The 72,089-nt window shown below is 45.4% G+C and overlaps 3 protein-coding genes and 1 pseudogene across 3 annotated transcripts; 2 read left to right on the top strand and 2 right to left on the bottom strand.

Annotated features, from left to right (window-relative positions):
* The window catches only part of LOC124653693, a 5,184-nt pseudogene extending 1,340 nt beyond the window's left edge, over positions 1–3,844 (top strand).
* A 4,355-nt stretch (positions 3,845–8,199) lies between these two features.
* Positions 8,200–9,821, top strand: LOC124654675 (protein ROH1-like). The gene has a single exon (XM_047193671.1). It carries the CDS (start codon positions 8,245–8,247, stop codon positions 9,466–9,468), a length of 1,224 nt encoding a protein of 407 aa, XP_047049627.1. The 5' UTR covers positions 8,200–8,244; the 3' UTR covers positions 9,469–9,821.
* A 31,976-nt stretch (positions 9,822–41,797) lies between these two features.
* LOC124656234 (septin and tuftelin-interacting protein 1 homolog 1-like) lies at positions 41,798–42,919 on the bottom strand. The gene has a single exon (XM_047195015.1). The coding sequence runs from the start codon at positions 42,917–42,919 to the stop codon at positions 41,798–41,800; it is 1,122 nt and encodes a 373-aa protein (XP_047050971.1).
* Positions 42,920–46,049: 3,130 nt separating this feature from the next.
* LOC124653320 (protein FAM135B-like) lies at positions 46,050–51,915 on the bottom strand. The gene is made up of 14 exons (XM_047192390.1): positions 51,676–51,915; positions 51,140–51,231; positions 49,924–50,078; positions 49,771–49,835; positions 49,466–49,652; positions 48,750–49,013; positions 48,531–48,664; positions 48,185–48,374; positions 48,047–48,106; positions 47,720–47,971; positions 47,384–47,642; positions 47,097–47,302; positions 46,913–46,963; positions 46,050–46,785 (listed from the first exon to the last, which is right to left on the bottom strand). The coding sequence occupies exons 1-14, from the start codon at positions 51,912–51,914 to the stop codon at positions 46,495–46,497; spliced, it is 2,445 nt and encodes an 814-aa protein (XP_047048346.1). The 5' UTR covers position 51,915; the 3' UTR covers positions 46,050–46,494.
* Between the last annotated feature and the right edge of the window lie 20,174 nt (positions 51,916–72,089).

The raw sequence follows: 72,089 nt of genomic DNA, 5'->3' as shown, positions 1-72,089 counted from the left end.
GGATTTTTGCAGCTATTGCAGTTTAGGCTGTTTGCTGATGCAAAGTATCGACCATTTTTGCAATCATATTGGCCGCGATATCATGTCGGCTTATATTTCGGACATATCAGTCACATTCCTCGTTAGTGCGCCTCGTAATATTCAAATTATGCATTCTGAAATATCTTTTTTTTTTCTTGTTCTTATTCTTTGCTCGTGTTTCTCTTGCTCTACTAATAGTGCTATTTCGATAATGTAGGTGGAAAGAATAGTTCTGACCGGTCATTTCTGGCTGATCTTGTCTACTGGGTTGCTCAGAATCCCCCACCAGCTCATTTTTTCCTCATATCTGGGGATAAAGATTTCGCAAACATTTTGTATCGGTTACGAATGAGCAACTACAACATATTACTTGCTTGCCCTGGTAATAGGACTACCAGTGTACTGTGCAATGCAGCGACAGTTATGTGGCGTTGGGAAGCTTTAGTTAGAGGGGAAAATTTCTCACCGAAACGTTTTAACCACCCACCAGATGGTTTATCTGGATCTTGGTATGGTCACTACAGAGGAGCCCTTGATGACCCCTTCGTGGAGGCTGAATCAGAAGAAACCGTTGCAACACCAGTACCATCTGACTCCAAATTGTGCCGAAAGACCAAAATTCCAGTTAAGGCAATCCCTCAACATGTGGTTAATATTATACAAAATGTACTAAAGTCATATCCTGATGGGGTGAGACTTTCGGTTCTCCTGGAAACACTCAGAAAGAGAAATGTGCGTCTTGATTCTGATTACTTTGGCCACAAAAAGTTCTCTTGCCTTCTCCAATCGATGCCTGATATTGTGAAAGTTATTCCACCTACTGAACCTCATGAATATGAGCCATCTGCATTTCGGGTCAATAAAAGGTTACAGGAGCCTGCTGAACAAAGTTTGAACCCCTGAGTTCTGCTGAAATTGATGTCAAGGACAATAACCTGGATCAAGCAACACACAATGACAAGCAACCTCCATCCTTTGTGTCAACTTCTTTTCCTGAACAAAATTGTGAAACCTTAAGTTCTCAACAAAGTGTCGTTGGGGAGAGAAGCTTCAAGCAGACTGTAGATGAGAACCCAGCTGCATCTGCTGTCTCATCTTCACCACAAGATGTGTTACCTGAGGATCAACAGGAGTGCCCAGCAGCTGATATGAATGCACAGACAGAATTACCTGCCAACCACGTGGAATTGGATGCCTCTAGAACTCCCTCTTCCTTAGGGGTAGAAGGTACTGTCAACAGCGATGGGCTATTGAAAAGGATCTTGGTACTATGGAACGGCCCTGAGAGTACTAAGCGTGAGGTTTCTCCATGTCATGAAGGCACTTCTGCTGAAGTTTTTGATTTGCAAACTCCTCATCAAGATCACAGTACTGATCAATGTAGCAGGCTTCTGGATAGGACTGGTAAGACCTCTCCCCATAACATCAGCTCAGATGGAACCAATAACTCTGCAGCGATATCTGATAACTTTTCAACTTTGTCCGGCCATGACCCTTCTGAAAAACATGCAGAAGAGATGGGAACGCTAAAGAGTGCGCCATCAGTTCTCCAGAACTCAAAACCGTGTAGTGGGTCTACATCTGTTCCATTGTGTAAAGCTGGAGGTGATACCTCAAAGATGAGTAAGGGCTTATTTAGCTGGCTAACGGGGTGGTGGAAAACTGAAAAATCAGATGCAGATAACAGAACAATCAATAAAAGTGTCACTGATGAACCAAATACGGACATGACTGATGAATCTGAATCTTTGAAGGCTTCAACTTGTGGAAGTGAGCAGCAGGTGGTTAATAAAATATTCACAAAATTTTACTTTTGGGATGTTTTAGGAAAACACCTATCGAAGCCCCTTGCATCTGAGCTTGTTTCAAAAGCAAAGACGAGGTAAAATTGTTAACCCTGATGATTTTATACTATGCCTTCTGGTTACCTCTAGATGTTACTTATTAGAAGGATAAATAGGAACTGTTGAAGATTTTACTAGCAACTAAAAATTGTGCAATATGAATTCAAGTCTTGCAATGTAATACAACAGACTTGTCCAGTATCAACTAATGAGAAGAAAATATCATTCGTTGTATATATATCTAGCAATGCCAACAAATGTGCAGTTTTATAGGTTTGTTTGCATGATATCTTGTAGCCTGGTAAGCCATAGCTCTTCAGTTTTGCCTTGCTGCTTGAAAAACTTTGATTATATCTAGAAATTGTCTGAACTTGTCATGATAACGTTGCAGTATATATTGTTTCTCATGCCGTTAGTTTAGTAACTAGAACACCTATATCTATCATGAGCATTTCTTATCTACTCCATAACTAAATACAGGCAAGCAAATGGATCCCACCCAGATTCATATGAGATAATATGACAAATCATGTTTGGCTTGATCAGTTGATGATATAATATTTCTTCATGATTACTGTTATCGACAGGGAGGAATTGATAAATGGATTGCAGAAGTTAGAATGTTGGCCACTCAATGGCCTTGCCGAGAAAGATCTCAATCAGCTGGTACATTTGTTAGTTTCAGAAAAGAAATGGATCGAGGAAACTCCTTCCAACTATTTCCCATTTCGTGTTACACTCCCTCAAAAGAGAACATGTGTTCCATCAAATTCTAGTAAATTTGATCTCAGTACTCTCTTCTCCAATGGGAAACCCTTGGAGCGTGGTAAATATGCCGGTGACAAAGGCAGGACAAACAGAAGTCTCACAAGGGAGGAAGTATTGTCTGATTGCCACAAGCTGTTGAAGGACCTTCTTCTGGAACACAAACATGGTTTTAACATCAGCATTTTCAAGCTCCAGTTTGCTCAGAAGAATGGGTATGAGCTCGACCACAAGAAGCTTGGGTACGCAGACATTGAGTCACTGTTGCAGATTATGCCTGGCGTGACAGTAAAGTTTCCAAGGGTTGTACATGCAGAAAATGGGAAAGGTCAGGATAGTAGCAAGGACGGTGGGAATCAATGTAATGGTGACGATTTCATCTGGGAGGAACTGGGTCCTGTTTCTGCCACTTCCAAAACTGCTGAAGGAGTTGATGAGGAAACATGCTACCAGCCTCCTAACCACTCAAAAGATGAATTCTCTGATAACGAGAATCAAGCAGACCAACGGGCCAGAACTGGGCAGAACTCGCTCCTTTCAATCATCGATTCCTGGAACAGGAGCAGCAGCAAGGGTGATGGCTCCAGCATGACACCTGAAGAGATCGATGGGCTCGTGGATTGTTCCAGGAGCAGTCCAGGTTATGTTGACACCCTGAAGGCTGCAAGGCAACCGCAGAAGCAGTACAGCTTTGTTTCTTCCGACTCGGAGGGAGAAGGCGAGAACAAGGATAAGCTTGTAGAAAGCGTGTTGGGCAGCCTGCAGAAAGCACGGGGCGTGAAGTTGCCTAATTGATGAGCTGGTAATTGCAGCTTTCATTTTTTTCCCTTTCTTTTTGGCGACAAAATTGCAGCATTTAGCCCTGTGTTACCACACCGAAAGCTGACATGCTCCTCGTTCCGGTTATGCTCAGTCATCAACTCCTCAAAGCAGTAGGTTATGTTAGTGAGCTATATATTTTTTCTATTCTACTTAGTTTAAGAGGGTACTCTTATACGAATTCACGGTTGGTTAACCAACGAGCTTCGTTTAGTTTATTTTGGTGAGGGTTCACTATTATCGAGAAGGACTGCAGTTAGTTTCCTAGTTGACATGATATAAGGTGAGTTTCTACACCAGGCCAGAGAAAAACAGTTATCTTCTGGATTCTTTGATGCAATGTCTGTTGTTTGATTCTCACATTTGCTACATTTGGGTCAAGATTCGTTGTTGCATTCCATACTCAAGATTCGTTTTGATGCGTGAAAGCTTGGTGTAGTTGTTATTATTACACGAGTTTTGTGCCGTACTAGTTCTTCATGGCTCGCCCTTAACCTGATTGCTTCTGGACTCCTATGGTCGATGTCAAGCGTGGACAGGTCCACGCTCGCATCAGAGATGTTCTTGTTGGCTCTTTTGGGTTGTCACGGTAGTAAAGACAGCAGCTGTCAACTGCTTAATGAGAAAACAAATCGATGACATGACAGCCGATGATTGGACGGAATGCTAGTACGGAGTACTCTAGATAATTTTCGTGAGTATGTGGTGTGAGTGGCACCTTGTGCATGACAAACAATTATTTTCTGGCAAGTGCATATTATTTTCCGAAGTTGGTGGTTTGAGACTTTGAGTGGTGCCTTAACCATGCTATGCACTAGGTTATGATTGTTTTTAGAGGTTGACCATGAAGTGTCAAGGCGCGGGATGTCCGGTAGTGACTAGTGAGCCGGGTAATGTTGACCATCGCCTCGCCAATTCGTAGACCATTGCCTTGCTGATAGTTCGAGACACTATCAGGTATATTTGGTGGATATACTAATATTGGAAAAAATGCTATTTGAAAATCTCAAAAACTTTGAAATAATTTTTTTTCATATACATATTCTATTGATACTTACTTGTATAAGTTTTTACAGAAAAATACACTTGTATATGTAGCCTACACGAAAATGACAAAATATCCAAATGTCACTATAATGATTGGTTATGTATTGTTCACGGTAATAGGAAATTCTATTTTCACATTTATGTGTAGGTCACACATGGTTGCTTTTTTATGCCAAAATCTGCACAAACAAGTATCAACATTGGATATACATGCGTGCATTTTTTCAAATTTTTCTGAAACTTTCAAATAGCATTATTTGGAAATTTTCATTATAGTGTGCATGTGCAACAATTTCTAGAAGCCACGAGACACTGCAATTCTGAAGGTGGGGTGCCGCTAAAATGTTTTTTTTTTTGAAACAAGGTAAAAGATTTGCCATTTTTATTAATTAAAACGAAGTTTTTAAGAAGTTTTACAAATCCATGCTTGACCCAAGGGTTAAGCCAAAAGAAAAACCTAATCTCTTGGCATTACAATACTCAACGCTTTTGCCTCCGCCAACTACACATTGCCACTTCCTCTTTGATTTTTGCAACAAACATGGTTACAGTGGATGTGCTATTCTAAAACACACGAGCATTCCACTCCTTCCCAAGACATCAACATTGCAAGAAGAGGCCATATACATCAACTGGCTTCGGCTTCCATGTGCATGCTTGTGGATCTCCTGAATCCACCACTCCTTGACGGAGCGTCGAATACGCCGCATACTTGGATCAACATCATGTAGCCGAAAGCCAACTCTTCACAATTGTCCACACACAGATGGTGAAGCGACACTTGTAAGGAATGTTAGACCGAGATTCTTGAACTAGATTGCAAAGCTTGTATCTCCCACCTTCAAGTGGAAGCAGGCATGGATGCTCGTCTTGTGTTCGAGTGCAGTTCGTGCGAACAGCAAATGAGCAGTGTAGCACAGTACACTTTCAGTTCCCTACGACTAGGACGAGAGTGACGGTACCAGCCAATCGGCAAATCCAGAGCGATCCGCCGAGTCAGACTTGCTTTTGTGCCGCCACCCTGCACAAAACGAGCAGCAGCAAGAGAAGTTGTCTGCCCATCACCGATGTGTGGGCCCAGATAGTACCTGTAAGCACACGCTGCCGCAAGTTGGCAGTTGCAGCTGACACCACCTGGCCGTGGGACTGGGACCCCCCTGGTCAAGCCGAGGACCAACGAACAACGATCACGTTGAAGAGTACGATAATACCCCTGTTCCCTGTGACCTTTGCTCCTGTGGAGCCAGGGGTGTTCCCGTAATCTCGCGCGCTCCCGTTGCTTTGCTTCTGGAAAGGTGGGAACATTCCCGTGGAGCTAGCTAGCGTGGGCCGGTGGCAGCGCTGCTGGGAGACCTGGTCCGTCGTCGGTGGGTCCCGCGCGCCAGCGTGTGCGCGTCCCCGGCGCGTTCCCACTATGTTCACTTTCTGATGGGCGTATCGGATCGGATTTGCCTGCTTTTTAAGCTGGAAAGGCGTGGAGTGGCCGTCAAATCTTTTCTCTGCACCTACGAGGCTAGGAGCCTTTGCCGCCTCCGTGTTGCAATCCTTCGTGCATCCATGATCATTCATCCATCTCTGCACTACACTAGATGCCTAAAGCACTCTACTCTAGCCTAGAGAATGGAAATTATGCCTAAAGCATTCTAGTCTAGAGAATCGAAATTAAGAAACGGGAAATCAGAGAAGCCAAGAGGGTGAACCGAAAAATACTCTCTATACCGCTTCACTTCGTATTAATTGACTCAACTTTGTCTTCAATTAATTTGGATCGGGGGGAGAAGTTCCTTTTGTTTGTTATATATTTTGAAGATCTGATCTAACACTCCACATAGTACAATTAGATTTTTATTTCGAGAATAGAAAATATACTGTTATCGGGGAGATGCCAATTACGCCTAGCCTCCGCAACAAAGAAATATCCTAAAAGCATCACCACGCATGCACACAATGCTAAAACAAAATAAAGAAGAAGATAAAAGAAAGATCTTGCTATAGCGATTTATGCTGTGTAGCTGCTCCATAAACCACTACCAAGGCAATATCCCATGTCCGAATTCTCCAAAAAACGACGTCTCTAAAAAGAAAACAATAAACAGGCGTCGTCGTTCGGTCAAAGATCTTAGGTTTCCCTAGAGAAAGTCCACGCTCTCAAAGCCTTCAACAAGGCCATTGTGAGGCAAACCAACTAAGGTAAGATATTGGGATTTCACCCTGAAAGATAAGACTTTGTAATCCTTCTTTGCCGCTACCGAGAGACATAAATCACCAAGAAAAGTCCTCATCGCCTCGAAGACTCGGTCCACCGTTACTAGGCCTCGGACATTGGATGCCATGCTTCACTATCGAAATTGAAACACAACATGCCCCAGAATGTACACAGATAACGAAGCTTCGTGTCATGCCCTCCTGAAGTCGCATGGGGTCAAATAGGGGCGGACATGATTGAATCCCATCCGATCCATCAATCTATGCATGTAAAGCGCCCAATGAATATCTCTGGTGAAGCCTTCCGTAACTGATCAACGACCAGATCAACGATGCGAATATGGGCAGTTTTAGCCACACGGAGATCTCCTTCCCCTCAATCCAGCTCGTCGTATTGCTCTCATGACCGCAACGACCACCGAAGTCGCAAAGGAAGTCAAGGGTCCCCGCCCCGATGTCCGTGGCCATCGCGAAGCTCCAATCGAAGATCCCGTAATGCAAAGAAGGAGTTGGGCCTTATGGCCACCGGCCGCATGAAGGGATGGGTTCCCTCCACTCGTCGTCGGAGCGCGACCTTTGAAGGGATCCGTCCTTCGGCGGTGGTGGGGAGAGTGGGAAGACGGTGGGTGTGGTCAGTAGGGTTATGTCGGAGCCACCCTCCTTGGAGCGACATGGGGTCGTGTCTAAGCTGTGTCCAACATAGTACAATAGATATATATGTCTATTTTATTAGGTGTGCTTGGCGACTACAAGATATTGCTATGGAAAGAGTAATAGCAATAGTTAATTTGTCGATCTTATTTTAATTAAGAACTAGTGTTATTACCGACCTTGCTTTCATCTAGTCGTGATGAACATTTGTTTTCACTTTATCTTCTCGCCGAAGTGTTTGTTTCTGCCATGTTATTGTTTTTTATTTTATTTTTTGCAAACTTTCCACTCAGCTATTATCCCTTGGTGTTTCTAACATGTAGTTGCTCTCACTACAATGTGCCTTTTTTTTTTTCTGCTACGCATGGTTTGTTGTTGTTGCAAACATTGCACTTGTCTCCCGATACCCTATTCGTTTTTGGGGTTAGCCTTTACAAACACTTGCATTGTCATGTCATAGTTGAGTTTTGTTTTGAAGCCAACAGCAACATGAGCATGCTAGAAACATGTGTAACTATAAAAGGCAAAGGCTAACCGTAAAAGAATATCGACATCATAAAGGACTTAAAAGCAAAGCAACCCCAAAAACGTGAGAGTCGCCACAAACATTCGAGGCACAAAAGAAGAAGAAATCTGTAAATAATTCCCCTCCCTTCATGATTCGCGCACTCCTTGCTATCCCGATCTCCCAAAAATAAGCTTAGTTAACGATCCTAATTTAACTAGGGAACCCCCTAATCTCACGCTTTCATATAAAACTCCACCTCCTCCTCCCACTTTCCCTCCTCTCCATCCATCGCCACAGATGCGCCGGGCCCCGCACCCTGTAGCCCGCTAAGCTCCGCCCGCGCGAGATCCGCCCCGCCTCCGGCCGGCGACCCCGCCGGAGGCCATGCCGGTGACGGACTACCAGGGGTCGTCCGCGTCCCCCTCGCCCTTCTCCTTCGGCTCCCTCCTCTCGCTCCGCCGGGACCACGCCACCATGCCCTCGGGCGAGGAGGCCGACCTCGAGCTCTTCCAGCGCCACCTGGCCACGTACCTCGGGGAGCTCGTTCCCGCGGAGGCGGCCGAAGGAGCCGCCGTCGAGGAGATCCTCTCCGTCTCCTGGATCCGCCGCCTCCTCGAGGCCTTCATCCTCTGCCAGGAGGAGTTCCGGGTGGTCGTGGCCCAGGCGCGCCGCCGCGGGGCGCTTCCCGCCGCCGCCGAGAAGCTCGTCGCCGAGTTCCACGAGCGGGCGGTCAAGTCCCTGGACGTCTGCAACGCGGCGCGCGACGGCGTCGACCAGGTGCGCCGCTTCGAGCGCCTCGCCGACATCGCCGCGTCCGTGCTGCTCGCGCCCGGGGAGATCCACGAGGGCCAGCTCCGCCGCGCCCGCAAGGCCATCTCCGACCTCGCCGTCCTCCTCGTCGACGACACCACCGCGGCCGCCAGCGGCGGCGTCGCCTCCTTCCTCGGCGCCCACCGCAACCGCTCCTTCAGCCGCGCGCGCGCCTCCCCGTCCCGCGCCGGCGCCGCCGTCGTCGGCTCCTCCGCGTCCGCCTCCCACTTCCGGTCCCTCTCCTGGAGCGTCTCCCGCACCTGGTCCGCGTCGCGCCAGCTGCAGGCCATCGGGGCCGGCCTCACCGCGCCGCGCGCGCACGAGGGAGGCCTCGCGGCGCCGGTCTACGCCATGGGATGCATACTGCACTACACCTCGTGGGCGCTCGTCACCGCCGTCCCGTGCCCGGACCGCTCCAGCGCGCTCCTGGCGCACCACCTGCCCGTGGCGCCCGCGCGCGCTGCATTCCCCTGGGCGCCGCCCCTCCTCTCCCTGCAAGAACGACTAACCGAGGAGGGCAAGCGCAAGGACAGGCGCTCCTCCTGCGGCCTGCTCAAGGAAATCCACGTGCTCGAGAAATCCACACAGAAGCTCGCAGACGCGATCGACGCCGCCCCCATTCCCCTCTTCGGGGACAGGGAGGTCGACGTGCGGGAGGCCGCCGCAGAGCTCGCCGCCGTCTGCGCGGCCATGAGGGACGGGCTCGAGCCGCTGGAGAAGCAGGTGCGCGAGGTGTTCCACCGCATCGTCCGCAGCCGCGTCGAGGGCCTCGATTCCTCCATGCACAATGCCGACTGATCCCCATCACCTCAAAAGCCCCACCTTCTTCGATCGGGCAATGCGGTGGCTGTAGGTAGCTTTCTCTTTTCTTGGTTTGCTTCTTTCTGCTCCTAATCGTATTAAGTATAAATGTGTATGTACCTTCGGTGTAAAGGAAGGGGATTAGGAAGGGGCCGTCGTGATGCTAAGATGGCTGCTTGGTTCTCCCATGTTTTTTCTTTTATGATTGCGTTTCGGTATATATGTTGTCAAATTTTTGTTAGTAGAAGTTTCGTGTGTCCACGGCTAATGGTGATTCGATTTATGTTCCAGAGCTCACCAAGGTCAATTTGATCTCTGTCATAGTTATGAAATGAAGAGAATTTCCTTCACCTGTAATTGCACCTGCACATTGTACTTTAGCTGTATGTGATTGCCTTCTGTCGGTTCACCCGTGAAAATGTGTTCAAATGTCCTAGGCAGACTTGTGGTTGTCTCGTAGGTTACATTTTGGTATCACTCTGTCATAGTATGGCTATATGTGATTGTTTGGTATAACTTCTGTCACTTGTAGCTTACACTGTTTCAGTGGATATGCAATTTTGTTGTAAGATACTCAACATTGCTACTTTGTTAGAAATGATGAAAGTTTGAACTAGGAGGAAGTGATTATCTGGTGCCTTCAGCATTGGAAATGTATGTTGTGAATCTATGGTTTCATGAATCACTGCATGTTTCTATTTTGCTGAGAAGGGTGAAGCCTGAACACGAAGTGATTTCCTGTGCCTTCAGCATTGGAGATGTATGTTCTTTGTGAATCTATTGCTATTTCATGAACTACTGGCTGGTGCTATTTTGCTAACAAGGAAGTAAACATTTGTGGATCTTGTATTGCAACTGCATGTACAACCTTTGGAAGTTTCGAAATGTGCTGGCAGCCTCTACAGCCTTGTGGCCTTGTCAAGGTACTGGTTTTTTACAAAGTTTTTTGGTTTGGCATGAAACAAATGAGGAGCAATGCTGCTTGCTTGCTTTTCTCTCGCCTTTTGTATAGAAGGCGCACACTTGCAACTTGCAAGTAGGCTGCGAAAAATAGAGACCGGCTGATTAATAATTTCAAGATCTAGTTCCTTTCGTGTCGAGTGTTAAAATGTGATCTGAGAGTGGTTGGAGTATAATTCCAGTCACATCGCTCGCTTATTTCGTGCTTACTGGTGCCAGCACTGCAGTCCTTTGGGGTCAAATACAGTCATTTTACACTGGTTGGTTGTGGAACTGTTAATTTCACGAGATTTCGATAGTACAATGTAGTTTTTTTAGAAGCTCTGTGGTTAAGTGATCCCACAGCCTTAATTTGGCAGCCATTGGTCGTGCTTATGGTTCTCTTTTGGTTCTAAAACTAATTGTAGGGGGTGATAACTGAAGATGTTGCTGACCTAAGGAAGTCTACTGGGGCTCCGAGAACAGAGCGTCGCTCTGTTGGTTAGGCGTGCGGGAGTGCAAGCCAACCACCCGGGTTCGAGTCTTGAGAGCAACCCGGTGCTAGTGCCTGGGTTGGTCTCGTTTTTTTTTTTTTTACTGGGGCTCCTGGGATGGCAGTTCTTCAGTTCAGTAATAGTCCTAGTGCAACGCGACTATGATAATCCGTTGAAATTCTGAGCATGCTCTCCTTTTACAGGGCACTATGACTATGATAATCCGTGAAATTAGCTCCGAATGGTCTAGTTTCAGTTTGCATTCTGAGCAGCGTTTGGCGGTGGCCCCTGGCAACCCCCACTTGCCTCATAACCATGAACTGAATCAAGTTGTATACACTGGGACACATGATAATGACACAGTTCTGCGCCGGAGGAATGGAACCTGGGTACGCGTGCACCCATTTACGAAAAGTTTAAAAAAAATGCTATTTAAAAGTTTCCAAAAAATGTGCAGTAAAATTTTGCATGTACATATTATGTTGATACTTACTCGTGTGAGTTTTCACGAAAAAATACCATTGTGTGTGGCCTGTATAAAAATGACAAAATGTCCAAATGAGAATAGTAAACATGAATTTGTACTATTCACAGGAATAGGAATTTGCATTTTGTCATTTTTGTGTAGGTCACACACAATGGTATTTTTCCGTGAAAACACACATGAGTAAGTATCAACATAATATCTACATGCAAAAATTTACTTCACATTTTTGGAAACTTTTAAATAGCATTTTTTTGAACTTTTCGTAAATGGGTGCGCGCGCACCCAAGTTCCGTTCACCATTTTCGCACAGTTCTGTAGCTTTCTCCAAAGCTAATTTACTTACATATTTTGGAAGATTGTTTATTATTGTACATCTTCGGAAGATTACTAGGTACACAAGTTAACATTGTATCCTGTCACTCATTCTACTACTTTCTCAAGCTATGCTGGCCAAACCATCTTAAATTAGTAAACCAAGGGAGTAGTTACATAAATAAACAACTCATGCTGGCACTCATTCGATCATTTCTTCCTCAGGCCGTTGGCTGGTGGCGAACTTTACCAGAGGAAGAAAAGCACACCATCAGGGCTGCCAAACATTCTTGAATTGTCGAAGAAAGGTACTACTAGGAGAGGTTTCTGTACTTTGATTTAGAGGGCATTGCATCAGCAACAGCAGCAGCACAAGTTGGTCCATAACTCACAAGTGGCGGCATAGTGTTGTTACATGTATGGAACGGATTGGGCTGGGTCCATGCTTAAACCGTCTGATGGCGAGGCCCGTCTCTGGCTCCTCCGGCTGTCCTTGCTTAAACAAGTCGTGGACGACGGCGACGACACTGCGGATGCGGACCCTTTCTCCCGGCGGTGCACTGATGTGGAGTCACCGGAGGTCGGCACGGCGACGACCGGGTCCGGTGTTGCCGTGTTCTATTCCGCCTAATTGATCCCAGTATGCGGCAACCTGGGTGGAGACGAGATGGGAATCGTCAACGTTCAAACGCACGTAGTCGACAGGGTTCAGACGTGCAGCCATACCTGGGGGCATGTCGTGCCCGCGAGAAACATTGTCCCTATACATGCGAGTGATTCGACGAGGGGAAGACGAAAAGGATGGCGTGACAGCATTGTTCGCCGTGCTTTTGCTTTGCCAGGTAAGAAAGCAAGAGAGCGACGGAGGACAACGTTGCCTGTTCTAACTGTATGTAATGGGATGCCTTCCGTTTGCTGTGATTACTGCGACAGGACAACTGTGGATGAAGTCCACGCTGAACTGCTTCTGCTACTGCGGTGGTCATCGTCGACGGTGACGGTAGTGGAGATAGACCTGCCTCCCGCTCGTTACCCTCGCTTCACTGGAGGTCGGCAGGACCATTGCATAACTGAAGATGTTGCTGACCTAAGGAAGTCTACTGATGCTCCTGGGATGGCAGTTCTTCAGTTCAGTAATAGCCCTAGTGCTACGACTATGATAATCCGTGAAACCCTAAGCATGCTCACCTTTTACAGGGCACTATGACTATGATAATCCGTGAAATTAGCTTGGAATTGTCTGAAGAACTGAATCAAGTTGTATACACTCGGACACATGATAATGACACGGTTAGTTCTCTAGCTTTCTCTAGAACTCATTTACTTACATATTTTGGAAGATGGTTTATTATTGTTCATCTTTGGGAGATTACTAGTTACATGAATTAACATCGTATCCTGGCACTCATTCTACTAGCTACATAAATCAACATCGTATGGTGACACTCATTCATCATTTCTTCCTCAGGCCGTTGGCTGGTGGCGAACTTTAGAAGAGGAAGAAAAGCACGCCCTCAGCCTTGCCAAACATTCTTGAATTGTCGAAGATAGGTACTAGGGGCGAGTTTGGTTGCTGGCATGGTTTTTTTATTTTCCGTTTCTAGATTTTGGCCTGCCAGCTGCTGCATGAGCAAAAACCGAGGTTGGGCCAGTTTTTGCACTACGATTGGTTGCCAACAAGGTAACAGCCTGCATGAAGGCGTCATTTAAGCGTATTTTAGTTGGTTGGCATCATATCGGGACTTTGAACTGTGTTGATGCAGCACGCTTGTTTGGGAGGTTGCATATGGCTTGCTATGGTCACCTCGCACCTCTACTTGGTGACCTTACCATCTGGGTTTAGATTCCTAACATCATGTGTGAGTAGATACATAAGTAGAGTTGCTTTCGTTTTGTTAACTTACTTGAGATATGTGAATGTTGTTCCGTGAGCTTGCTTGTCTCACTCTCAAAATTATTTCTTGCATTCAAAATATTAGTAGGCAAGGGAATATTCAATCTTCTAACATTGTTATCTAGCAAATCCTTCATATATTTGCGAGACTCACGAGAAGTCTCAATAGCATCTTTCATTATCTAATTTTTTTATGGTTTTAATTTTATATGCAAGGTACTGGATATCAAATGGGTGTTGGTGATCCCCCGACCTAACCTCTCCCCCGAGGCGGCGGCGCCGTCCGCCGTCCCCGGGGAGTCCCCCTCCACTCCGCCCCCTCCCCTCCCCTACAGGCCCCCCTCCTCCGCCGCCGTCGCCGAGGACGCCGCGGGGCAAAGCCCCTGTGGTGAGGCGGCGGTGGCGGCTCGGTCCTCCGTCGGCAGAGCGGAGCGCGGGCTGCGGGAGCGTGTGGGGGCGGCGGCCTACACCCTCCTCCTCCGTCTACTGAACGCAGCGGGATGGCGGTGGCCGGCGGATCTCCGGCGGCCGGCGGCGGATGTTGGCTGCGGTGTGGTTGGATCTGGGCCGGAGGTTCAGATCGCGATCCATCGCGGCTACGTCTCGTCAATGGCACGAGGAGGCTTCGCTGGGTCTTCTTCGCGGCTTGAGGACGTCCGGGTCTTCGGCCCGGGCATGGTGGTGGTGGCTGACTTCATCCACCGAAGGCAGTCGGCCAGGCTGGCTGTGTTGGATTTTTCATCCCACTTTCAGCGCCGGCAGCGACACGGGGAGGCATAGTAGCCGGTGAAAACCGTGCCGACTCCGGTCATGACGGGCGATGGCGGCGTCTGCGCCGTTATCTTGGTGAAGGCATCGTCAAGCAACTATCGCTAACCTACTCGTTCCGGCGGCGAGATGGAGGAGCTTGGAAGCCGGCGATGGTGTCGCCGGTGGAGGGTTGGAGTGGCCAGCCCAGGATGGTCGCCGACGTGGGGGTCCGACCTGAATAAAGGCGGCGGTCCTAGGGCCTCTCTTGCGTGAAGAGGAGGACCTACCGGAGGCCTGGACTCGTGATCTGGCCGGAGTGTTGAGTTCCGGAAGGCTCCACCGATGAATGTAACAGTGCTTTTGCCTGGAGTTTGTTGGATCGGAGGTATTCGGTCGTGCGCACCCATGTTTTTATTCCGACCGATTGGTTCTGGAGGGAGCGGCGCGAAGCTCTTTTTCTTTGATTGACATCAAGTGACTATGGATCCATGATGAAAGTCAGAAGAAGAGAATTTCATGAAGGCTGGAGGGGAGGACTAGCTAAGGGAGGTTCAAGTCTTTGTGATGTTGAGGGACTTGCTTGGTGTTCCGGGCTTCACAGCAGCGGTATGAAAGTGGGGGCGACAACACAGGTGAAGTGCAGAGTCCTACCTTTCAGGGTGAAAATCCAAGGTCTGGCCTTAATTGGTTGTGCCTGGCAATGTCCTTGGTGGAGGCATTTGTTTTGAGAGCGGGGACTAGTCTCGTAATTCAGGTGTTGTCTTGGCGGTGGATGTATTGCTTGTTGTTAGGCCCGAGATACTGTAGCGGGACTTTTCTTTCTTAGTTTTCTTTTCTTGTTTTTGGCTGTGTGCATCCGTAGTGCCATTAGGGTGTTGCGTTGTTGCAGAGGCTGGGTGTAATTGGTATCTTCTTGATATTAATATATTCCCTTTATCGAAAATATGCAAGGTACTGGAAGTAAACTAGAAATGCAAGCAAGAATAGAAGGCCTAGCGCTACGCTCCTCGGCAACGGTGCCAGAAAAGTATCTTGATAACCCCCAAGTGCAGGGATCACCGTAGTACAATTCGATAACTATTTGAGTGTCGAACCCACGAGGAGCTGAAGGTAAACTATCAATTCTCTAAAGCCCTATAACCCACTTATATGGCCTTCTATGCACCGCTAGGAACTATGGTGTGTGTGCGTTGTGTGGAGAGGTTTCTACTATAAAACTATATATGCTAAAATTAAAATGCAATAAGTAAAACTAATGCAATAAAAGGAAAGTGCAATAAAGTAAAATGAGATGAAGCGAAGTAAAATGGAGTAACTCAAGAGAGTAAATGTTCTAGCAAATTTCTACTTCATTTTTGTGGTTGTCATAATTATTGAAGCACAAAGATAGTCTTTTTACTGTTTCTTCTAAAGAAGAGCCATAGATAGGTGTAGCCATAGATATGAGCAAATACACCCCTAGTGATTGGTCTGTAATAAGTCTAAAGGTCCCCAACTCCCCATAGTTATATCCCATGTTGATTAACCATGAACTAATACAACATGAATCTAAAAGTTGGGACATGGTATATGTCAAGCTCCAGCTGTCCCTCCTCCCATCATCATACAACGGTGACAACCTCATGCATTCCCCAACATATGTGTGCACTCATATGTTAGTACAATAATATTATCATAGAAAATAACATATACTTGTATTCAACCATCACAAACTATCTCACAATTGCCATGAACAAGTCACTACTCAAACAAAGACACGGAGACACAAAATACCATGAGAAATTAATAGATTGCAATACACATCATGTTCGCCAAGAGATTACAAAGAGTAGATGAAGATGTTGATGTATAAGTTGATGAAGAGCTGCAGCCCCAAGATGAATATGGCGATGAAGATCCCCGTGGCGGCGGCACGACGCGTGGTTCTGGGAGGGGGGGGTCTAGGGGACAGCGGGCCCTTGCCCTTCTTCTTCCTTGGACTTGGTGCTGGTGTTGATGAGGTCGCCCCTCCTCCCACCCGTGGCGGCTGCCAAGGAGGAGGATTTTCGTCACAATGGGTGGATGGCTCCAAAACAAGGGTTTTTCATCAATATATAGAGGTGGAGATGCAATCTTAGCCATGGGATGGATGACCCTTTGATCCAAGGGATCTTGGGCACCTCTAGAACATTCCTAGGACTCCCCTCTATACTTTATGAGTTCATAAAGTCGTGACTTGGCCGAATCCATCAAATATGGCAAGATTTTGTGTCAATCACGTCATCAACTTCTGAAAAATTCTCCACAACTTATCTGTTGCACTTTTTCCGTTTGAGGCCATCTTCGGGTCTGTTTTGGGAGATCTTTAAGAAGTATCATGCAGGGACAGATTTCAGGAAACTCCAAATTTCACCATAATGACCAGTTTCCTTCCATATTTGCCTATTTTCTACACAACAAAGTTTAAAACAAGAACTTGTGCACTTTTGTAACTATTAATAGGTTAGTCCAAATAAATATAATAAAGTTGCAATATAATAAGTATATCAGTATAATAAACTACAAAGTTCATTTATGCATTTTACATGCATCACCATGGTCAATGAGACCTCCAAGCTCTTCCTCACGATAAAGTCATCATCCTCTACATGGCATTGCCGCTTAGGACTTGTGGTTCAACAAGTTCTTAGGAGAAATAAAATTGCTTACACTCCAGAAAGCACCTCATATGTATGTGATTCTTGTCAACTTACCAAGAGTCACCAATTGCCATACCCCATATCCTCTAGTGTTTCCACTGCTCCCTTGGAGCAAGTGTTCTCTGGTGTATGGGGCTCTACTCCTCTTTCTGTGGGAAAACATGCATATTATGTAAGCTTTATTGATGATTTTAGCAAATTCATTTAGATCTATTTGCTTAAGAAGCGTTCTGATGTTTATCAAGCCTTCCTTAATTAGCAATAGTATGTTGAAAGAACGTTTCATAGGAAATTACTATGGAAACTGATTGGGGGGTTAGTATGAAAAATTAAATGGTTTCTTTCAGAAATTGGCATTACCCACCATGTTTCATGTCCACATGCTCATCAGCAAAATGGGTCAGTTGAAAGAAAACACCATCGCATTATTGAAGTTGGTTTTGCTTTACTTGCCAATGCATCCATGCCTCTAAAATTTTGGGATGAAGTCTTAATCATAGCTACTTTTCTCGTCAATCTCCTTCCTAGCAAAGTTCTGAACCTTGATACACCCACCGAACACTTGTTGCATGTTACTCCAAATTATGATGCCTTGCATATCTTTGGTTGTGCTTGTTGGCCCAACATTCGTCCCTACAATACACATAACTTGCTTTCCGCTCAAAATGATGTGTTTTTATAGGATATAGTCCCCTCCATAAAGGTGTCAAATGTCTAGATGTCTCCACTGGTCTTGTGTACATCTCCGGTGATGTTGTGTTCGATAAAAATGTTTTCCCCTTTGAAACTTCATCCCAACATCGGATCCCGCCTCAAGAAAGACACCATTCTCCTTCCACACTACACACCTTCTCATCAAGGGGGCGCACAAATTGTTGATGATCATATTACACCTATTGTGCTTGTTACTAATGTGCTACATGAAGAAGAAGCAACAGAAGAAATCGCAATGAAATTGAGCTGAAATTGGTTTAGAAAATGAAGAAGAAAATTCAGAAAAAGATAAAACAGACACGGAGCACGAGGAGGAGTATTCCCATGATCTCGAGGCGGATCCGGCCTCGTCGCCCGAGGGAGATCCTCCTACACGTTTCGCGCATGCGCCCCTCGAGCAGGCGCGTCCCGCGGCCAACCGCGTGCCCCTCGTCTACACGCGTCGCTGATACGTCCATTTTGCATCACTATTTTATATCATAATTTGCTGTTATTCATTGATATATTTCATATTTGGAGATGATACTTATGTTATTTCATCTATTTTGCATGTTTCATGATTATTTGGGGATCGCGCACCGGAGTCAGGATTCTGCTGGAAAAAGCGCCGTCAGAATGCAATATTTCGGGAGATCAACACTTGACGGAAATTATATGAAAAATCCTATTTTTCCAGAAGACGAAGGGAGCCAGAAGGGGGAGCCGAGGGGAGCCGAGGTGGGCCCACCTCATAGGCCGGCGCGGCCCAAGGCCTGGCCGCGCCGCCTTGTGAGGAGGGGGCCCACAACCCCCTCTGGCCTCCTTTTCTTCGCGTACATCTTCGTCCCGAAAACCTAATCTCCAGAGGATAGTCGCGAAGAGTCACAACCGCCTCTGCGGGGCGGAGAACACCAGAGAGAAAAGAGCTCTCCGGCAGGCTGAAATCCGCCGGGAAATTCCTCCCGGGAGGGGGAAATCGACGCCATCGTCACCGTCATCGAGCTGGACATCATCTCCATCATCATCACCATCGTCTCCATCATCATCACCGCCATCTCCACCGCTGCTCCTCGTCACCGCTGTAACAATTTGGTTTTGATCTTGATTGTTTGATAGGGGAAACTCTCCCGGTGTTGATTTCTACTTGTTATTGATGCTATTGAGTGAAACTATTGAACCAAGGTTTATGTTCAGATTGTTATTCATCATCATATCACCTCTGATCATGTTCCATATGATGTCTCATGAGTAGTTCATTTAGTTCTTGAGGACATGGGTGAAGTCTAAATGTTAGTAGTGAATTATGTTGGTTAGTATTCAATGTTGTGATATTTAAGTTGTGGTGTTATTCTTCTAGTGGTGTCGTGTGAACGTCGACTACATGACACTTCACCATTTATGGGCCTAGGGGAATGCATCTTGTATTCGTTTGCCAATTGCGGGGTTGCCGGAGTGACAGAAACCTAAACCCCCGTTGGTATATTGATGCAGGAGGGATAGCAGGATCTCAGAGTTTAAGGCCGTGGTTAGATTTATCTTAATTACTTTCTTGTAGTTGCGGATGCTTGCAAGGGGTATAATCACAAGTATGTATTAGTCCTAGGAAGGGCGGTACATTAGCATAGGTTCACCCACACAACACTTATCAAAACAATGAAGATTAATCTGCTATATGAAGCGAAAGCACTAGACTAAATTCCCGTGTGTCCTCAAGAACGTTTGGTCATTATAAGTAAACAAACCGGCTTGTCCTTTGTGCTAAAAAGGATTGGGCCACTCGCTGCAATTATTTCTCTCGCACTTTACTTACTTGTACTTTATTCAGCTGCTATACTAAAACCCCCTGAATACTTGTCTGTGAGCATTTACAGTGAATCCTTCATCGAAACTGCTTGTCAACACCTTCAAGCTCCTCGTTGGGTTCAACACTCTTATTTATCGAAAGTACTACGATACACCCCCTATACTTGTGGGTCATCAAGACTATTTTCTGGCGCCGTTGCCGGGGAGTGAAGCGCTATTGGTAAGTGGAATTGGTAAGGGAAACTTTTACCGTACGTGCTGTTTTTATTTCCGCTCGTCGCTATAATTCATTATGGAGAGGTCTTCTCTTGAATTCCTCTTTGGGAAATCTACTACTACTGCAAAGGTAGTGGATGAGGCGCCAGGTGAGAACGAGGTTCCATACAAAATACCTATGAAAATTATTGAACGTGTTGTGGATAACCGCTATGAAGGGGATGGAACTGTCCATCCTGGTGATCTTTTACTGTTTTTACATGAATTATGCGGGTTATTCAAATGTGCGAGTATTGCTATGGATGAAGTTAGGAAGAAACTATTCTCTATATCGCTGTCCGGTAAAGCAGCGCACCGGTATAAATTGTCGAAGAATAGGGATTCTCTTAATTGGGAGGACATTGTGTCTTTATTTTATTCCAAATTCTATCCTCCAAGTGAAATTCACAAAGATCGGAACCGCATATATAATTTCTGGCCTCATGATGGAGAAAGTATTGCCCAAGCTTGGGGGAGATTGAAGTCTTTAATGCTCAAATGCCCCATTCATGAGCTTCCTGGTAATATTGTTATTGATAATTTCTATGAAATTTGTCTTTTCAAGATAATACTTTGCTGGATACTTCTTGTTCTGGATCATTTACACGCAATAAAGAAGAGTTTAAAAGGGACCTTCTTGATCGGATCCAGGAGAATACTGAAGGATGGGAGAACGACAAAGATAGAGAGTCGGTATAAACTATGATTATAAATGCATTGAAGTTTTTATGGATACCGATAAATTTCGTAATATGAGTGCTACTTATGGTCTTGATTCTCAAGTCGTTGCAAATTTTTATAAAGCTTTTGCCTCTCACTTTGAATTGCCTAGGAAGAATTTTGATAAGTATCATGAACCATATAAAGATAAAACTGATTCATCTATAAATAAATGTGCTATAATTGAAACCGTTGATCATATTCTTCCCGAAGCTTTTATTGAAAAAACTCCTTTCCTCGCTAAAATGAAGGAGTACTCGTTATATCTAGTGCGGTTAATAAAAGTGCAAAGAAACCTATAGAACCCGAAGAACAAATAAAGGTTGAACTCCGCTGTTGCAATAATTAAAGATCTTGTGACTGAAAATGTAGAAGATGGTCATATTATTTTCTGTGAAGATGCTTCTAATATTGTTTCGCATCCTAATAAGTCTAGGAAAGCCAATGTTCCTATGCTCTTTGTTAGAATTGGTGATCATTGTTATTATGGTTTATGTGACATTGGTGCAAGTATTAGTGCCATTCCTTATGAGCTTTATACGGAGATCATGCATGAAATTGGTTCTTGTGAACTTGAAGATATTGATGTGGTTATTTGGCTAGCTAATAGAGAAACTATCTCTCCTATTGGTATTGTTCGAGATGTGGAAGTTCTATGTGGTAAGATTAAATATCCTGCTGACTTTTTGGTACTTGGTTCTGCTGCTAGTAAGTATTGTCCTATTATTTTTGGTAGACCTTTCCTAAATACTTGTGGAGCTGTTATAGATTGTGTAACGGCCCAGGGTAGTACCCTATTAGATTTTTGTTGCTTTGTTCCTTTTGTGCATCATCATGGCATATGCATCACATCCACCATGTTTTCAACAAAATAAAATTATTTTATTAAACCCTAACTCTTTATTTTCTCTCTCAAGTGGTTTTATTAAACCCTTCTCCTTGTCTTCTCGTTGAAAACAAAACCCTAAAACCAATTCTACCAAAACAAAACAAAATGTTTTCAGATATTTTGACATTTCAAAATAAAACTGGTTTTGTTCTATTTTGAATTTACGAAAGAGTTTAAAATAGTTTTAAAATAAAAAGAAAACCAGAAATCCTTTCTAACCCTAAACCTCTCCAGGCCTCCCTCTCTGGGCCACTACCTTCCCATCTCTTCCTCTCTGGCCCATCCCAGCTTCCTTCCTGTGGCCCAAGTCCAGCCCGGCCCCCTTTTCTTCCGAAGCGGTACGAGCTCCTGTTGTCGTCTTCCTCTCGCTCACGAGAGATGCGTGAGCCTTCCCTGGCTCACGTCATCCTCCACCACCACGGCGCCCCTCCCCACCTGCTCCTCCCTTTTTACCCCAGAGAAACCCTAGGCCTCTCCGTCCCATCTGCCGCCGCCACCATCCTTTCACCCCCTTTTCTTCTCTGTGAGAAACCACCACGAACTCCACCGAGCGCCACCGCACCTCTTACCCCATGGCGCCGATGCTACCTACCTTCCCGCGCTGTTCCAAGGGCACCCTCGGGTGCGCCTCGTCTCCTCTCGCCACATGCCGCAAGGAATCGAGCCCGAGCCTTTCAATTTGACGCAAAGTCACCGTTCCCTTCTACGAACTCCGGCAGCAATTTCGTCGATTCCGGCCACCGCGGCCCTCCTCCGCCTCTACCGCTGGTTCCTCGAGCTTCCTGGTACCTCGGAGTCGTTCCTAGACATCCTCCCCACTTCCTTTGCTATCGTTTCCGCGTTGTTTGTGTTGATGCCGACGTTTTCCGTCACAGACCTCGACGCCCTCGCTGCTCCGACGACCTCCTGGAAGCGGCGCCGCCCTCTCTGGACCGTGTCGACGAGGCGCGTCGAACGCGCTAGCCCGCGCCGCCTGGGACGCCTCCAATCGCCTGGAGCGTCGACATCCGCCCGTGGTCACCGTCGCCCTTAGGAACTCGCACGGCGTCGAGCACCTGGGGTGCATCTGCGGATGCTTCGCCACGCTGGCAACCACCTCAGCACCCTGACCCCACGCGTCAGCCGCAGTGGCTAGCTCTTCCCTGGGTAAGAAAACCCCCCAGATCTAGATCTCGTCAGTTTTGCATGGAGACCCCTGCTAGTTTTTATTCCTCTACCCGATGTCCTTGGCTATGCCAGTTTATCGTTAACCCCCTGTAAGTTTTGCAAAGTAACCCGGGGTCCTTCCCCCTGTTTAAAAATTATTTTCGTGTCCTTTTCTAATTAAAATAAATCTGTTTTCTATATTATAAATACTAAAAACTAATCTGTTAATAACTTTTATTTGGTAACTCAAAATAAAAAGTGTTGTATATGAAAATTGATCAGAAAAATGCATTGAACATGAATATGCCATCCATTCATCTCGTTTACATCTTGCATCATATCACGCGTTGATAGTTTCGCATATTCACCTCACATATATACGGAGTATTTCGGATATCCACCTAAGGTTTCCCCGCTCCGTTTAATATTGAAGTAGCGCACTCATGCCATGATATGCCATGTTAATCAACACTTAACTTTGCCGGTAGAAATGCAACTCCAACCTAACTTGTTTGTCCGGGGTTCCGACTCCGATTAAATTGGATAAGTGCATCGCATCATCCTTGCCATGTCATGCATGCATATCATATCTGGAGCATGCCGATTCTTCTCCGTAGTTGTAAGAATTGCATCCGTTGTGTGTTCCAGCATTTGCTTCTTCTCGGATAGGATCACGAAGTGTTGATGTGAGATACGACGAGTTCTCCGACAAGTTCTTCTGCAGCTTTTCTCAGGCGAGCCCTCTCTCTTCACCTATTTACTCTCTCCCTCGCACTGCTATCCTTATGTTGCGATTCTTTATCGAGTCACGTGTCCTATCCACTTGTTTACCATAATAATCCTATATGTATCATTCCTTAACCATAGCCGTTGCTTGATGTTTGAGCCTTGCGAGTCGTAGGCGTGTTTAGGTTCTGTTGTTTATCTCGATCTGTTATTGAGATATGTTGGGTTGTTGGGAGGTTATCACATGCTATATCGGCTTGTTGGAGATACACATGCTTTACTTAATTGTTAACAACTAAAATTGTAAGCGGATGCATCCGTGAGCCCCTTTGCGAAAGCATCGGAACTTTGACTCGCTAATGTCCCCTAGGACCCGAGTTCTTGTTATCTCGTTCCGAGATTGAGCGCTCTACCCATGCGTGGGGACGATTATTGGGACCCCCCCTCACCCATTACCTTTTCTCAAGTCAGTTGAAAAGGGGGCCACAACCTTGGTTTTATTTGCCTATGCCATGTATGCCATGCTTTATTACTGTTGCCTTCGGGTGTTTACTTCTTGTTGCCTTCGGGTGTTTATATTCTGTACTGTACCCCGCGGGACGTTTAGCGAAGCGTGTGGTTTGCACGCCTAGCCGCCGACGCAAACCCTGAGTCCGTCTCGGAGTACGGCCGGACTTCGTCACGGGTAGCTTAGTCGGGTGGCCCCCCTAGACTTTCTTGTTGAACTGGGAACGGTCTTGTTGTGAGACATCCACCTGTCGTAAGTGGGTCGAGAATGCGTATGGTTACATTTGGGCAACCCCTGCATGGTGTACATCTTATCGATAAGCCGTGTCCGCGGTTATGGACGACTTGGAATTGTATAGCTTGATCATAGAACAACTTACACCGTTATCTTGTTGCTAATAATCTGCTAATAATTTGCGTAGTAATATAGCATTACTACAACCGATACCTAATAAAACTTGTCCACCGTTGAGTGCCTTTTACATTGCCTCTTCGCAATTGTTGAAGGGGATATGTGTAATCGGATGGGTTATGTTTGTGTAGTATTTTATCTGTTACCTTATGCGCTCTCTTATCTTATCTGAGTAGACGGATGTTGTAGTGTGTCTCTATTGGTTATAGTTTTGCTGCCGCTAAACCTACCATATAGCCCCAGGCGATATATATTTCTACTCGCTCGGCGAGCATAGCCATTTCCAGTCTCGCTAAGTACGTGCCGGAGTTCGTTCCTTGGTACTTACTCTCGCCTTTTCCCCTTTCTCTTTTGCTTCCTTCCTTTTGTCGGCAACCGATGGCCCGACTTTGACAGGTACGAGATGACGATGTTAGCAAGGTTACCCTTCCGGCTTGGCCTAGGTAGGGTTATGGACGCCACTGGTTATCTTCAGGACTCTTAGTCCAATTTGTATCTTGTCTGTACTCGGACGTATTCGATCTTATGTATGATTTGGATCTTTGTATTGTATATTTGTATCTTGACTCGTTGGAGTCGTTGTTGTAATATATGTATCTTGTGGGCTCTATTGTAATCCTGTTGTAATGTTACCGCTCATGTTAATTCCTCTGGCATCACGTGTGTGATCTCGTCGCGCACGTCGTGTCGAGGGCGTCTCCGAATCGATACCGTGCGGATTTCGGCGGGTTCGCTGGGATCCTCGTGGATACCGGTTCCGGGGCGTCACAAGTTGGTATCAGAGCCTCAGGTTGACGGTACCCCACTAGTCCAGCCTGTAGGATAACCTTGCCAACGGACGATGTGTCTAGTGTCAAAACTATTTTCTGAAAACTTCGTTGGATAGTGCTGATTAGATCTGATTTTTCTCCTTTATCTATATTCTTTCTCCTCTTACCTATCCGAGCTTTGAGTCTTCTCTCTTATCTGAGTTTTTCCGAGTCTTAGGTTTCGACGTGGGTTGGACGATCTCTGCCTTAACCTAATAGGACCGATCTTTGAAGACCTTCCGACAGAAGAACATTACCGGCGGCTACCTCTGTCTGCTCCGTTGACATCACCTTTGGTTCTGCGATCCTTCTTCAACTCTTTGTGCCTTGGTTCCGACGAATCTTCGCTGAGAACGCTTACTAAGATCGTCAATCTGTATTCCTGGAGTTGGATGCACGATTCTCTTATTCATGTACAGAGTAATACTTTGAGTGCGGGATGGAGTCATGACCATACCGACTACTCTTATTATTCGCTCTTGTTACCTGAATTGGTGGATCCGTGTGACTGTTACTCATTCCTTTGTTTTCTCCGGAGTCATCATCGTCATCGGAACAACGACTTCTTGTTGGTGGTGTCGCCGATCTACGTGGAGCAAGAATTCTTGTTAGTGGTGTCGAGGAGGTCGACACGTCGCCTGAGGATCCGATAGTTCACCTCTCTTCCCCCCCGTACCGTGGCGTGGAACCTCGGGGCGAGGTTCCTTGTTAGTGGTGTCGATTGTAACGGCCCAGGGTAGTACCCTATTAGATTTTTGTTGCTTTGTTCCTTTTGTGCATCATCATGGCATATGCATCACATCCACCATGTTTTCAACAAAATAAAATTATTTTATTAAACCCTAACTCTTTATTTTCTCTCTCAAGTGGTTTTATTAAACCCTTCTCCTTGTCTTCTCGTTGAAAACAAAACCCTAAAACCAATTCTACCAAAACAAAACAAAATGTTTTCAGATATTTTGACATTCAAAATAAAACTGGTTTTGTTCTATTTTGAATTTACGAAAGAGTTTAAAATAGTTTTAAAATAAAAAGAAAACCAGAAATCCTTTCTAACCCTAAACCTCTCCAGGCCTCCCTCTCTGGGCCACTACCTTCCGATCTCTTCCTCTCTGGCCCAGCCCAGCTTCCTTCCTGTGGCCCAAGTCCAGCCCGGCCCCCTTTTCTTCCGAAGCGGTACGAGCTCTTGTTGTCATCTTCCTCTCGCTCACGAGACATGTGTGAGCCTTCCCTGGCTCACGTCATCCTCCACCACCACGGCGCCCGTCCCCACCTGCTCCTCCCTTTTAACCCCAGAGAAACCCTAGGCCTCTCCTTCCCATCTGCCGCCGCCACCATCCTTTCACCCCCTTTTCTTCTCTGTGAGAAACCACCACGAACTCCACCGAGCGCCACCGCACCTCTTACCCCATGGCGCCGACGCTACCTACCTTCCCGCGCTGTTCCAAGGGCACCCTCGGGTGCGCCTCGTCTCCCTCTGCCACATGCTGCAAGGAATCGAGCCCGAGCCTTTCAATTTGACGCAAAGTCACCGTTCCCTTCTACGAACTCCGGTAGCAATTTCGTCGATTCCGGCCACCGCGGCCCTCCTCCGCCTCTACCGCTGGTTCCTCGAGCTTCCTGGTACCTCGGAGTCGTTCCTAGACATCCTCCCCACTTCCTTTGCTATCGTTTCCACGTTGTTTGTGTTGATGCCGGCGTTTTCCGTCACAGACCTCGACGCCCTCGCTGCTCCGACGACCTCCTGGAAGCGGCGCCGCCCTCTCTGGACCGCGTCGACGAGGCGCGTCGAACGCGCTAGCCCGCACCGCCTGGGACGCCTCCAATCGCCTGGAGCGTCGACATCCGCCCGTGGTCACCGTCGCCCTCAGGAACGCGCACGGCATCGAGCACCTGGCGTGCATCCGCGGATGCTTCGCCACGCTGGCAACCACCTCAGCACCCTGACCCCACGCGTCGGCCCGCAGGTGGCTAGCTCTTCCCCGGGTAAGAAAACCCCCGCATCTAGATCTCGTCGCTTTGCATGGAGACCCCTGCTAGTTTTTATTCCTCTACCCGATGTCCTTGGCTATGCCGGCTTATCGTTAACCCCCGTAAGTTTTGCAAAGTAACCCGGGTCCTTCCCTCTCGTTTAAAAATTATTTTCGTGTCCTTTTCTAATTAAAATAAATCTGTTTTCTATATTATAAATACTAAAAACTAATCTGTTAATAACTTTTATTTGGTAACTCAAAATAAAAAGTGTTGTATATGAAAATTGATCAGAAAAATGCATTGAACATGAATATGCCATCCATTCATCTGTTTACATCTTGCATCATATCACGCGTTGATAGTTTCGCATATTCACCTCACATATATACGGAGTATTTCGGATATCCACCTAAGGTTTCCCCGCTCCGTTTAATATTGAAGTAGCGCACTCATGCCATGATATGCCATGTTAATCAACACTTAACTTTGCCGGTAGAAATGCAACTCCAACCTAACTTGTTTGTCCGGGGTTCCGACTCCGATTAAATTGGATAAGTGCATCGCATCATCCTTGCCATGTCATGCATGCATATCATATCATGAGCATGCCGATTCTTCTCCGTAGTAGTAAGAATTGCATCCGTTGTGTGTTCCAAGCATTTGCTTCTTCTCGGATAGGATCACGAAGTGTTGATGTGAGATACGACGAGTTCTCCGACAAGTTCTTCTCGCAGCTTTTCTCGAGCGAGCCCTCTCTCTTCACCTATTTACTCTCTCCCTCGCACTGCTATCCTTATGTTGCGATTCTTTATCGAGTCACGTGTCCTATCCACTTGTTTACCATAATAATCCTATATGTATGATTCCTTAACCATAGCCGTTGCTTGATGTTTGAGCCTTGCGAGTCGTAGGCGTGTTTAGGTTCTGTTGTTTATCTCGATCTGTTATTGAGATATGTTGGGTTGTTGGGAGGTTATCACATGCTATATCAGTTGTTGGAGATACACATGCTTTACTTAATTGTTAACAACTAAAATTGTAAGCAGAGGCATCTGTGAGCCCCTTTACGAAAGCATCGGAACTTTGACTCGCTAATGTCCCCTAGGACCCGAGTTCTTGTTATCTGTTCCGAGATTGAGCGCTCTACCCATGCGTGGGGACGATTATTGGGACCCCCTCACCCATTACCTTTTCTCAAGTCGGTTGAAAAGGGGGCCACAACCTTGGTTTTATTTGCCTATGCCATGTATGCCATGCTTTATTACCGTTGCCTTCGGGTGTTTACTTCCCGTTGCCTTCGGGTGTTTATATTCTCGTATCGTACCCCGCGGGACGTTTAGCGAAGCGTGTGGTTTGCACGCCTAGCCGCCGACGTAAACCCCGAGTCCTTCTCGGAGTACGGCCGGACTTCGTCACGGGTAGCTTAGTCGGGTGGCCCCCTAGACTTTCTTGTTGAACCGGGAACGGTCTTGTTGTGAGACATCCACCTGTCGTAAGTGGGTCGAGCATGCGTATGGTTACATTTGGGCAACCCCCGCAGGGTGTACATCTTATCGATAAGCCGTGTCCGCGGTTATGGACGACTTGGAATTGTATAGCTTGATCATAGAACAACTTACACCGTTATCTTGTTGCTAATAATCTGCTAATAATTTGCGTAGTAGTATAGCATTACTACAACCGATACCTAATAAAACTTGTCGACCGTTGAGTGCCTTTTACATTGCCTCTTCGCAATTGTTGAAGGGGATATGTGTAATCGGATGGGTTATGTTTGTGTAGTATTTTATCTGTTACCTTATGCGCTCTCTTATCTTATCTGAGTAGACGGATGTTGTAGTGTGTCTCTATTGGTTATAGTTTTGCTGCCGCTAAACCTACCATATAGCCCCAGTGCGATATATATTTATACTCGCTCGGCGAGCATAGCCATTTCCGGGCCTCGCTAAGTACGTGCCGGAGTTCGTTCCTTGGTACTTACTCTCGCCTTTACCCTTTCTCTTTTGCTTCCTTCCTTTTGTCGGCAACCGATGGCCCGACTTTGACAGGTACGAGATGACGACGTTAGCAAGGTTACCCTTCCGGCTTGGCCTCGGGCAGGGTTATGGACGCCACTGGTTATCTTCAGGACTCTTAGTCCAATTTGTATCTTGTCCGTACTCGGACGTATTCGATCTTATGTATGATTTGGATCTTTGTATTGTATATTTGTATCTTGTCTCGTTGGAGTCGTTGTTGTAATATATGTATCTTGTGGGCTCTATTGTAATCCTGTTGTAATGTTACCGCTCGTGTTAATTCCTCTGGCATCACGTGTGTGATTCGTCGCGCACGTCGTGTCGGAGGGCGTCTCTGAATCGATATCGTGCGGATTTCGGCGGGTTCGCTGGGATCCTCAGGAACCGGTTCCGGGGCGTCACAGATTGCAAGAAGGAAAAAATTATGACTAAATTTGTTGGTGAATCTTATGAGTTTAATTTCTCTAAATTTGCCAAAACTCCTTATAAAGCTGATTTACCTAATAATGATTTTAGAGTTGAACAGTGTGCATCTATTGCTCTTGCTCCTAATAAACCTTTGCAGCAACATTTGGAGAATAGTGAGAGTGAAGTCTTTAGGGAAGAAAGAAATGAGCTTGATGAAATTTTCCTTCGTCAACCTATTCTTAAACATGACTTGCCGGTTGAAGATTTAGGTACAACACCACCACCAAAGGAAGATCTTGTTTTTGATTTAAAACCATTGCCTGATAATCTTAAGTATGCTCATATTGATGATAAGAAAATATATCCTGTTATTATTAGTTCTAAGCTTTCAGATATTGATGAAGAAAGGTTATTGGAAATATTGAAGAAACACCGAGGAGCTATTGGCTATACTCTTGATGACTTGAAGGGGATTTCTCCCTCTATTTGCCAACATGCTATCGATATGGAAGATGATGCAAAGCCTGTTGTTGAACATCAACGTCGTCTAATTCCGAATATGAAGGATGTGGTAAGGAATGAGGTATTAAAACTTATTGAAGCTGGTATTATATATCCTATTGCTGATAGTAGATGGGTTAGTCATGTGCATTGTGTTCCTAAGAAAGGAGGAATGACTGTTGTGCCTAATGATAATGATGAGCTCATCCCTCAAAGAGTAGTTGTAGGGTATAGAATGTGCATTGATTATCGAAAAGTTAATAAGGTTACTAAGAAAGATCATTACCCTTTACCTTTTATTGATCAAATGTTAGAAAGGTTGTCTAAAAATACTCATTTTTGCTTTCTTGATGGTTATTCTGGGTTTTCGCAAATTGCTGTTAAAACTAAAGATCAAGAGAAAACTACTTTCACTTGTCCCTATGGAACTTATGCTTATAGGCGTATGCCTTTTGGTTTATGTAATGCTCCTGCTACTTTTCAAAGATGCATGTCTGCTATTTTTCATGGCTTTTGTGAGAATATTGTAGAGGTATTCATGGATGATTTTTCTGTCTACGGGAATTCTTTTGATAATTGCTTCCGAAACCTTGATAAAGTATTGTAGAGATGTGAAGAAACTAATCTTGTTCTTAATTGGGAGAAATGCCACTTTATGGTTAATGAAGGAATTGTATTGGGACATAAAATTTCTAGGAGAGGTATTGAAGTTGATAGAGCTAAAGTTGAAGCAATTGAGAAGATGCCCTATCCTAGGGATGTTAAAGGTATTCGTAGTGTTCTTGGTCATGCTGGGTTTTATAGGAGATTTATTAAAGATTTCTCCAAGATTTCAAAGCCTCTTACTAATCTTCTTCAAAAAGATGTACCTTTTGTTTTTGATGATTATTGTAAGGAAGCTTTTGAAACTCTAAAGAAAGCCTTAACAACTACTCCTGTAGTTGAACCTCCTGATTGGAATTTGCCTTCTGAAATTATGTGTGATGCTAGTGATTTTGCTGTAGGCGCTATTCTTGGACAGCGAGTAGATAAGAAATTGAATGTTATTCATTATGCTAGCAAAACTCTTGATGCCGCTCAAAGAAATTATGCTACAACTGAAAAAGAATTATTAGCTGTAGTTTTTTGCTTGTGACAAGTTTAGATCTTATATTGTTGATTCAAAGGTTACAATTCATACTGATCATGCTGCAATTAGATACCTTATGACAAAGAAAGATGCTAAGCCAAGGCTTATTAGATGGGTACTTCTTTTGCAAGAATTTGATGTGCTTATTATAGATAGGAAAGGTGTTGATAATCCTGTTGCTGATAATTTGTCTAGATTGGAAAATATTGCTTATGATCCTGTTCCTGTTAATGATAGTTTTCCAAATGAACAATTGGCTGTAATAAAGGTGAGCTCGCGAGATAGTCCTTGGTACGCCGATTATGCTAACTTTATTGTATCCAAGTACTTGCCTCCAACCTTTTCAGCTCAAGCAAAGGAGGAAATTCTTTTATGACTTGAGGCATTATTTTTGGGATGACCCACACTTATATAAAGAAGGAGTGGATGGTATTCTGCGAAGATGTGTTCCTGAATATGAACAACAGGAGATATTGAGTAAATGTCATGGTAGTGTTTATGGAGGACATCACGCCGGAGATAGAACCGCGCAAAAGGTTCTACAATCAGGTTTTTATTGGCCAACTCTCTTCAAGGATGCAAGAAAGTTTATTTTATCTTGTGATGAATGTCAAAGGGTTGGTAATATCTCCAGACGCAATGAAATGCCTATGAATTATACTCTTGTTATTGAACCATTCGATTGTTGGGGATTTGACTTCATGGGTCCTTTCCCTTCTTCAGAAGGTAACACTCATATACTTGTCGCCGTTGATTATGTTACTAAATGGGTGGAAGCCATACCTACAAAAAGTGCCTGGTGGTGAGACCTCTTTAAGAATGCTTTTAGATATTATTTTTCCTAGATTTGGAGTTCCTAGATATATTATGACTCGATGGAGGTTCTCATTTTATTCATGGTGGTTTTAGAAAAATCTTGCTAAATATGGTATCAATCATAGAATTGCTTCGCTTATCATCCTCAAACTAGTGGGCAAGTAGAATTATCAAATAGAGAGATTAAATCTATCTTGCAAAAGACTCGTTAATAAATCTAGAAAGAACTCGGGCTATTAAATTGAAGGAAGCACTATGGGCTTATAGAACTGCTTATAAAAATCCCATGGGTATGTCACCGTATAAAATGGTTTATGGAAAAGCTTGTCATTTACCTTTAGAACTAGAGCACAAAGCTTATCGGGTCGTGAGAGAACTAAATAAAGATCCTAAACTTGCCGGTAAGAAAAGATTGCTACAATTGAGTTCTCTAGATGAATGGAGAAGTGAAGCATATGAAAATGCTAAACTCTTTAAAGAGAAAGTTAAGAAATGGCATGATAGAAGAATTATCAAAAGAGAATTTAATGTTGGAGATAAAGTCCTATTGTATCGGTCTCGCCTCAGATTTTTTGCAGGGAATTACTCTCAAAATGGGAAGGACCATATGTCATTGATGAGGTGTATCGATCAGGAGCAATTAAAATTAGCTCTCTGCAAGGTAATGCCACACAAGTGGTGAATGGACAAATACTCAAGCATTATATCTCGGGTGATTCTTATAATGAAGATGTTGATGTTATTCAAGTGGTAAATCCGGAAGCTTTCATCAAAGGCCAAGTTGACAGTCCTGCAGAGTTCGACTTTGAATAGGTAACAGCTTCGGTAAGAAAAAGTCCGCGTTTAACTTTCCGAACAATGTTTTTGCAACTTTTGGAAAATATGAAAATTACGAGATCGAAACGGAGTGGAGGAGACGCACGAGGGCGTGCCCCCACAGCCGGCGCGGGCCCCGCCGGCCGCGCCGCCCCGTGAGGATGGCCCCTCGTTGCTCCTCTCCGACTCGGTTCGACCCGGTACTTTCCTTCGTCGCGAATTTTTTGCTATATAATCCCCTGCACCCTCGGGAGGTCCGTATATCGTTTTCTCGTCGTGTTTTGTTTCGTGCTGTTTCTGCCAGGATCTGCGTCGGAACTAGAGCCACCATGTCTTCGTCAGGAACTCCGAAGGACAGCTTCCTTGAAGACGTCGTCAACCCGTACATGAGCGAGTTGAAGATGCACCCCAAGGAATTGTTGCTCGTCAATGGTGAGTTGCAGATTGAAGATGTCCGGGTCCTAAGGGAGAAGGAAGCTTGGAAGACAGGATGGAGAAGCTAGAACAAGAGGTCTTTAACTACAAGAAGATGGCTGAGCGTGAAGTGGACATCTTCCACAAGACCGTGTCTGAACTTATTGATGAACACGAGAAGGAGACTGCAAAGCTGTGGAACGACATCCTCTCACTCCACGACACCACCAACAAACTCCAAGCTCAACTCTATGATGTTCAGAATCAAAACTGTGAGTATGAAAACAGGTTTAAACACATAAGCTATGCTGCTAGTTTCAGGATCCCTGAGACCAAGATGTTGTTTGTTGATGGAGAGGCTCTTCCTTGGAAGTCTGATGATGGAAAGAATTCACCACCACCAGAGGAGTAATTCATCATCGGTATTGGCATCCCCTTGGTTTGTTCCAAGCTTGGGGGAGTGCCGCGGTATCACATCATCGCTATCTTTTACCTTTTTATTATCAAGTAGTGTCATATCATGAGTAGGGAAGTTATCATATAAGATGTGTTGCGGTATGGAAGTATCTCTCTTTAGTTGGTTATCTTTGCATCCCTTGGTGTGAGTTATCGTTATGGAATATTAATGAGAAGTCTTATCATTTACATATTGCACATCTTATTTTAGTTTGCAATCTCTATTATATGATTGATCTTGTTGTTAGTATTGGTATCACTTTGGGAGCATTGAGTAAATCTATTTGGTTTTGGCAAACTTAGCATTGGTCAATAGCAACAACACTTTGAGTTTTAAGTAGAGAAGAGGAAATACATGTAGATATGTTATTATCTTTCTTGTTAGTTCCTAGCTTAGTATTCCGAAGTTAAAATTGTTTGTGCTTACAAGTAAGATGCATGATTATTTCTATCACATGTATATTTGTTTGTTTCCCTCAACTCTTATGCTTGCTAATTAACCTTGCTAGCCAAAGACTCAGTATCGAGAGGGATTGCTTCTCGTGCATCCAAACCCTTAAACCAAACTTATGCCATCAGTGTCCACCATAACTACCTACTATGTGGTATTTCCCTGCCATTCCAAGTAAATACTTCATGTGCTACCTTTAAACAATTCAAAAATTATTACTTCTTATTTGTGTAAATGTTTTATAGCTCATGAGGAAGTATGTGGTGTTTTATCTTTCAGTCTTGTTAGGAAACTTCCACTAATGGACTAGTGGCTTCATCCACTTATCCTATAATTTTGCAAAAAGAGCTGGCAACGGGGTTCCCAGCCCAAATTAATCAACTTTCATTAATAACTCTCTTCACATGTTTTGCCCTGATTCATCAGCAAGCAACTTAATTTTGCAATAGACACTCCTCCATGGTATGAGATTGTTGGAAGGCACCCGAGGATTCGGTTAGCCATGGCTTGTGTAAGCAAAGGTTGGGGGGAGTGTCATCTTTAAATAAACTAAAGTACATGTGTAAACAAAAGAGAAGGGGGGTGATCTACCTTGCTGGTAGAAATAACGTCCTTCATGGGAGCCGCTCTTTGGAAGTCTGTTTGGCAAGGGGGTTAGAGTACCCACTAACATTCGTTGACAACAACAAACACCTCTCAAAACTTTACTTTTATGCTCTCTATATGATTTCAAAACTTAAAAAGCTCTAGCACATGATTTAATCCCTGCTTCCTCTCGCGAAGGGCCTGTCTTTTACTTTATGTTGAGTCGGTAAACCTATTTCCCTCCATCTCAAGCAAGCATTTGAGTTGTTGTGATCAAACCATCTATATTGTGATCTATTTCATCATGTCTTTTACTCTTCCTTGTTTAGTACAAGTTTTATCTGAATGAATACAACTTTGAAAGTTACCAATGATTATGAGGAGATTATTATGATTGAGTATGCAAGTTTATCATAAGCTTTAATATGAGAGCACTGCCCAATAGATAAGTATAACATGTTAACTGTTCTCTGACCAAGAACAAAGTTTGCCATCACCAATTATGATTTCTTATGCACCTTTATTTGTGATTACCTTCTACTTGTTTCAAGTTGAATTATATGAGGAAGTTGTCTACTAGAATGTCTTGTGTGAGTTAATATGATGCTTCTTGTCCGTATTTTATTTATCGACGCTTCACTCCATAAACATGTGGTCTTGTTTACCGAGTTCAGTCTCGCTTGGGGACAAGCGAAGTCTAAGCTTGGGGGAGTTGATACGTCCATTTTGCATCACTATTTTATATCATAATTTGCTCGTTATTCATTGATATATTTCATATTTGGAGATGATACTTATGTTATTTCATCTATTTTGCATGTTTCATGATTATTTGGGGATCGCGCACCGGAGTCGAATTCCGCTGGAAAAAGCGCCGTCAGAATGCAATATTTCGGGAGATCAACACTTGACGGAAATTATATGAAAAATCCTATTTTTCCAGAAGACGAAGGGAGCCAGAAGGGGGAGCCGAGGGGAGCCGAGGTGGGCCCACCTGATAGGCCGGCGTGGCCCAAGGCCTGGCCGCGCCGCCTTGTGAGGAGGGGGCCCACAGCCCCCTCTGGCCTCCTTTTCTTCGCGTACATCTTCGTCCCGAAAACCTAAGCTCCATAGGATAGTCGCGAAGAGTCACAGCCGCCTCTGCGGGGCGGAGAACACCGCAGAGAAAAGAGCTCTCCGAGCAGGCTGAAATCCGCCGGGAAATTCCCTCCCGGAAGGGGAAATCGACGCCATCGTCACCGTCATCGAGCTGGACATCATCTCCATCATCATCACCATCGTCTCCATCATCATCACCGCCATCTCCACCGCCGCACCTCGTCACCGCCGTAACAATTTGGGTTTGATCTTGATTGTTTGATAGGGGAAACTCTCCCAGTTGTTGATTTCTACTTGTTATTGATGCTATTGAGTGAAACTATTGAACCAAGGTTTATGTTCAGATTGTTATTCATCATCATATCACCTCCGATCATGTTCCATATGATGTCTCGTGAGTAGTTCGTTTAGTTCTTGAGGACATGGGTGAAGTCTAAATGTTAGTAGTGAATTATGTTGGTTAGTATTCAATGTTGTGATATTTAAGTTGTGGTGTTATTCTTCTAGTGGTGTCGTGTGAACGTCGACTACATGACACTTCACCATTTATGGGCCTAGGGGAATGCATCTTGTATTCGTTTGCCAATTGCGGGGTTGCCGGAGTGACGTAAACCTAAACCCCCGTTGGTATATCGATGCGAGGAGGGATAGCAGGATCTCAGAGTTTAAGGTTGTGGTTAGATTTATCTTAATTACTTTCTTGTAGTTGTGGATGCTTGCAAGGGGTATAATCACAAGTATGTATTAGTCCTAGGAAGGGCGGTACATTAGCATAGGTTCACCCACACAACACTTATCAAAACAATGAAGATTAATCAGCTATATGAAGCAAAAGCACTAGAATAAATTCCCGTGTGTCCTCAAGAACGTTTGGTCATTAGAAGTAAACAAACCGGCTTGTCCTTTGTGCTAAAAAGGATTGGGCCACTCGCTGCAATTATTTCTCTCGCACTTTACTTACTTGTACTTTATTCAGCTGCTATACTAAAACCCCCTGAATACTTGTCTGTGAGCATTTACAGTGAATCCTTCATCGAAACTGCTTGTCAACACCTTCTGCTTCTCGTTGGGTTCGACACTCTTATTTATCGAAAGTACTACGATACACCCCCTATACTTGTGGGTCATCAGTCGCCAGTGCACTGGCGCACTCCACGCTAGCGACCTGCCCTCGACTCTGATTGGTGCGGCTGCACCTGCACGTCCCGACAACGTGTTGTTGTCGCCTGGTGGCGTGTCCCCCATCACAACCACGGGATCTTATGTGGTTGATGAGTCGGCAGCCGATTCTGCTGCTGACTCGTCTCCGATGTCCTGTGATGCTTCCGCTTCGCCCTCGCCAGTGCAATCTCCTGCACCCACCGACACCACCATCTCCTTCACGCACACGTTTGCAGAAAGGTATAAGACATCCCAAGAAGTATACTGATGGCACTGTTCGGTATGGAATGTTTTCTTTTACAGGTGAACCAAGTAATCTGACAGAATCTTTTAATGATACAAATTGGCGCAAAGCAATGGAGGAGGAGTATAATGCTTTGCTTGAGAACAAGACTTGGTAACTTGTTCCTTCAAGTCCGAATAGAAACTTAATTGATTTCAAATGGGTCTATCGTATAAAAAAAGAGCAGATGGCACAATTATTGATGCAGCCCGACCTTCGGTCTTCACCGCATCATATGCTTCATCGCCAAGACGACACGCAAAGGTGAATCTTCTCCTTTATGCGTGCCTACAATCGCCTATGTGGAACGATATACTACTTCATACTCCGTCACATCTTGATGATAGGAACTCGACGACATGTACGGAGGGAAGAGAGGATGCCATGGAGACCCGAGGACGCAAGGCCGATGTCACGGAAGCATGGAAGAGAAGGAGGAAGAAGCGCTGGACGCTCCAGGCCGGAACTTCCGCCCATCCCGGCCGGAACTTCCGCCCGTATGCTCGTCAAGACCAAAGGCGCTCCCACGGAAGAGTTGTGGCCGGAACTTCCGCCCTCGATGGCCGGAACTTCCGCCTCAGGACCGGAACTTCCGCCCCCAGGAGCCGGAACTTCCGCCCCATCGAACCTCAGCCAGATCTCAGCCCCCTTTGGCTTGTAACTTACCCCTTCATCCCCTTACCTATAAATAGGCACCTACCCCCACCTTCATGAGGAGAGATGATGTTTAGATGAATTGGCTTATGCCTCTATTATCCCTTTGTGGATTTGGGTAACCCCCACCTTAGGTTAATTCCTATTGTACCACCCGGGCTCCTTATCGAATCCTATTGTATCTCTTTGGTGACTTCTACCAATCTTGATCTTTTGCTTGCACTTCTACCTATTTGGTCTTTTGCTTGCACTTCTACCGAGTTTGGTCTTTTCACCCTTCTAGATTCATAGGATCTTCGATTTGTCGATCTTTTTGCGGGACTTCTACCGAAAGGTCTTTTCCTTGCAACTTCTATCGAGTTGGTGGTTCGGGCCAACGAGGACAAACCGATTGTGTGTGTGCGTGTGTTTGTATCGAGTTCTTCGCGTTCATCCACTTCCCCGCGAATCCCCCTCCGCAATCACACTCACCCGGGTCAAACCGTGAAGATTGGGCACACCCTCGGGCTTAGCCCGCATCAATTATATAAAGCGCGCCTTGTTGCAAAAGGGTTTAAGCACATGTATGGTATTGATTATGAGGATACTTTCAGTCCTGTAGTGAAAATTGCTACTATCAGGACTGCTCTGGCTCTTGTTGTTTCTCGTGGTTGGAGCCTATAGCAGCTATATGTCAAGAACGTGTTTCTCCATGATGTTTTGGAAGAGGAAGTATACATGAAACAACCTCCAAGTTTTGAGAATCCTCATGCTCGACATCATATTTGCAAACTTGACAAAGCTTTATATGGACTGAAGCATGCACCTTGAGCCTGGCACTCTAGGTTGATTTCTAAGTTATGTGATCTTGGTTTCATACCTTCAAAGGATAATACTTCACTGTTTCTTTATAAAAAGTCAGGTATCACTATATTTATGTTGATTTATGTTGATGATATAATAGTTACATGATCATGTGATCATGCCATATCTGCCCTGCTTCGAGATCTTAATTAGAATTTTGCTATCAAGGACTTAGGTGACTTGCACTTCTTCCTTGGCATTGAGGTGAAAAAGATAAAAAATGGTTTGCTCTTGACATAGGAAAAATATGCCACAGATTTACTAGACAGGGTTGGCCTGCGTGGTTGCACACCGGCACAAACCCCTCTATCTCCCACCGAGCCACTGTCCGTGAATGATGGTACACCTCTGGGATCAGATGAAAATACCCAATATAGAAGCATTGTTGGAGCACTTCAGTACTTGACCTTGACACGACCAAATTTATTTTATTCAGTTAACAAGGTTTGCCAGTACCTTCATGCTCCAACCACAGAACATTGGACAACGGCCAAACGTATTCTTATATATGTGAGAGATACTCTGATTGTTGGAATCACATTTACAAAGTCTCCCACTACACTCCTCAGTGCCTTCTCAGATGCAAATTGGACAGGTTCTCTTGATGACAGGCGATCCACTAGTGGGTTTGCTGTATTTGTTGGACCAAATTTGGTCTCTTGGAGTGCAAGAAAGCAGGCCACAATTTCTAGATCCAGTACTGAGGCTGAATATAAAGCTTTGGAAAATGCTACAGCTGAATTAATATGGGATGAAGCTCTCCTTGGTGAATTAGGAGTGAAATTAAAGGAGAAGCCTTATCTTTGATGTGACAACTTGGGTGCTACCTATTTGTCTGTGAATCTTGTGTTTCATGCTCGTACTGAACACATTGAAATTGACTTTCACTTTGTGAGAGAAAGAGTTATAGAGAACTTGCTAGATATCAAGTTTATTTCAAACAAAGATCAGGTTGCAAATGGTTTCACAAAGGCTCTACCAGTGAAGAAGTTAGATGAGTTTAAACGTAATCTCAACCTTTCAACAGGTTTAGATTAAGGGGGGGGTGTTAGATGATGTATAGGGTTTTACCTTACCTTTTGTATACCGTACGTACTATGTACGGATATCCCCAATACCATGTACATTTGTGCTCTCTAGCCTATATATTAACACGTAACCGGTATGACGCCAAGTACCGTTCCACGCAATACACAAACATGGTATCAAACCACAAGGTCTTGGATTCAAATTCTAGCCAACAAAGTATTTAAATATAAATATTTGCAGTCTCCCTAAAAAACAAATCCAAAGATACACGTCTAAGGCGTGTGCGAGATCTTGAAAAAAGGCCCACCGGCCTAGACGCGAGGGGAAGTGTTGAATATAATTGTCTAGCATTTTCCATCGAATCGGTCTTTTCCTTGTATACTGGCATGCAATTTCACACCCCAAGTGGCAGCATAGTGTTGCTACCTGTGATTTCGTAACACAAATAAGCTCCTGCTGTTGCTGTGCAGTGAGCTGTATGGGAGGAAACGGATTTGGGTTGGGTCCATGCTCAAACCGTCTGATGGCGAGGCCTGTCTCTGGCTCCTCCATCTGTCAAGCTGTTTACCATACCAAGAACAAGTCGTGGAGGACGGCGACGGCACTGCAGAGGCGGACCCTTTCTCCCGGCGGTGCACTGATGTGGAGTCACCGGAAGTCGGCACGGCGACGACCGGGTCCGGTTGTGGTGCTCTCCTCCGCCTGATTGATCCCAGTATGAATTAGACAACCTGAGTGGAGACGAGATGGGGGAATCAACGTTCAAACGCACGTACTCGACAGGGTTCAGACGTGCAGCCAGACCTGGGGGCATGTCGTGCACGCGAGAAACATCGTCCCTATACATGCGACTATGCAAGTGATTTGACGAGGGGAAGACGAAAAGGACTGCATGGCAGCGACTCTTGGTCGTCTTTTTTTTTTCTTTGCAAGGCAAGAAAAAGAAGAGAGCGACGGAGTAGCTGCCGCTGCTGGGAGTTGCTCAAGGCGTCGGTGTCGCCTCACAACGTTGGCTGTTGCAACTGTAACGGGAAGCCTTCCTTTGCTGTGAATACTGCGACTTGCCCGCAGTCAACTGTACGGGTTACTTAGTAGGTCCTCCTTAGTCTGCCTCTGCCTCTGCTACAGAGGTGGTCGTCGCCGACGGTGACCGCAGTCGAGATCGCTCAACACATTTTTTCTTCTTCTTTGGCTCTGCATACCCGGTAGACTGAACAGAAAAGATAATGCTTGAGAGATGAGGATGGACAAATTGCGGCCTTTGTTTCCTTTGCAAGAAAATCTAAGAGATTGCGGCACTTTTTTTTTTCTTTCAATACTGATACTTGAAGAGACTTTGGGGAATGTTACAAGATTGGCTCAAGCTCACCTCAATCAATACATGCAAGTGGATGACAGACCTCTCTATTAAATCTTGGTGGATATACATATCGAGGAAAACCTAACCAAACCGTAAGGCCACGGCTCTCTCACCATGCTTACCTCTTGGATAATTTGGAATGAAAGAAACACGAGAGTGTTCCGCAACAAATCCGCCCCTCCGACAATCCTACTTAGCACCATCAAGAGCGAGGCGAAGCTTTGGGTAACTGCATGCGTGGAACTTTTGAGTGTTGTAATATTGGGAGTGTAATCCCTTTGCGAACCTTTTTTCCTTTCCTTTGTTAGCTTCTGTCAAAGTTCTCCTTATTTAGTGGATAGAGGCAAATCTTTTTGGAAGTGACTATTTCTCAGACGACTGAGAACTAACTTTGTTCTTAGTCAGATGATGTTAACAAGTTTCAGTTGCAACTTAAGTTGCAACTCATAACTAGCATAAATCACAAAGCAAATCAAATGGTGCAAAATTTGACTGAGCATGAACCTAGTTCTCAGCTTGACTAGCAAATTCCATTTTTACCACTAAGAAGTAACAATCCACTACATCACAAACTTGACTTTCGCAATCATGTGGACGTTCCGCTAAACAACAACACATCTTCAAACGTTTATTAACAGGGAGGTTCTGCTTAAACACAGAATGTGACATGCGATCATGCCATAATTAAGAGTACAAGCCACGCAATTGTATGAGCAGTAAAGATCATCTCATTTATATCACATAATCTGTATCACAGCGTGCATGATCACCATTACATTACAAAAAAAAAGAACTACGGAACAATTGACCACAAATTTACAAGGCAACTTGTACTAGGCGATGCATGCAGTCTACCAACAAAGCCTGCGCAGACTTCTGCGTTCCTACTCCTAGGTACGCTTCACCATCGACCAAGGCCATGACGGCATCCAGACGCGCGAGCACGCGTTCCTCGGCGAGCAGCTCCGGCGTGAAGAGGTTCTTCCAGCCCGTGCACCACGCGACGGCCTCCGAGAGGGGCGGCTTGCCGCCGGACTGCATCCAGTGGCGCAGCGAGTCTTCGTATCTGTCGAAGAACAGCTCCTCTTCAAGGATCGAGACCACGTCCTGCACAGGCACGAGAGGCGCCCATAGCATCGCCGTTTGCAACGAGGGGTCGATCTGCTTCGGCGGCGTGAACATCAGCTCCCGCACAAGACGGGTGAGCATCGGCAGGATGTGGCGCCGGGTGAAGGTGTTCCACTGCGTCGGATGCATGTAATCTTTCCATGGGGACACGACGTCGTGGTAGTCGAACTCGTCGGCGCGGGACAGGATCTTTCTCTCGACGGTGCCGTAGAGATCTTCCGGCAAGTGGCCGATCAGGGGGATCCACGGCCGCAGCCAGTGGTGGCAGTCCGGGTCCCACGATGGCTTCCACTCCTGCGCCTCCGCGGCCATCGCCGGCTTGATCACCTCCTCGACGATGTACTTCCTCGTGGAAGAAGGCAACGTGGCTTTCCACATCCCTGGGGTGCGCCCTTCCTTCACCTTCTTGGACTCCATGATCGCCGCCAGCGCGTCCGCCGCCTCTACGCTGATGTCGTCCTCTTCCGTCATGTCGCGCAGCATCGCGATGGTCTTCTCGCAGCACTCCTCTTCGAGCGCCAGGACCCGGCAGAGATCCTCGCAGCGACGGCGCCACTCCTCTTCGACCACCGGCGGCTTGTCCGGAAGGCCGTTATCGTACAAAGCCTTCTGGCTGTAGCCTATGCCGGTGTGCTGGTTCTGCTGTAGTACGGCCTGCACGGGGGCGACGATCCCTTTCCCCCGAGGACCGAGACCAGAGCCCTCCTTGAAGTTCCACCGGCGCAGCATCCTCGCCACCGCCGGACTGGTGGAAGCGAGGGTTCCTGGCAGAGGAGTTGGTTGACATGGCTCCAGCAGCGGCAGCGCCATGCCGGGAGACCGCGGCGAGGAGACGATTCCGCTACTGAACTGAAACCGGAGAGCTGTTTCGATCGTACTCCGGTGACAACCTCTTTTTTTTTAGGGATGGCTAGAGATTTCAGAAGAGATTATTGTGAGAGATGGTAGGTTTATGCATGAATATATAAAGGCCAGTGCGTCCGAAACGGAGTTGGTTCTGGTGTCCTACCCGGCTACCATCACCGGAAAACCGGAAAATCTAGTTTAGCGAGACACTAAAACCGAATTCGTGATGGTGTCCTCCTCCCTCCGCCAGACCGGAGCGTCAGATAATAATATTCAGTCATGCTTGTTTTCAGATAATCTAATTTTGGGGAGGTTTCTGTTAGAAGACTTCGGCACAGCGTCGTGTGCGTCACGGAAGTACATATGCGAATAGGGATTCTACGTCAAGTCGGTTTCGTGGTATAAAAAAATGGAATTACTAAGTTTTAGCTAGCTGAGACATAGCTTATGTCTCAGTCACGTGTTCCACCGGCAAATTTTGTTTCTGCTTAAAGATTCATGTTTGCACTTTTTTTAAACCCGCATTGATACACGCTGATGTAATTCGACTGAGATATAACTTAAATTTTAGTCGACTGAGCGTTAGAGACATCCATACAAAAATACGATGCTTGAAGAGCCCTCCTCAAACTTTTTTATAAAAGGCATACTGTCACGTGCTTGCTTTCACGGAAGTACATATGAGAATGGGTACGAGAATAGGGATTATACGTCGTGATGGTCTTTTGCTCTTTTAGTTACTTGCTAATCCAGATTAAATTTAGTTAGACCCAAAGCCGTATTGTCACGTGCTCGTATAGAATACAGCTACTCGTATGATCTGCATTCTGCAGGAACCCTTAGCCCTAGAATAACTCCTCGCCCTAATGTCCACGATGCACTAGAACAATTCCCCCACGAGAAAGTGGAGGTAGCCCGGCGATGGCGACACACGGTGAGATACTTATAACCTGTTGGACGACGTCTGCTCGCGTTGGGAGTGTCTCGTGGATCCGACGATCCGCATCGCACGTTGTTGTTATTGTTGTTGTTGTTGTTGTTGTTGTTGTTGTTGTTGTTGTTGTTGTTGTTGTTGTTGTTGTTGTTGTTGTTGTTGTTGTTGTTGTTGTTGTTGTTGTTGTTGTCATTGTCGTTTGGGGTGGCTACAATCAGTGGCTCGAAACCATTATCACCATCGTCATGCTCGTCATACTCCTTCTCCAATGGTGCATCTTAGGCAATGGGAGATTGGAGAATGGAAGATTCGGTGACTTCTTCTTGGCTCATGGGTGGTGGACTCCTAGCATCAACGGGGGAGGAGCGCCGGTTAAGGTCAAGCTCGATATGAGCATCAACCGTCTTGGTTGCAAACAACTCCAGAGCCTTGTCTTGTGACTCAGCCACCGTCTCCTTCTAAACGGACCAACGTTGTTCGGAGTTGATACGCATTATCTTCCAACGGGTGTGCATTCCAAACCCCAAATTATATCTTCCATCTAGCTCAAGACCATCATTTCGCTCATTCCAATTCAAGTCAATCCCCACTTGTGCTACCACCTCGGCAAAGCTAGGTCTACGGTCAAACACCAAGTCAACCTCTTCCGGGTCCGGCTCTAGGTTTCCCTTAAAAAAAGCATCCTTGTCCACATGATGAACATGAATAATTCTTTCCACCCCCTAGCATAATGTGAACAACACATACATGCATGTGTTCATTAGTTAGCCATACTCAAAACAAATCAACCTAAGATTTCTACCCATACAATCTACCCCTACCACTTGTCCTACTTCAACAAAATCTAAGATTCCAAATCCATCAACTTCACTTGCCAAATCAACTTAGGGTTACACATCTAGATCCAACCAAATCCATCAATTTATTGGATGAAAAGAAGGGGAACGGAGGAGATTACCTTAAGGAATGGGTTGAAAACGATCTTCACGGATAGATCCAACAAAATCCACCAAGATTTGAGAGTGATTTGGGTGGGGGAGAGATGTGGGGTGGCTGGTCGGGGGAGAAGGAAGAAGAACTGAGCAGGAAATGAGTGGTCGGGCTGGGGAGGCTCGGGCCGCCACACATAAGTGGATGTGTGGCGCGCTTCCGACCGGCGCCACACTTTCAAGTGTGGCGCCCATGGGAACGGCGCCTCACCACCTGCCATGTCGGCTAGTCAACGGTCCGCAGCATCGACCGCGCCACGTCGGACAGGATGTGTGGCATCGTTCGCATGAGTGCCGCACAGACAAGTATAGCGCCGCTCGCAAGGGCGCCACACAAAAAGATTAGTCCGATGAAATAGTTTGACCAGAAGATCATTCCGTGTTTTCTTTGCCGAAGGGGTTATTTTCGTCAAAATTTCCTCCCGATGGGTTATCAATGGAGGTCGGCACTCGGTAGGATGGACTGGACTACCCAGTCCGCTGGCAGGTTCTCCTTCCCTTTGATTTTTTTTGCTGCTCCTCAGGATGCAACAACCTGGGACCCTCAGAATGCAACAACCTGGGATCCTGGCAAGTGGTGCGGCAGAAATCGTCAAATTTCAATGGTCCAATCTGCTTACAGCATTCTTCCTGTACACGTTCTTGACAGGGTTCAGACGTGCGGCCTACACGGCAACATGTCCTGCACGCAAGAAACAGACCTCTCTTTTTTTTTTTGACAACAAACATTCCTCTATACTCGTAGGTGCAACGAAGGAAAGAATGTAAAGTCCGGAATGACAGTGAGACGCTAAGCGCACACACATATGCATTACTTTTCTCTTGGATTTGTAATCTAATAAAAGCGCAGGCTCCACTTGGATTTGTTATCTGAAAATCAGACGTTTAGACCGTGGACACCCCCCCTGACTCCCCTGAAACACACCTTTGACCGTTGCTCAGTCTTTCATTTAAAGAAAGACAGCAAATAAATAATCATGGCATAATTTTCATAAGATATACTCTCTATGTTCCATTTTAATTGACTCTAATTTACTAGTATTCAGAAGAGTCAATTAAAATGGAAAGGAGGGAGTACGTTGCTAAATATCTATTTTCATTCCACCAATCTCAACAATGTATGTGTACATCAAAAGTAAAAGTCATACAAGTTACTGCACACTGCGTCCAATGAATTCAAGGTTCAGCTGTATAGATCAACAATGACATTACATGACAAGAGCCAGACAATGATCTGTGCCTGAGCAATGTACTAAGGTTATAAAACAAAACACATATCATGCTTATTTTGACATAAGCTGTTTGGCTGTTGAGCCCTCCTAAACTGGCAGCGTTAAAATACACCAGATGAAATTGGATTATAAAGACTTGACAGCAGAGGTGAAACATCTACAGGGCTATAAATTGAAATGAACAAATCGACTATTTATACAAATTGAACCTAAGAAAGCTGGCAAAATGCTACAGCTAGGGAACTTTACAGTGCTACCAATCTTTGGTGACGAATTACGAATAAACCTTTATGCAATAGCAAGAGTAACCTTTCCTTTCTTGGTCAGTAGGTATACTATCCAGTTTTGGTTTGAAACGTGACGCTGTCCAAAATAAGAGCATCATCATCGGAATAGTTCAGGAAAGGACCACATGATGAACTTGGCATAGATGTCAGTCTCCAAGAACTCTATGTGGGCTGCTCTGCCAATCATGGTATTGAGGCTCCGTCCTTGGGCAGATTGGTCGAAATTAACATCGCATCTCATGAATATCCTGGTTTCAGACGATGGTGCACGGATCTGATCCAAGCAATTATTGAGCATTTCCGTGAAGACTTGACCTTTCCTTGAATTGTCGGATGAAGCAGCTGGACAGAGCTCAATTCTTGCTGAATGATATGGTACATACCCATCCTGGCAGAAAATGCAGCATGACTTGTGAGTGGCATGGAAACAAGCATAGAGGCTGAAAGGTTGATCCAGCTAATAGTTCAGATCGACAAATAAAGTGAAGTCATTAGAAAGGACAAAAGGAACTAACCTGTGGCGATGATAACAATATGATATTTTTGAAGTTCTCCAGTGTCTTTAACTGAAGAAAGAAAAAACAAAAAATAACAGCTCATGGTTAAATACTGCTGAAAAGTGTACCTACTATTAGTTGGCAACAGGTTGGACTGGCAAAGCTACTCCACGTCCCAGAATGAAGCGGGGTGATAATGTACCTTGCAAAGCTTATAAAAAAAGGTATTCTGGGGGTCTTGATCGTCACTGAAAGTAAGCTGATGGATGCATTGTGTTCCCTTGAGCTTTTTCAGAAGCCAGAGACCAGAATTGAACAAAGAATTCGAGCTGTACCAGTAACCTAAGTGAGGCCCTGATATCGACATGTATGTGTAGAGGTTCTTCAAGTATGGCTGTAATGCAGGATCTGTTCAAATGCAGAAATGTAGTCAGTCTCTTTGAGATTGACTTGCTTCCAATGAACTTGGCAAAAAAGTTGGAAAATAACCTGCTAAGGCGCTTCTGATGATAACGTTTCCGATGGAATGGCCAACAAAACTAAGCTTCAATTCTTTGCAACCTCCGTACCTTGCAAGCTTATCCACTTTCTTTTTTAGGAATGCAACAGCCTCCCCAGCAAGCCTGCCACCCATTTCTTTAAAATCTCCAGAAGTTTTATCTTCATTAGCCTCAGACATTAGGCATTCAGCCCCAGGATCCAATAGAAGCCATTGATTTCTAACAAGACGTAAATCCAAATGGTGTCCCTGCTTTTTGTAAATACAATTAATTACACACATTATACTGTAACTCTAGGGAGTTAGACAAGATGAACAGGACTTGCCTGAAATCCATGCACAAAGATGACAGCTCGCAATACACGACCACCCTTTTTACCACCGGCAATTTTCAGCGCTGAAGTCTCTCCTTGTAGTTTAGGTAGTACAATAGTATCCTTTTGTTCCGAAGAATTTGTTGCCAAATCCTTGCTCGAAGCATGTTGTGGAACAACCATGAGATGTTGTTCTATAAGAACAACAGGAACACGTGAAGGATCAGCATATATATGCATATCTTGAACAGACCTTGTGTTGATCTGCAGGATTTCTAAAATCATTAACTGTTTTCAATAAATACTACTGCACATACTATTCCAAGAAAACAGCGTTACCTTCATTTGTGCTATGCTTTTCCTATGTAGTTCAGCACGTGAAGAAGAATTTTGTACAGGCTGCATATACATTTAAGCTTGTAAGTAGAGATTAAAAGAATGACAAATATATACTATTAATGAGTCGGTGATAATTACATCTTCATGAAACTTCCTTGAACCAGAAACTCTCAGAAGGGACTGGCGATGAGATGAGTCATCACTCATACTCCGCAAATAGCGGTGTGGAATCTCAACTCTCGAGTAATTAGTCCATATTGACCATTCTGTTTTCCTGTCAATAGCCCAAATATCACGCAAGTAATCCAGTATCTTGGTTTTATTCATCCTGCAGCAAAAGAAGGAAACATTGTTGGACACATGATAACTTTATAGAACATGTATGATTGAGAAACCATCATGGTCATGGAAATTGCACACCTCTGGGGACTGCAAATACATACAGTACAATTACAAGTGAAATTGAGAAACCAGTTAACTTCACCTATGAAATTTCAAGAACGCGTTCCATAAAACTGAAAGTTGGCGGCTCACAGTTAGAAATAACTCTAACAACTCTTCACTGGAAAGAGCGTACAGCATACCATCGCTAGTGCCATCAACAACGTCATTAGGTTTCTGCACAATTGTGCATAAATATTTTCAATCAGCAAGTTCCATACCATTGTTCATAGGTCACTATGAGAAAGATGATTGAACGTACCTCTAGAAAGTCATGTAAAATGCCAGCCAAGTGCCCAACACCCTTGGTAGTTACAGGGAACACTTTACCAGAATCAGGCTGGACTGATTTTGAAGGCTGAAGTGACTCATACTTACCAAGGTTTAAGTCAGCACCATCTAAATCTTCAATCGTTTTACCAACAGCATCACTCATTTTCTTCAGCTCCTCGAGTAATGTTTCCCTTGAAGCCAATAATGCCTTTACAATTTGATGTGATGCTGGACTTAAACCCTGGTCTGGTATCTGCATATTAAAATGGCATGTTTACTTGTATGTTCGACAAAAGGATAAAAATATATAATAACAGACAAAATACACAATCCTTCAGGTTGCCAGAGCCAAATAACTCGCAAGCTTATACAAGTTATCCGAGGAAAGAAAGGTGATAACAATTACATGATCGTTGATGTACCATAAAATATAGCCAATCAATTAGTGCAGTTTCCGGGTGATGAGCCCCTAGCATTGTGCAGGATTATGGAATAAAATTTCCTTCATTAGCTCAGTTAAATTTCAAGTGGTAGATAAGGAAAAGAAATCTGAATCTCTCAGGGGCCAGTCATACAGTTTCTAGTTACCTAGTTCTATGGTTCTGTAACTTAAGTCAAAAGTTGTTCAGAGCATATAGTTACAGCCTTGCACATGAGCACCACTTTCAAAGAATATTAAAGCTAAAGCTTCACAAACCTGTGTACCTTCAATGATAATTTACTTGCACCAGCTTTCAGGTACACTATATGTAACGTCAGATCAACAAGCACCGCGTGGAATGCATCAAAGTGAACTGGACAATATGAGTGTAAACCCAGGAGTGCCCTACGCGGGATCCTAAATTCATGCATAGCAGCTGAAGATGTGACACTAGAAGCTTGAATATCAGAGCTAGAACAGAAGAAGAAATAGCACCATCAGTCCTGTCAAATGGAATGTATGCACATCCACTGAAGAATGTGCATAGTCTTGGAAGAAAGAATCCATAGAGGATTAGAACTACACTCACCCATTCTCCAGTGTTGGGGCATATATTAGCTCATACTTCAATATCACTGCAGAAGCTGCTGGACCCTTGAATAAATAAAGCAAGTGCTCTGATAAGGCTGAGATAAATTTATTCAAAAAGGAAAGAAGAAAGATTAAAATTCAGATTCCCAACCTCTACTTCAGTGTTGAGTATGTTGAAAGACACCATGACCGATAGATAGATGTCCTGTCGAGCATACTTGATTCTAAATGGTTGTGTGTAGAAACTATTATCAGCGTCATCTATTCTCCAAATGCCCAAGGCATCATCCGCACCGACATCAGGAGCTGCACAATCCACCTAGCACGTCATTATCTATTAGCTAATGATTGGCAACTATTCAAAAAGGGAATCCTTCAAGCAACACCAGCAAAATATCTCGAAGTTGGAATACTTCTTTAGATTACAATGAAGATGAACATATGTGATTCAGGTGAGTGTGGCAGATAACCTGTACACCATTATCACCTATGTTGAACAGATGATCCAGTAAACCAGTACCGGTGACATTTTCAGCTGTCAGTCATTGACTTATCACCCGAGAAAAGTTAATTTTCTGAACTACTCCAACCCATAATAAGTGTCGGGGTTTTAGTTCAAATTAGCTCTAATTTGAACTAAAACCCCGACACTTATCATGGATCGGAGGGAGTAGCATAATATGTTCACTTAGTTCATCTACCCCTTCTGTCCCTAGTGTCCTCATATTTCGTGATTTAACTTTGACTATCGATTAGACCAGCAATGTATTAGCCATGTGGCATAAAAATTATACCACCGGATACTTTTTTCAAATACAAAATTCAATGGTTGTGGCACAAAACCCAAGTTGCACTGGTTAAAATTGGTGGACAAACTTTAAATGCGAAATCATGGACTCTGCCTACAGAGGGACGGAGGGAGTATAATGGATACTATACAAGCATCTCCACAAAACGAAAATATATATTCCGTGTGGTGCATGATAAATACAGAAACAAGGAGCATCGGTGCATGACAGTGACAAGCTTGTACAGTCCACATCCGGCTACACAAGATGCCTCTTGGTGTTATCTAAGGAGGAGAACTAGATTGCAACAAGGTAGAATTTAAAACCACAATGAATAGTCTGGTTGACATAGGTATAGGCTTCATTTTCTGCACTAAAAGACAGTAACACGATTCTTATCAACTAGTGCCTACAACAATGAAACAGTTGGAGAGAAATTTAGCACGAGGGAGGTCATACATACATTGCGAAGATACCGACTTAAACACACGTTCCTAAATGCAGGCATCTTGAAACCATGTGAATAATAGGAGCAGACGATCAAGTTTTAGTATCCTGCTTCAGGAGAGACAGACGCACCTTCGTACTGGACCACCCTAGCAGGTGACGCTGGTGTCTTGCCACCAGTTGCACTCTCCTCCCACGTCGCGCTAATCTTCATCTGGTACCATCTGCACATGATCCAACACTCGTTTCAAAACAAAAACAATAATACTCCCTAGTAAAAAAATACAACAACCAAATGTTCTGATACTACGAAATGTTGAAACAAAATTTTCACGTGCAATTTTTGCAGTCAAGTGGAAAAAACAATCATAATTCTTCGCGAGTGACAAAATTATGGACGGGCAAATCAGAATTCACAACTAATCGCTCAAATTAACTAGAAACACTATATTTAGCTAAAAGATAAAGTACTACGAGAAATGCAATATCACCTGACCTTTTTAACCCGTCTCACTAAAAAAACAGTACAGTAGCTTTTTAACTGAAGCCACTTGGAGCTTTACAGGCAAAAAAAAGGAACGGAAACTAAACCCGAGAAAACACCCACGAGAAAAGAAACCCGAAAAAAGACCAAAAGCGAATATCTCCACGAGGAGACAGCCCCGTACCCTTGCTGGAACAGATCGAGGTTGTGGAAGCGGTGGATGTAGACGGCGACCTCGTGCACCGTCTCCATGAGCTCCGGCGGGCGGAAGCAGATCGCCGCGCCCTTCTCCCGCGGGCCCGCGGCGGAGGCGGCGGCGGCGTTGTGCACGCGGCCGGACGCGGGCGAGACCCGCCTGGCGGCTCCGCGCGGGCTGCCCTGGTCGACGGCGCCGCCGACGAGGCACTTCATGCGGCCGTACATGGCCGCGCCGCAGGGCCCGATCCGCGCATCACTGCCTCGATCCCCCCGGGGCTGGCGAGCCCAGGCGCCTCCCGCCGGCCCGAGGGTTCTAGAGCACGGGGCAGGGCCGGCGCGCGCGCGCGGCCAAACCGGAGTAGGCGGCGGCGGCGGCGGAGCGGGGCCCACTGGTCAGCGGGCGACGCTGCTTCGCGGATCGGGAGGAGGGGTGGAATGATGGGCAGCTGCTTAATGGGGGCCTGGGCAGCGGCGGCGCGAGAGGGCTTGCGGGTCGCCGGAGATGGGTGGTGGAGGCGGAGTGGGAGGGAGAAGGCGGGCGGCGGTGGAGCTGGTGGGAAAGGAAAGAGAGAGGAAGAAAGGTGGGAGGGGGACTCTTAATGGCCTGCCCTTGTCACTGACATGTGGGGCCCACTCTGTCAGTGGGAGTGGCGGCGGGTGGGCCCGCCGGACCGGTCTGAGGGGAACAGTGGCGTAGGCTGCACGTGGAGTCGGGTGAGTGGTCGGGATTTTATGGCTGCAACTGTAGTAGTTAGGTGGGTTAGGGCGGGCGGGGCCCACTTGCTAGTGACCCTTGCTGCTTGTGATCGCCAAAGCATCTTACTACCTCGTCCATTTTTCAATTTACATGGCGTATTAGCACGATCCAGTGCGTGAAACTCGACTCTTGTCTCAAGTCTAAACAATACGCATGGCTATAAAAATGTACTGCTAGCTTAAGGAAAAAATACATGAGATCGATCAGAATGTTACAACTCGTCCAAGGATGTAGAAAACAATGCCATATTGACCGATCAGAATGTTACAACAATCGAGGAGAAGTTTATGGATGTTGTAGAGATAGAATGTAGGTACTCCGTACTTGACCAAGAGAAAAGGGAAAGGAAAGAGACGAATATTAGATTGAAACATCTTAATGAGATTTTGCTTCATAATTGCAAGAAGAAGAAGAAGAAAAAAATAGTATCATAGCATGTGATGCAATCCTATGATCCAAAAGACTTGAATACAAAATCCTTGGAGGCAATCATTTTTCTCATGATGTAGAGAAGAGAATACAACGAGAGTGATCGACAATGTTTTCCTACGCAATAAGGAACCTTTTTCTAATATGAATGAGCATATAAGTAAGAAAGTTGGCCACTAGACGTTATGATAACTTCCTTAGGTAGAGTTCAGCATAAATCTTTTAGAGAGCATGATTGATTTTAGAGGTGAGCTGAAGATACTAGCCGAAATAGAGCATGGCTTTACACGAGGTCGTGTTGTATCTTTCTTTTTAATAATATAAGATATATAAAAACATGTTGGCATGCTCTAAAGGTTTCTTCGTGTTTTAGATGCATATCCTTTTCTTCTTGATCAAGCCAAACAAGCTCCCAGAGAGTCCGGTTCTATTTCATAAGAAACGGAACTACAAAATTAAATCTGTTTTGCAGTGGTAATCCTTACACTCCACCTCCCAGAGAGTACCCGCTTACACCTCAACGCAAACAAGACACACCGCTCCACCTTTTCTTGACTTGCCAAACTCCGTTTTCCCTTTTATCTTTGTCAGATCTTCGTCCTGGCTTCACCACGAACTTCTGGAGTCCTAGGCTCGACCATCTTCGCAGCAATCCTTCTCTTCTTCAGTACCATCCAATCTGGGGTAGTTTCAGTGCCTTCTTCTCCAACTCCTCGCAGCAGCTTCTAATCGTCGGCTCGTCACCCTCCATTTTTCCTTGCACAACAGCATCCATCTCCTGAGAAGCCTGGCCATCCTCTTCCAAATTATATGAAAACCGGTCCAAGTTAGACTAGGAGTAAAACGTATTTAGTTAACAATCGATTTTTTTAGTTGTGATGATGATGTATAATAAAGGAAATAAAATATACATATGTAGCAGCTGCATCGGTACATTTCCTACAACATTGTGAAGAGGGAGCGGTGGCCTTGGTCCATTTTTTTTTGAACAAGGGTAGGGTGCTGAGCACCATAATTTTCATTACTCATAGGCATTGTACAGATACAAACATTGTTCCTGATGGTAGTAATCTGTTGACTGCTACTGATACAGGACAGGAAGATGATCTATGAGCAAGGTTATTGAAAGAACATAAAGGCGAGACTCTAGCGAGAGTTTTTGCCTGTTGAGCACAGTTGCGCGCAATGATATTGAGAGCTCTATTGATGTGTATGATCCTTGGGTGACGTTGATGCAGTTTTTCCTAAAATTGTACCGCCTGTCTCTTCTAATCTCCCACTGGACAGTTGGATTTACTCCTCCTTTCGCGTGAACCGCTTTTGCTAAGCTGAGGTTATCTCTGAAGAAAAAGGGTTCCTGCAAAAGGAGAGAAGAGGTGATATTTGCTGCAATCACCAGCCCTTCCGCTTCTGCCTGGATTGGAGTGGAGACTGAAGAAGTCTTTGCTAAAATGAAAACATCAGTTGTATGTTGGCCATGCTTCCAAGTGAGATATATGCCAACTCCTGCTTTTAAGATTGCCCATTTGCTCTTTTCTTCCAAGCTGCATCCACAATTTTTTTGGACCAGAGTATGATAGCTCTTCTGGGGTTATAGGGGTTTTTCCAGGAAGAGTTGGATTTTTATGTATTTGCAAGCTATTGAGCAAGGCATTTGTTCTTATGATCACTTGATTGGGTTGTCAATTCAAATTGTTGAAAAGTTTTTCATTTCTCATCTTCCAAAGGCACCAAAGAAAAGTAAAAATATTTGGAATGTTGATATGAGGATGATCCAAAGCTATGAGTTGAAGCACACTAGTATGAATATTTTGAGAATTTTGGGCGATTAAATCCATTCTAAGGTACTAGGGTGAATGAAACCAAGCAGCTCTAGCAAAAGTGCAAGTGAAGAATAGATGGATATCATTTGGCAAATATTTGAAATATGTCTGGAGTACCTTGAGGCTCTTTCTCCCGTGGGAATGGCACGTCTTATTATTCTCCACGCAAATGTCTTGATTCTTGGCAGCAGCTCTTTGTTGTCCCAGATTTTGTGCAGAAGGCTTAGCGCTGTCATCAGGTGGAACTGGTTTAAGAGAACCTGCATCAAAAAGAGCCCGGAGACAAGTTTTATAAGCAGATTTTGTACTACATTTTTCATTTGGGGTTAGCTTCCAACAAAAAATATCAGGCTCATCATAGGGAATAATCTTAACAACTTTGATAGCTTCAGCTGTGTTTCTTTGAAAAAGAGTATCTATCAAACCAACATTCCATTGCTTTGTATGAGGTATCCATAAATCCTTGACCATAGCAGGATAAGTAAAATGGGGTTGTTGGATGATTAGATCATCATAAATAGTTTCCCAAGAGCTACACCAAGGAGTGCTCCACACAGAAATGTTTCCTTGAGATATTTGGCAAAAGGAATTCTGCTGTAAAAGATGGAGAGTTTTCATTACAGAGGTCCAGTAAGCAGATTTACGTAAATTTGATTTAGCCCTCCAAAGTGCAGTATCAGTGAAATACTTTGATTTGAGAATTAGGTGAATTTGACTCTGAGAGTTTTCTGCTATTCTCCAGACAGATGTGAGAATAAGAACATGATTTACTGCAGAGAGGTTTCTGATGCCTAAGCCTCCCTCTTTTGTTGGGACACAAATGTTTTTCCAGGCTGCTAGGCACAAAGGGTTATGAGCAGGGTCATTATTAACACCTGCCCACCAGAAATTTCTTATAATGGCAGTAATTTTGCATGAAATTTCTTAGAGAAGATGATATTAGACATGTAGTAGACATGAATGGATGAAAAAACAGATTTAATCAGTTCTAGCCTGGTAGCATGAGATAGAGATTTTGCTTTGTATGTTGATAACTTTGATTTAAATTTAGCTAGAACGAAATTGTATGCCTCAGATCTGTTTTTTGCCGGCAAAATCAAAGGGTGACCAAGCTGGATAAAGTTTTCATTAATATCAGGGACAGAGAAAATGGCTTTCAGCTGCATTTGGGTATTGTTGTCTACAGATTTGCTGAAGATAATTCCTGATTTGGCCCAATTTGGAGTTTGACCTGAGTGTTGACAAAAAGTTTTGAAGAATATGTTTGATAGCAGTACCTTCTTGTTGTGTTGCATTTCCACATATCAGAAGGTCATTAGCAAACAAAAGGGAATGAATGGGAGGGCAATTTGGTCCAAGGGTAATGCCATTTAAAGTTGCTTGAGAAAGAGCTTGTTGAAGTTGGATAGATAATTCATTTATTGCAAGCACAAACAGGTAAGGAGAAATGGGACAACCCTGCGTGGCCTTGGTTCATAAGGACGAAGTAATGTTTGTGACTTGATACTTGCTATGGGCAATCTACACCGTGAGGCGCACCTAAAAGGCGGTGAGGGGAAGCTAAACATTGCTACAATGTTTGTTGTTGAAACGGCCCAAACAGGTATCTTTTTTGAAACAAGAGGTGGTATTTCATTAACGTGACACGTGATGGGTACATTTTGCATACAGGCCCTTTACAATACTTGCCCTAATGAACCTAAAATTTGAAGATAAGGCCTGCAACTTTACAAAGCACACCCCAGGACAAAATATGGAAAAGCAATCAGGTCCTGGAGCACCACCATCGACGCTCGCCGGCATCATCAAAGCGTCACCGCCAAGGAATGGAGAGAAGGTGCTCGAACTCTTCCGTCCGGCGAGAAACCACCCCCACTGGCAACCTCCTCGCCGCTGGGAACGAATCACTTGGCTGCAAGGTGGCGTCGAGCTCCAGTAGGGACATGGAGATGCCTCCATCTTGAAGGCAGAGAGACAGCCGTCTCGTCGGCTGCAGATCACAGCGGCCATGGCGGCAGCTGTGTGATTGCGCTTTAACAGGAACCACCGGATATAGAGCTGGCATCGTCCATTCGAAAGCTCCGCACCACCCCTTCTTCTCCCCTCGCCTCCATGGCCGGACAGAGAAAGAGATCGGGCAGCGCAAAGACTTGAGCAGATGACACCAGCGAACCCTATCCGCTCCGCTCTTCACAGGAGGCAGCGAAGCAGTTCCCCCCCTCGCCACCGTGGCCGGCCGGGGAACAAACCTTGCTGCAGTCTTCGTTGACGCGCTCCTCTCCCCTGCCTCCATGGCCAGCCAGGAGGAGCAAGACAACCGTCGAACACCTGCAAAGAAAGAAGCAACTACAAAGCCCTTTATTGATGGAGATGCTGGAGAAGAAGGCCCACTGCAGCTGCTCCCGCCGTTGGAGCTCACCGCCGTCGACCCACCACCAGAAGCTCCAGATCCTGGCCAGAGATCCAGAAGCTCTACTCCTAAACACCGGCAAAACACCAAAAAACCTACATCTACACCTAGGATCTACTCCGGTGCCTCTCTGTCGCCATCTCCGACCGGCTGAGCCGGCGGAGAAGGCTCGGGATCGGCCCGGCCAACAGGGGGAGAGGCTCAGAGGCGGAAGGAGGAGAGAGAGAGAGAAGGGAGGAGAGAGCGGTATCATAAACAGGTATATCTCGTGTTGTCATTGTTTTCGTAAGGAATTATCAGGGGATGTCATATTATCATCCTACAAGTATATGGAAGTCCAAGTGTGGGAGGAGCCGGAAAACATTGATCAATTAAAACTCTGTTTATCACACACGAAAACTTCAGTTTGGAGATTCTATGATATATGACTAGCATGAATGGTCAGCTATAGTTGACATTGCGTTTTAATTTAGACCGACTAAGAAGGGTCTTCTAGTCTAGAGAAGGGTTCCTCCACTTGGACTTGGAAGCGGGTTCGCGGAAGCCGCCTTCTCTTCTATAGACAGCCGTTCCGGGGACTGACACTGACAGCCCAAATTTGGGGCAGACAACCCGGGATAGGCACAGCACAAGGAGGGCAAATGCGATCGATCTGCACCGGTACGTGTAACTTGGAACTTGGCCAATCGATGTCAAGCCTCGGGGTTACACGACAAGGGGAAGGAACCAAGAAAAGCTGGAAAACACCTTGAGCAGTTCACGCAAGATCCTCGCTGAGAAAGGAGGCCCCAGGCCAGGCCAGGCACGCTGGAAAAGGGATAGCAGAAGCACTCGAGACTGGAGGAGAAGGGTAATATCCAGCAACAGTTCAGGCAAGGCATGATGAGACCCCGTCCCGTTATAGGTTGGTGCGTGTCGGCTCTGCCATGGCACCGTCGCGTCGGCGTCGGGCTGGCATGCCGTGCCACATGCGGCGGCACATGAGCGACAGCTTGGTCCATGCCACAAAGGGAGGGAATCCATCATCACGTCCTCATCCTTTCCGGTGCTCGATCGGAGAACATCTCTTCTCCGACAGCAGCGACCAAGGCCAAACCACATGTGGCGTGACATAAGAGTATATCGCTTGATCCAATCCTCATGCGGCCATGCGTACGAATCGACACTGCTCAGAACACGATGGCCGATAAAAGCGATTTTTATAGTGACCACCGTCTATTTCTTTTTGAGATACACGCTATAGAAAAAAAGGGTCTCTTTTAGGGCTCAGTTTACTGAGTTTCGGTAAAATAAAATCACACGATAATAATAAAAAATCACTAACATTTTTATAACTTGAATATTTTAAAATAATTTTTGTTGCAACCCCACTTACAACTAGTAAATTTCCAGTTACAACTCCGCCTGCAGCTACAAAATTTCCAGTTGCAACCAACACTTGCAACTAGAGAAAATCTCGGTTGCAACTTGATAGATTTTAGTTCTAACCACGCTTGCAATAGGCTAAATTCTAGAAAAATTCTCGGTTGCAACCACACTTGCAACTAGAGAAAAGTCTTTATTACCGCCATACTTGCAACTGAAAAAAAATCTAATTATAGCGACAATTGCAACTAAATAAATCTATTGAGCCCTACGCTAAATCTCGTATACCAAGAATTAACAAATCCGATAGAAAAAAGTGCATTATTTGCACGTAGGCAATGGATGTAGCTATATATGTACAAATTTTGAAACTTAAATGTGAGTATGTGTGCCATGTATATAAATAAAATACATGAACTAGAAGATTAAGTTCCAAAAAATTATCACTTGGCAAAAATTATTTTTTATTGCAAAATTTACGCCCATCTATTAGTGACCATCCGCATTAGTATAAGAAACACCCAATAGCAACAAAAATTACAGATAGGTTACTGAACCACCTTGCAACGACTATACACACTAGCGCGAGCCGAGCCATCATCGCCTCTCTATTACAGGAGCCGAGCAAAACTTATCGTAGCGAAGCATATTGCATTAGACGGATGAGAAATTGTCATGCTAAAACCTCCAAAAAATCATTGCATTGGAACAACAACCGTCAGCTATAATCACAGCTGTAGATCGAAAAAGACTAACCAGGTCCCAGAACATCTGCCCTTAACTTAACTATGCATACAAAAACTACAAGAATCACGACTTTTTTCAAGGATTAATCTTGAACCGGTAGAATTGCAATTTTGGGTGGTCGATGCCTCTATCTCCGGCGCTCCCGAACGAGAAGCGTGGGCGAGGGAAATCTGCAGTTCGATCGGTCGAGGCTGTGGACCTGGACCACCAGAGGTGGCTAGCCTTCATCGAGATAAGTAAAACAATTAGAGCATCTCCAACAGACGCGCTATATAGGCCGCGCGGCATAAAAACGTCCGATATAGCGCGCGCGGGACAGAATCAGAGCATCTCCAACAGACGCGCTATATAGGCCGCGCGGCATAAAAACGTCCGATATAGCGCGCGCGGGACAGAATCAGGCGCTCCAGCAGGCGCGGTAAACGGCGCGGCGTCAGAATTTTTAGGGCGCGCGGCTTTTTGCACAATCCGGAGCGGCATATCCGGCGCGTTGGCTACAGCGCGCGGCATCGCTCGTCCAAGCGCGAAAAGCCAACGGCTGGAAATTTCCTCCCGCGCCCGCGCCCTCATTTCCCCACCTACCGCCGGCGCGAAATCCAGCCGCCGCCGGCCGACTCCGCCGCCGCCCTCGCTACGCGCGCCGCCGCGTCGTAGATCCGCGTCGCCCGCACCTCCTCCCGGCAGCGGCGGACGCTCCGCCGCGCCGTGTCGCTCGCGCGGCCGTCGGCCGACGAGTTGCGGCCGGCGGTCCTTCTCCGCCGCCCCTTCGCGCCGCCGTCGCGTTCTCCTCCACGCAGGCGTCGACATGTCGTCCTCGTCGTCCTCGAGCAGCTTGCTTGCAACTTGGCGCGCCCATGGTGCTCGCCCATTTGCTCGCAAGGTATGAACCTCCGCCGGCCGGCCTCTACTCGTCAAGTAGCTACAATAGTTTATAGTGAATTAATATGATACATATGTTTGTAGAGTTCCTCATATGATTCATCGGATGACGAGTTCGACCAAGAAGAAGAGGAGAACATATCGATACTATTAGCATACCGCGCCGTTAAGAGGCCAAAATTTGGTGGATCGGTGTTTGGTAGACGAAGTTGTGGAGAGAAAGGATTGAAGGGCATGAGAAATTGATGCGGTCGTATTTCAATGAGAATCCGATATTCCCCGAAAGCTATTTTCGGCGGCGTTTCCGGATGAGTCTCAACTTGTTCAAGCACATTGCAGCGGAGGTCACCAAATATGATCGCTTCTTTGAGCAAAGGAGGAATGCCGCCGGAGAACTTGGCCATAGCACATATCAAAAGGTGACCGCCGCCTTGCGTATGTTGGCATATGGTATACCGGCAGATCTTATTGATGATCATTTGGCCATGGGAGAGAGCACTTCTATCTTGTGTGTGAAGCGCTTTGTCGTTGCAATTGTCAATGTCTTTGGCTCCACATACTTGAGAGCCCCCAATGCTCAAGACACGGCAAGGCTTTTGGAGATCAACGCCAACCGGGGATTTCCCGGTATGCTTGGTTCCATTGATTGTATGCATTGGAGTTGGAAGAATTGTCCAGCGGCATGGCATGGACAATTCAAAGGCTACAAGAAGGATGCCACCATAGTACTTGAAGCGGTGGCCGACCAAGAGACTTGGATATGGCATGCTTTCTTTGGAATGCCCGGATCTTGCAATGACATCAATGTTCTTCAACGGTCACCACTAATGACAAGACTTGCAATGCGGGAAGGTCCATTGGTGGAGTTTGAAGCAAATGGCCGCAAGTACAACTATGGCTACTTCCTCGCCGACGGCATATACCCAAGGTGGCAAACATTTGTGAAGCCAATTATTCAACCAAGAGGTAAAAAGCAAACTCAATTCCACAATGCACAAGCGGCGGCTAGGAAAGATGTAGAGAGAGCATTTGGGATTTTGCAAGCCCAATTTGCCATAGTTAGAGGACCGGCTAGATTTTGGGATCAAGAATGCCTTTGGTATATCATGACCGCGTGTGTAATCATGCACAACATGATTATAGAGGATGATCGCGGAAAAGATGTGGATCATACCCACTACGACTTGATGGGGGTTCCCGTGCAAGTGACGAGGTCCGCACATAGGATTGCCCAATTCATTGCCTCATACCATGCCATTCGGTGCAACGACACACATGATGATCTTCAAAAAGATCTCATGGAAGAATGGTGGAATTGGAATGGACAACAATAGTTCCATATTTGTTGTATTTGTTTGAAAATTATGTGTTGTATTGTCTCAAAACCATGTTGTATTGTTGTATGTGTTGTATTGTTGTATGTGTTGTATTTGGTGTGAAGTATTGTTGTGAACAATGTATTGTATTTGGATGGTACAATATATTTATGAATTTTTATATATTGTTTGATCTTCTTGGATGCATATTTGTGTGTGTTTGTCTGTTTGCGCCGCGTCCGCGCGCTGCAAAATGGCGCGTCCGGCGGAGGTGCTATTTTACCGCGCCAACGCGCGCTGCAAAATGGCGCGTCCGGCGGAGGAAAAAACGTCACAGCGCGCGATATCTGTTTACCGCGCGCGGATTCTTGGTTTTAGCGCGCCGCGATATAGCGCGTCTGCTGGAGATGCTCTTAATCATGGCGTTTGGATCTAGACTTGGACTCGGCATATTTGTCCTGCGCGCGCGTCTGGATAGCGAGCTTTCGTAGGTTGCGCTTCGTCTCTTGTGCTTGGTCAGCAGTTTTGCCCGCGGAGCACGCGACGAAAGACCGTTGAGTTGATTCCTGGATTGGTGCTACAAGCTGGATTTTCTGTAAAATAGAACTGTAGTTTGTTTGGAGCACTAACTTATCGTATCTCTCCATCCACGTCAATTCAGAACGGGTTTTTTCCCTGTCAAAACGCTAGGACGAGTCTCGCGCCTTGACCAGGACCGGAGGTAGGGCTTAAATCACCCCCATGCACCACTTTAACATGGTCTAGAAAAAAGCTGAGACAAACCTATACAATATATAAGGCAAACCGATAAACTACAAAGGCCTGAACTACGAAATATGTACTTGAGTGGCCTCGTCGTGATGTCAAACTAACACGTTTCCAGATTGAGCCTTCGAGCTAGTTCATGTCAAACTAACGCGTTTCCACATGCGTTTCCAAATGTGTACTTGTTATTTACCGGGCAATATATCAACCGTACCAAAGCTACCAACTTGTCCGGTAAATGTGTACTTGTTATTTACGTCGTAGTGCACTTCTCCCTCCGTCTATAAATAGATGTCTGAGATTTGTCTAAATCTATATGTATTTAGACACTAAATAACATCTAAATACATTCGGATTTAAACATATCTAATGCATCTGTTTATGGACATAGGTAGTTTTTATGAGACTAAATTATACATGAACGTACGAAGAAATCCCTTCGAGGACATACAACAGCCACTAGTTGCCTCTCAACACTCTTGCAGATTTGAACACGAGATATTCCTTCTAAATTAAACGACATTCCATTGTTTATTCTTGCGATGTGCCACTATCTCAGGATGCGCCCTTCTCCTCCTCTCCCACACTTAAGAAAATTCGTTCAAAATATCTCTAATATTTATGCTAAATTTTTGAACATGATGGCGTTTTGGGGCCCATTTGATACATCATGGTGTTGTTCTGCATATTTGATAAATTCCTTAGGGAGTACATATTTGGAAAGGTGAGAGAGAAATCGTGTCTTCCAGAAAAATTATTCAGAAATGAAAGAGAGACATGGTAGGCTGCAACTAGGACCATCTATATTTTCTAGAATTATTCTAAACTATTGGGCTTCCCTAGCTCCTACGGCCTACGGAGAGCACCCATATGCCCTGCCCAATGGGTCGGCCCTGGGTACACGTGCCACCCCCACGTAGAAGTGTCAGCGAAGACAGCAACCCACCACCACCAAGGTTCCCATGACGAGCAGTGCCGCCACTATCACGCCGACGACTTCCCACGGCTTCATGTGAAACGTCGTGGCCATGTCCATATCTCCCAAATTGTCGACTTGCCTCCAATTCGGTTCTTCTGTGGTCATCGCGCAACATACTCTTTAGTGGAGAAGAAAAAATAGAAGAAAAGGAGAGGGAGGAAGAAGAGAAGCATAGAGTTAACACTCGACGGAGGAAGAAGAAGGGTCCCAGTAGTGGCGGAGGTACCAAAGATTGGTTGGGGGAGAAAATACACTATGTTGGGAGGAAAATTAGTCTACTTTTTCCAAATTTAACACCCTAAAATATAATTTTATTCACTAAATTTTTCAAGTCTGGGGGCGTTGCCTCCCCCCCCCCTCCCGAATCATCAGGCGCACATGTTTGTTCCAAGGCCTAGGTCGCCGGTGCAAATAGAGAGAGAAATAATGGAACCCCTTTTGTATTGTGATGGTCGCCACTACACAATATATATATAATATATAGAGAAGCTTTCCAAGTCCCGCAAATATTTTACGGGTACCTTCTTTTTTACGACTTATAGTAGTAAATAGATGGTAGAGATACATGAGCGGTCTTCAGCAATTACAAAATAAAGTCTAAAAGATGAGCAAATCTTCGAGATCTTTAAACCCTTTTTTTTCATGACACAATCTTGTACTTTTCTAAAAGCAGCCAAAGAAAAATACCACGGACATGGACATCAGCGGAGATTGTCACATAATTTTAATTTTAGCCGCAATGCACGTGCGTATCTATTAAAGTATATTAAAGTAGTCAATCAACATCTGCAAGAGTATCAACATCAGTATCCCACAAAAAAGTAACCGAACAGACTAGTCAATAATGTAGCGGTCGGGTTAAATATTGCTAGGATAATCCTCCTCGCGGCAACCATGAGAAAATATCCAAATTCGATATAACGAAGCAAGATCTGAAGACCCATACCTAGAGAATTTGAATCTTCCAGCACCACCACTGATATTGTAAAGGAGACCTTGTCATCAAACGAAGGAACAAAGATCGCTTATTGTAGATGAAAGAAGACGGCCACCAAAACTCTAGAATCTCTTGAAAACATTAGTTTTATTAAGAAAAAATCCACACATAGATCGTGTTCTCCACCCCCTCTGACGCTGGCCTTGCCGGCAAGGCTTGGGGGGATCTGTGGACGAGGCGGAGGTGGAGAAGGCGCTAAGTTCTTGGAGGCAGCCCTAGATTTCACGATCTCTATATGTGTTTTTTTACGGTACCTGCTCAGATGTTTCTTTTATTACCGGTACCAAATTTCTTCCTTTCTTGTTGTATTATCACCATCTATTGTTTAGCATGATTAATACTTCTGAACAAGTATTTGAAACTTGTTCTTTGCTAAGATCCAGGGCGGAGGTAAGCACTGAAGCTATGGAACCAGCAACAATGAGCAGGGACAAACCTACTGCGTCGGTGGAAAGGGTATCAGACCGTGGTGTTACAAGAAAATCGTCGGGTGTTACAAACGGAACCAATGACTGATGGCGTGTAACTCACACGTTCGTTGGGAACCCCAAGAGGAAGGTATGATGCGCACAGCAGCAAGTTTTTCCTCAGAAAGAAACCAAGGTTTATCGAACCAGGAGGAGCCAAGAAGCACGTTGAAGGTTGATGGCGGCGGGATGTAGTGCAGCGCAACACCGGGGATTCCGGCGCCAACGTGGAACCTGCACAACACAACCAAAGTACTTTGCCCCAACGAAACAGAGTGAGGTTGTCAATCTCACCGGCTTGCTGTAACAAAGGATTAACCGTATTGTGTGGAAGATGATTGTTTGCAAGAAAACAAGTAAAACAAGTATTGCAAGCAGATTTGTATTTCAGTACAAAAGAATGGACCGGGGTCCACAGTTCACTAGAGGTGTCTCTCCCATAAGATAAAAGCATGTTGGGTGAACAAATTACAGTCGGGCAATTGACAAATAGAGAGGGCATAACAATGCACATACATGTCACGATAAGTACAGTGAGATTTAATTGGGCATTACGACAAAGTACATAGACCGCCATCCAACTGCATCTATGCCTAAAAAGTCCACCTTCAGAGTTATCATCCGAACCCCTTCCAAGTATTAAGTTGCAAAGCAACAGCACAATTGCATTAAGTATGGTGCGTAATGTAATCAACAACTACATCCTTAGACATAGTATCAATGTTTTATCCCTAGTGGCAACAAAGACAACACAACCTTAGAACTTTCTGTCACTGTCCCAGGTATCAATGGAGGCATGAACCCACTTGACATAGGCATCCCAAATGGGCCTGCCTAATATAGTACCCGGGGTTTATTGAAGGCCCACTACCCGAAGAATAAGAAGACTCGAGAGCCCAAGATGTATTTAAGGAAAAGATAGAGTTGTAATAGGAAGTGTTATTTGTAATCCGGCGGGATGAGTTAGAAACCGTCCCGGACTATGTAATCCTTGTATAGCACGAATCCCTCGGCTCCACCTATATAAAGGGGGGTCGAGGGACGAGAAGATCATCGAATCATTGTCTGCAAACCCTAGCTTTCATATTCGTCGAGTACTTTTCGGCTGAAACCTTCGAGATCTACTTGCCCTCTACTTCTAACTAAACCCTAGCCTATAATCCATAGGCATTGACAAGTTAATCCCTTGTCAATTGGTGCCGTCTGTGGGAATTAGAGGCGTAAGGATCTGATCTCGATGGCACGTTCAAGATCTTCGACATCGTCAACCGGAAGCAACACTATGGATCGAGGTAAACGGATCGCTACTCGGTCCCGTTGATTTTGTTCCTCACCCACCCTCCCGTTTGGATGCATATGCGTATCTGGCGGAACCCTTGGAGATGACGTTCGGAAGGTTCCACTTTCGTGTCGAGAAGGAAGGATCGTATCGTGTCGAAATTCCGATTTCGTCGGGATCGTCGGCGGTCGATTCTGAATTTTCAAGCTATGCATCATCAACTGAGTCAGAAGAAGAAACTTCGGCAACACGCTACGTCAGCACCAGAGCAAGAGAGAAACTCGCCAAGATCTTCAGCAACGCATCGGTTGGGTCATCTGCGGACTCATATATAAGCGATGACTCAAGCGATGTCGACAGATTACGACTTCGTCGACAAATCTCTCACGATGGGCAAGGTCTTCATCAATCTCAGCGATGATGTCACCGAACCCAATATAGATCCGAGTACAAAATATCATCGGATTTATGCTATCGAAGATCAAGAGGAAACATCGGAGGCTTTCGACCAATTGGGAAATCCTTTTGTCGATCCCTCGGATCTAAGGAGAGGTATGGGCACTAAATACGACGGGCCCACACCACGCGTCGAGTTCAACTTCCACGAGCAGCTCTGGGATAGAGCGGCAAAAGCCATAGATGGTTCGGAACCAATGACGACGACAGCTACAGCTCAAGAACTACAAGCTTATCAATATATGCTCGCACGAACCGCCCGAGAAATAGAAAAACAGACAGACTGAGTTGAACAGGAGAAAGGAGGCAGCTTACGCATCCAGCGAGGAGAAGGGCAGATCTAAGTGGACAATCTAGAGTTTCGGGTGATAGCCACGGAGAGGCTCGGAACGAGAGGAAGATCAAGGTTACAACACATACCCGAAGCAGAAAGAGAGCACTTGATTCAAAACCTCGACATGTCCTTTATGACGATAGATACAAGAGGAAATATTATCCCTAAGACACCAGAAGCTGGGTATATGGCGACACAAGCTTACATCCTCGCATCCAAGCCGCCCCCAGGAGATCCAAGGGAAACATTATACAACATGGCATTGGCAGGAGTTGGAGCTATGGGGACAGCGTTCGTAGCAACGCCTCCCGAAGGAGCAGCAAGGCAAAATAGTCCACGACCTGCAGCAGTAACGGCGGCAGCTCCGGAAGGACCAAGTGGAGCAAGAGACACAGGAGTACAAGCGAGGGTCGATAGAGCAAGGCAAAGCAGAAGAGATCATCGGCAGTCCCCGGAGCTTAATGACGAGGATATGTGTGGTCTACCGTGCTTCACGAGAAGAGTCCGAAAAACTCGAGTCCCCTCAGGATTCAAGTTACCCGATCACTTCAAAAAGTTCGACGGCTTGCAAGACCCGGAGGACTGGTTGATTGATTACCTCGAGACGGTGAAGCTAACTGGAGGAACTAGAGCAACAGCGATGCAAAGTATTCAGGTGCACTTAAGTGGAGCCGCACGATCTTGGATCAAAAAACTTCCGCCGAGATCCATCGACAGCTGGGAAAGTTTCGAGGACGTTTTCGTCAAGAACTTCAGATCCACATGCAAGAAGCCTGCATCGTTGGAAGAGCTACGGGCGTGTCGACAAAAGCCAGATGAGTCAATGAGAAAGTACATCCAAAGGTGGAACATCATAAAAAACTCGGCAGAAAATATATCTGACGAGAGAGCAATAGATGCGTTTGTCGCAGGAATCAGGCGCGGAGATTTTGTCGAGGACTTGGGAAGGACCAATCCAAAAACCAGTATCCGCGTTGATGGAGATAGCAAATAAATGGGCAGACGGAGAAGACGCTGTCCACAATAAACGACACAGGTCGCCAGAGGAGGACCGTGGTCGAAATTATCAGACGAGGCGACGATTTCCTCGGCAGTATCCGAATTACGACGCCCCAGGGCAAATTTCGGCAGGATTTCGGTCAAGTACAGGAGCAAGCAACAGAGATGATTATCAGAGAAGCAATGAGCAGCGAGGCGATAATAGGGACGACTCCCGTAACAGGCAAAATAGTGGGCCGAGGTTTCCAAGACCTTTTATGTCTCCCGAAGAAATGCTGAACGGACCGTGCCAGATGCACTTCTTCCTCGACAGACAATGGGAAAAGACAGTCGGGACACCTACGGAAGGATTGTCGAAATTTCCAAGCAATGTTCGGATGTGCGGAAAACGCTCACGCACGAGCAGCACGAGAGAAACCCTCGGGAGCCTAGGAGCGAAATTCATCTACCGCCACCTCCCGCGATTACGGAAGGCAATCAACACCAGCTCGGAATAGCGGCAGCACCGAGCACCACCACCCTATGTTGACCCTAACTCCAATGGAGCGAGTGTCGATGATTCGAAGGGAAGGCCATCCAATAGAGCTCAAAAAGTAATCTCGCGACAGGTGTTCATGGCGAGAGAAAATGCCTCCACCAACGAGTTGAGTACCTCAATTGGTCGGGACAAGACATCGGCTTCACCATAGCGGACCACCCGCGGCAAGTTCCTCGACCAGGGCGGTCAGCACTCATTCCGCCGGCAGTTATCGCGAGGATTTGACGTTTCTCGAGTATTCATAGATGGCGGCAGCAGCCTAAACCTCATGTATGCAGATACATTGAGGAAGATGAACATATCCTTAGCAAACCCGAAGCCAACAGACACAAGGTTCCACGGCATCACACCAGAGAAACCAAGTTACCCATTGGGGAAGATCAACCTCGACGTTCAGTTTGGAACCCGAGAAAATTATAGAATCGAGAAGCTGGAGTTTGAAGTCGTGGATTTCCCATCGCAGTACCACGCTTTGTTGGGGCGACCAGCATACGCTAGATTTATGGCAGTACCACACTATACATACCTGTTATGGAGATTGCCTGGACCCAAGGGACCAATCACGGTCAAAGGGAGTTTCGCTTTAGCTGATAAGTGCGACAAGGATTTCCATCGATCGTCGAAACCTTCGGGATGCAAGCGGAATACTTGGCGTCGAAGAGCATGACCGATTACGACGTATCGCCGGACGTCGGAAGGCCAAACAAGGAATCAACTTTCAACACGAGAGAAAAATTCTAAGGAGGTGCAGATTCACCCGACGGATCCAAAAAAGACGACATCCATTGCAAACAACATGGATATCGCATAGGAAAGCGCGCTCGTCGAGTTCCTCCGTGAGAACTGGAAAATCTTCGCATGGTGTCCAGCTGACATGCCGGGAGTACCCGGGGAACTTGCCGAGCACCACCTAAATTTGGATCCAACAGCGAAACCAATCGGACAACCTTTGCGGCGTTTTCGGAACCAAACCGCAAATCCATGCTATCAGAAATAAATCGACTAGAGGAAGCTGGTTTTATCGAGAGAGATATCTACGAAGCCACATGGGTAGCTAACCCGGTGATGGTGCCGAAGAAAAACACGACGAGTCCTTCGCATGTGCGTCGACTTTACGTGTCTCAACAAACATTGCCCCAAGGATCACTTTCCCCTCCCAAGGATCGATCAAATTATCGACTCCACGGCGAGTCGTGAACGTCTTTCCTTTTTGGATGCATACTCCGGTTATAACCAGATCAGATTAAAAGAAGATGATGAAGCCAAAACAGCGTTTATTACACCTTACGGCGTGTTTTGCTACAAGACAATGCCCTTCGGTTTAAAAAATGCGGGAGCAACATATCAGAGGATGATGCAGAAGTGTTTAGCAACACAAATCGGGAAAAACGTGCAAGTTTACATTGATGATGTCGTCATAACATCAAAAAAGGGGGCAACGCTGATCGAGGATCTCAAAGAAACTTTTGACAACCTCGACAAATTCTGCCTCAAGCTGAACCCGACGAAGTGTTCTTTTGGCGTCCCAGCGGGAGAACTTCGGGGTTTCTAGTTTCAGCAAGAGGGATTGAAGCAAATCCCGACAAAATACAAGCAATAGTAACAATGAGAAAGCCAACGAAGTTGAAAGAAATACGACGAGCTAACTGGGCGAGTCGCAGCTCTGAGCAGATTCGTCGCCAGGTTAGGAGAAAAAGCGTTACCATTTTATGCGCTGATAAAGCAAGGAGATAAATTCCAGTGGAACGAAGAAGCCGATAGAGCTTTCGAGGATCTGAAGCGAAAAATCTCGACACCACCAATCCTGGTAGCTCCAAAGGAAAAGGAACCTCTCCTCGCTATATATTGCAGCTACTCCCCAAGTAGTTAGCACGGTGTTAGTTGTCGAAAGAGAAGAAGAAGGAAAAATCCATGGAGTGCAGCGACCAGTATACTTCGTAAGCGAAGTCTTGTCGCCCTCGAAACAAAGGTACCCTCAGTACCAAAAGCTAGCATATGGAGTGTTCACGACGAGCACGAAAATTGCGCCACTATTTTTCGGCACACCCGATCATAGTGGTCAATGAAGCTCCTTTGTCAAATATACTTGAATAACCCAGAAGCTACGGGCCGTGTCTCCCTTTGGGGAATAGAACTTTCCCCTCGGGACATCACGTATGAGAAAAGGAAAGCAATAAAGTCGCAAATACTACCGGACTTCATCGCAGAGTGGATGGAGTTGCAAAATACAGGACCCCCAGATTTATCGAGAACCTGGACTATGAACTTCGATGGGTCCAAGAGGCTTGAAGGGGCTGGCGCAGGAGTAGTACTCATATCACCTGAAGGCGACAAGTTGAAGTACATCCTTCGGATGACGTTCCCTAACGCATCTAACAATGAAGCGAGAATATGAGGCTCTCATACACGGGATGAAGATGGCGAAAGCCTGCGGAGCAACTCGACTAAAAATCTTTGGCGACTCACGAGTTGGTAGCTCAGCAAGTTATGAACCAATGTGACGCAGTCAATGATAGCATGATGGCATACAAGGAGGTGTACAATGAGCTCGAGAAATTGTTCGATGGATGCGAAGTAAAACATATTAGCAGATTGAGCAACGACGAAGCCGACGTTCTTGCAAACATCGGGTCGCGGTGCCTTGCGGTCCCACCAGGTGTATTTTGGGAGGAGATAACGAGAGAGATCCACCGAGACGACAAAATCAAAAAAGAAGGAGAAGAAACCCTCGGGGGCTATCAAGGAGAAGCAAGAGGAAGAAGAAGAAGAGCAAGACCTGGTCCTAGTAATACGGATACCATGGATGCAGCCATACATATCATATATCCTCAGGAAAGAAATACCAGATGATCCAGTTGAGGCAAGGCGAGTAATCCGACGCTCCAAAGCTTTCACGGTGGTTAAAGGAGAATTATATAAGCGAAGTATTTCAGGCGTCTTGCAAAGGTGTGTTACACCCGAAGAAGGAAGAATAATTCTAAAGGACGTACATGAAGGAATATGTGGCCACCACGCAAGTAGTCGAGCTATCGCAGCCAAGGTTTTTCGGGCAGGATTCTACTGGTTGACAGCAATAGAGGACGCTAAGGACATAGTACGAACTTGCGACGCGTGTCAAAGGTTTGCCGCAAAACCTCACTCTCCGACGAGCAGAGCTAGCACCAATACCTTTGTCATGGCCCTTTGCACAATGGGGACTCGACATGGTTGGCAAGTTACACAAATCGTCGCCGGGAGGAAAGGAATACATGCTAGTAGCTGTCGACAAATTCACAAAGTGGATAGAAGCGAAGCCGATAAATTCACCGGACGGAGCATCTGCGAGTAAAATTCATAAAAGACCTCGTCTTCGGGTTTGGAGTGCCCCACGAGCATCGTCACGGACAACGGCGGTAACTTCACGTCCAATGAATTCAAAGACTATTGCGAAGAGGTGGGTATCAAGCTGAACTTTGCATCAGTTGCACATCCTCAAACCAATGGGCAAGTCGAGAAAGCCAATGGCATCATCTGCAATGGCATCAAGAAGCGCTTGTTAGGACCACTAGAAAAAGCTCGACATACTTGGCCTGAGGAACTACCAAGTGTGTTGTGGAGCATCCGAACAACTCCAAATACAGCGACACAAGAAACTCCGTTTTTTCTGGTACATGGAGCAGAAGCAGTACTACCAATCGAGATAGAGCACAACTCTCCACGTGTCGCGGAGTATGACGAAGAAACATCGAGAAAAGCATTAGAAGATGATGTGGACGCACTTGATGAAGCTCGAGATGAAGTATTGTCTCGAGTAACCAAATATCAACGGGACTTGAAGAATTACCACGGTCGACGTTTGCGGCCAAGATCTTTTCAGGTGG

This window comes from Lolium rigidum, chromosome 5, assembly GCF_022539505.1.
Source record: "Lolium rigidum isolate FL_2022 chromosome 5, APGP_CSIRO_Lrig_0.1, whole genome shotgun sequence".
In the NCBI taxonomy this organism is placed as follows: Eukaryota; Viridiplantae; Streptophyta; class Magnoliopsida; order Poales; family Poaceae; genus Lolium; species Lolium rigidum.
The sequence above is the reverse complement of the archived record's forward strand: the minus strand, read 5'-3'. Positions and strand labels throughout refer to the sequence as shown.

Coding starts and splice junctions, on each gene's coding strand:
- LOC124654675 (XM_047193671.1), top strand. CDS start 8,245: ATGCCGGTGACGGACTACCAGGGGTCGTCCGCGTCCCCCTCGCCCTTC.
- LOC124656234 (XM_047195015.1), bottom strand. CDS start 42,919: ATGGCGCTGCCGCTGCTGGAGCCATGTCAACCAACTCCTCTGCCAGGA.
- LOC124653320 (XM_047192390.1), bottom strand. CDS start 51,914: ATGTACGGCCGCATGAAGTGCCTCGTCGGCGGCGCCGTCGACCAGGGC. Junction 51,232..51,675: donor CTCGATCTGTTCCAGCAAGG/GTACGGGGCTGT, acceptor GATCATGTGCAG/ATGGTACCAGATGAAGATTA. Junction 48,375..48,530: donor GCGTTCTTGAAATTTCATAG/GTGAAGTTAACT, acceptor CTTTTGCTGCAG/GATGAATAAAACCAAGATAC.